The following is a 72,089-nucleotide window of genomic DNA, read 5'->3' as shown; positions in this document are numbered from 1 at the left end:
AGTGCGAGCCATCTCTTGAAAATTAAGTTTTTTCAATTTTATGAAAAAGTACTTTGGTAGACTTGTTATTCTTTTCATGCACTAGTTTTGGGGAAGTTGAAGAGCATAACACATATGGTTATTTTTTTTATGTATCCCGCATATTATGGTTTTACAGTGGTCCCCCCGTATTCGCGGGGGATGCGTACCAGACCCCCCCGTGAATAGTTAGAACCCGCGAATGTTTGGAACCCCTATAAAAATGCTAAAAACAGCCTATTTTGTTAGTTAAAACTCAAGAAAAACCCACTAAAAATTTTCATACATGGTTTTTTTAATAGTTTTATCACAAAAAGTGCATTTTATGATGAAATTCATCAAAAAAACCAGGAATTTGTGGATATTTACCATAGAAAAATACCGCGAATGCGTGAATTTTCCGCGAATAATGCAGGGAAACGTTCCCGAGAGAAATCCGCGAATGTGTGAGTCCGCGAATCTGGAGAACGCGAATACGGGGGGTCCACTGTATTGGTTAAAAAATTTAAAGAAAAATTATGCATTATCGATTCATTCCGCTGTTGTGCCACTTGATATTTACGTCAATGAGTTTCTCATCTCACCATGAGAATGTTTAATACATTTTTTGATGCCTAGAGAAAACCTCCTCACAAGAAACGGGACCTTTATGCCCCTACAACGGCAATGAACTTGAAGCCTTTACGAGGGATTTTGCCCTGAAAGTAGACATTCATTCTGTTGGAAAGGGATGAGAACACAGGTGGCCGGTAACCCCAACCACAGTAGATTTTGCTTGTGCCTTCTCTATAAAGTCGAGTTGAACCGTAGGGATCTAAATTGAAAGCGATGTAATTCGAGGAGCATGGAGCTTTCAAGGTCCGGAAGTGGATGTGGATTCGCTTTCCAGCTGGTGCCTGGAAGACAGAAGTTTGTAATGGAGAGATTTGCAAACCTAAAAGGTTTCTCAGAATTCGTAAGTACTTATTTTTTTTTTTATTCAAGTACAAGGGTAAACTGTAGGTCATCAAAATGTCTTTTATCAGGTCACCTTGAAATAAAACCAGATGTAGGGAAGGGATAGAAGAAAGGTGAGGTCAACTGAGGTGCGAGTTTTAGCCCCTGTAGTTTGGTGAGGAAAAGCAGGTTGAAAGGCAGCGATAGTGAACTAACCCCAGGTGCATTTGAAACCAAATGCGCTGAGGAATGCATTTGAAGCACTAGATGCTTAGGAATGCATTTAAAACAATAGGTGCTAAGAATGCATTTGACAAAATAGGTGCTGAGGAATGCAAACAAGACCATAGGTGCTGGGGAATACTTTTAAAGCTAAGGTACTGAAGAATGCATTTGAAACCAAAGGTGCTGGAAATGTATTTCAAACCTTAGGCGAGGAATGCATTTGACACAACAGGTACCAAGTAATGCATTTGAAACCATAGGTGTTGAGGAATCCATCCAAAACCACAGGTGCATGGGAATCCATTCAGAGCCACTGGCCCTAAGGAAAGAATTTGAAACCAAAGGTGCTGGGGAATACAGTTGACACAACAGATGCTGAGGAATGCATTTGACACAACAGGTGCTGGGGAATACAGTTGACACAACAGATGCTGAGGAATGCATTTGACACAACAGGTGCTGGGGAATACAGTTGACATAACAGGTGCTGAGGAATCCATTCAAAGCCACAGGTGCTGGGGGATCAATCCAAAACCACATTGGCTTACAAAAAAACAAAAAGAAACCAAGTCATCAGGGTTCAAGAGGTCAGCCATAGATCTTGCAAACACTTACATAAACTTTCCACTATGACTGTACGTGATGGACTTGAGGGCCTTCGAGTTGGAAAGAGTAAACTTGTGCACTCGGCCAAGTGACAAATTTAACATCCAAGACTGTACGTTATGTCAAGTTTGATGCCTTTTACTTGAAAGTTACAGCCAAAGTCACGAAGGTGGGTCAGCAAAACATAACTGGACCTCGAAGTAGGATTTGGTATCCTGTGATTTACTTACTGCTATTAGATTAGACGACTTAAAGTCTAAAATGAAAGTTGCAATACGCACAGAAGCCAAATATTGTCAGTGATGTGCCACGTTGCAATGTTTTGAGCTCTCAAGCTTAGCTTGAATAGCTGATTTAAAATTAAGAATGAAAAAAGTTATACCCAAGCCAATTTCAAAACTGCAGAATACACATAAAGCCGCTTAGAATTGTAAAAGCTTCAGAAATTTCTGCATCTTTATGAACACCTAAGGTGACTAAATACATCAGAGCCTCAACTAGATTGGTCTCAGATAATCTCACCAACAATAATTGTAGGTTTACGAAGTGTCGTAACTAAATAAAAAAAAAGTGGGAGAGAAGCAGCTGACAGAGACATGCAAATAAGGCAAACCAAGCTAGAAGCTCACGCCGAGGCAAAGAAGAAAGACTAAAGAAGTTAGGCTTACCTTGAGTCTGTATTCGCAGTACTGGTTTGCGGCATGTCGTTTGGAAAACCGAGGACCCTTAATTTTCACCTTTGAAGTTATGTACACGAACTGTAAATAGAATATGGATAAGTTACGGCAACATATGCAGCTCTCAGAATCAACGGGTGAGTTGCAGTGTTGATGTTACAAAAAAGTCTGAACTGTAACAAAGCGTAAGAAAACATTACAGATGGAGAAACTGAACTTCTGCTTATTAAAGGAGACATCATTGAGGAGGTGCTGAGAAGACAAGCTCAAAAATTCTTGCTCATTTTACCTTTAAAAAAAGATTTCGTGGCGTGAAAAGAAAAACAGAAATTCAGTCTTCAAAACACTGCCTTTATCATTATGCCGATGAGACCGCATTGTTTCATTATGAATTAACTGGGTCCCCCCCCAGAGGACATGTCTTTCTAATGAAGAAAACTGGAGCAATGTGAAGTTAAATTAGTTGGGCAGTTAAATAAGGTAGTACTACAGTGTAACCACGCAACTGGTCCAAGGCACACTTTAAATGGCGGTGGTTGGTGGTAGGTTCAGATTTAACTAGTCCTATGCAAAGAAGTAGTAATGTACTTTGCAAACAGAAGCTATTAGATCCCATGGTTTAAGAAATGGAATTTGGTGCTACTTTGATTTGTTATCTACGCCATCACTTTTTTTTTCCACCTACTCCGAGGTGCTAGTACTAAACACGGTGAAAGCTCGTTGGGATGCCATGTTTAGTACTAGCCCCTCGGAGATAAAAACATATTATATACACTTATATCTATATTGTGTTGTCGGCAAATTACATTAATACACGATAGCTATAGTACCAAACATGGCGTCCCAAGTAGGAACTTCCGCCATGTTTATTAATATAGTAGATTCATATCGGCTGTGCATCTGATGTCTGGACCAGTCCCTTACGATGCTCCTGATTGGCTGTTGATAAGCCGATCACAGGGCTGGAAACTCACAGTCTCCCGAAAGTGTTCACATAGGCAGGATGTATGTTCCACCTCTCCTGAGGAATTATTTTGAAAAACATGTCCCTCAGGATAAGTGGAACATACATCCTGCCTACGTGAATTCTCTCGAGAGACTGAGAGTTTCCAGCCCCGTGATTGGCTTATCAACAGCCGATCAGGAGTGTCGTAAGGGACTGGCCCAGACATCAGATGCACAGTTGACGTGAATCTACTATATCACCTTGGAGTAGGTGACGCGTAGATAGCAAGCCAAAGTAGCACCCTAAATTTAACATTTTGAATCGCAACTCACTTTAGAACAGCCGCTACTGGTTTTTCCAAAGCGCAGTCTAAATCCCTTTTTCGTAGCAGACCTGTCGGCTCTGGCAACAGAGTTGTCGGTGAGGAATGCGGTCTTGATGGTGGAACCCGGGATCCTGAACTGCGTTCCTGGGGAGATGTATCCTGACAACCTAAAGTCAGATAAAAGAGAAAGATGCTTAGGAATGACTCCACACAAACATTCACATATTTCATGTCCGCAAATGTGGCGACCTTGCTTACGTCATTGGAGCCGAAAAGGCGCTCTCTATCACGAGTCCGTCCCCTGCCGCCACATCGAACGAGATGACGGTGACCATCGTGTCAGAAAGGGAGCTCTGAAAAAAGACGAGGTTTCAGATCAAATTTCTCATCGTAGGTACTCCAGTTTCTTCTATGGGGCCACTTCCAAACCACCTCCTAATTTCCAGACCTTCTCCAGGGTTCTAGACTGCGTTTTTTTGTTATTCGTGACCATGACTTCCATCTTCCTACTATCCAGACTAACTTTGCTTTTCAGCTTGCGTGCAATTGGAACTCTAGATGTTCAAGCAGAAATGCAATGCACTACTTCCCTAACACTATTCTCTTTGCATTCTATTCATCTATTTGCTAATTTACTTTCTTTTCTTTTTTTTAATAAGTGGGATCTCTTCTTTCTGTCTTTCCCTTTACCTCCTCTTACTTCCTCCTAATGAGCACCTTAATATTCTTTGGAAGCTTCAATTTCATGTTTATGGCCCCCAGTGGTGGGCTTGTTCCATATGAATAGGTTTCATCTACTGAATAATAATAATAATAATAATAATAATAATAATAATAATAATAATAATAATAATAATAATAAATAATAGTAACTATCTCTCTTAACCTTTTACCAACTTCACTTAGGCACCATTCACAGAGATACTAAGAAATCATGAATGGAATATATGTCCTTGTTTGAAGGCCTGTCTACAAGTACTTTCCCATGGCAGAGTACTGTTGACCTCAACAAAACTTAAATAAAAACACATTCTCAACACATTGCTTCCTGATCCAGTCTTAATACGACCCTGTACTTTGCCCCTGCATCAAGTAATATTATGTTAGAATTCTTACAGACTCTAGTCATTTAAGGGATAATTATTCTCCTCGCCAACATCTATAGAACCTTTTCATGACCCACGTGCCTTACACACCATGGTCAGCCACTCAATCATGCTATCACCATCAGTTTATTGGTGTCCCTCTGTTCTTCAGCTTTTATATTTTTTCTCATGTGCGTGCGTTTGTATGAGTAAACTTCAATGAGTCTGGTAGGGGAAGCATACAAAACAGAGCTGCATTTTTGTTCCACCCTAGCTCGCAACCAAACAGTTGTGTGCCCCAGTTAATCTCTCGAAGCATTTTTCAAATCTCTTGGCTCCTTGCGGATCTGCCTCATGTCCCAGGGCACTTTTCACCAATAATGAGTTATAAGCACTTTCTTAAGAGGTTCCTAACACGCCTAGAATCATGTCATGCATTCTCTTAAAAGGGGGACTGTAACCGCTGAGGGACTCTGCAAATTCGTGTGTTTTCTGTATGGGAGGAACTAGCATCTTAGGGAAAGCTTGTTACGTGGGGTTTGATAACTAATTTTTCCTGTAGTGTCAGGCCCTGCTATTTACGTTAGGAAAAATGAGAACAGAAGTTGCAGGACATGGGAAACTTCAATTCCCTTTGACAAAGTAAATAAATCAACAATATTTGGCAAAAGAAATGCACAGTGCATAAATTCGCAATAAGACACACACAAATGTGCATATATATTTGAAAAGGACCACTTTCAAGTCCTCGGGAACATGTCAAAACCCTTACCGAAAAGCTTCCTTGCTCACATTGTACACCATCTGGATAACTCGCAGGATAATTGGGTGAATCAACATAATTGTATCCATTGTAATCAAATACAGTGCATGTAGGAAGAGGCGTTGCTTCCGACGTTGTTGTTGCCAATAAATTTATTGTATTTGCAGATGTGCCATTTAACGGTCCAGCTTCATCTGCACCTACTAGACCTACGGTTGTTGCTGTAGAGGTTGAGGTCGAAGAGCTGGTTATAGATGTAGATGAGGTGGAAGACGGCGTGGTTGTGGAAGTGCTTGTGGTTGGAGAGGTAGAAGTAGAGGTACTTGTGGATGTTGTTGAGGTGGTTGTGGTTAAAGATGTAGATGTAAGATTACTTGTGGATATGGATGAGGTGGTGGTTGGAGTTGATGTGGTAGAAGTAATTGGTGTAGTAGATGCTGTTGATGAAGTAGTGGTTGGAGATGTAGATGTAGATGTGGATGTAGAGGTTTATTGTGAGTGGATGAGGTGTTTGGTGGAGTATTGATTGGTAGAAGTAAGTTGTTGTTAGTTGATGTTGTTGATGTTGGTTAGAAAGTAGTTGGCTGTAGTTGATGTTGTTGAGGTGCAGGAAGAATAGTGGAGTTGGTTGAATGTAGTTGATGTTGTTGGATGTGGTAGAAGAGTGGTTGTTAGTTAATGTGTTGAGTTGGTTAGAAGTAGTTGGATTGTTGATGTGGTAGAAGTAGTTGGTTATTGAGGTGTTGATTGTGGTTAGGGGAAGGTAAGTTGGAATTAGTGATGTTTGTTGATTGTAGGTGGGGGGGGGAAAAGGTAGAAGGAAGTTGATGGTATCTTTGATCTGTAGAAGTCGTTGGAGTTGGGTTGGATTGTAGTTGATGTTGTGATGTGGTAGAGTAGTTTGTGTAGTGATGTGTGAGGTGTTAGAGTTAGTGGTGGAGTGGTTGATGGTAGAAGTAGTTTGGTAGTTGATGGGTGTGGATGTTTGGTTTTTAGAAGTATTTGAGTGTGGATTTGGGTAGAAGTAGTGGTGTTAGTTGATGTGTGGATTCTTGTAAGGGAGTAGTTGAGTGTGATGTTGGTAGGTTGTAGTTGTGTAGGTTGAGTGTGAGTAGAAGTAGTTTGAGGTTTGGTTGAATATTGGAGAAGTAGTTGTGTTAGTGCTGGTTGGTTGAGAAGTAGTTGGTGTAGTTGACGTTGTTGGATTGTAAGAAGTAGTTGGAGTTGCTTGAATATTGGATTATGTAGAATAGTTGGAGGTGTTTGATGTGGTGAGTAAGTGGTGGTAGTTTGATTGTTGGTTGGAGTGGTTAAGAAGTAAGTTGGAGTTTGGTTGAATTGGTTAGGAAGTAGTTGTTGTATGGTAGTAGTTGGATGTTGTGTGAATTGCTTCGTTGAGACGTGGGTAGAAGTAGTTGGTGTAGTTGATGTGGTAGAAGTAGTTGGAGTTGTTGATGTCGTAGAAGTAGTTGGTGTAGTTGATGTTGTTGAGGTGGTAGAAGTAGTTGGTGTAGTTGATGTTGTTGAAGGTGGAAGAATGTAGTGTGGTGTAGTTGATGTTGTTGAGGTGGTAAAAGTAGTTGGAGTTGTTGATGTGTTGAAGTAAGTTATTGGTGGTAGTTGATTGTGGTAGAAGTAGTTGGAGTTGTTGATGTGGTAGAAGTAATTGGTGTAGTTGATGTTATTGAAGTGGTAGAAGTAGTTGGAGTTGTTGATGTGGTAAAAGTAGTTGGAGTTGTTGATGTTGTTGATGTAGTAGAAGTAGTTGGTGTAGTTGATGTGGTAGAAGTAGTTGGAGTTGTTGATGTGGTAAAAGTAGTTGGTGTAGTTGATGTTGTTGAGGTGGTAGAAGTAGTTGGTGTAGTTGATGTGGTAGAAGTAGTTGGAATTGTTGATGTTGTTGAGGTGGTAGAAGTAGTTGGTGAAGTTGATGTGGTAGAAGTAGTTGGTTGTAGTTGGAATGTCTGTTGAGGTGTAGAATCAGTAGTTGGTGTGTAAGTTGGATGTTGGTAGAAGTAGTTGGGTTGTTGAGTGTTGTTGCAAGTGTAGAAGTAGTTGATGTAGTTATAGTGAGTGACGAGTAGTGTGGAGTTTTGGCTGATGTGGTAGAGTAGTTTGGAGTATTGTTTAGAGTTGGTAGAAGGTAGGTGTATGTTGATGTTGTTTGATCGTGGTAGACAGTAGTTTGAGGTAGTTGATGTGGTAGAAGTAGTTTGGAGTTGTTGGATGTGGAGTAGACGTAGTGATGATTGATGTGGTAGAGTAAGTTGGAGTTGTTGATGGTACGAAAAAACAGTGCTTGGTGTAGTTGGATGTTGGTAGATGTGGTAGAAAGTGGTTGGTAGTTGGATGTTGTTGAGTTGGTAGAAGTAGTTGGAGTTGTTGAAGTGGTAGAAGTAGTTGGTGTAGTTGATCGTGGTAGAAGTAATTCTGGTTGTTAGTTGAATGTTGGTTGATGTTGGCTAAGAAGTAGTTGAGTTGTTGATGTGGTAGAAAAGTAGTTGGTGACGTTGGATAAGTTGGAGTGTTGATGTGGTAGAAAGTAGTTTGGTTTAGTTGGTTGTTGTTTCGATGTGGTAGAAGTAGTTAAGTTTGTAAGTGATGTTGGTTGAATGTTGGATAGAAGTAGTTGGAGTTGTTGATGTGGTAGAACGTAGTTTGGAAGTTGGTGATTGTTGATAGAAACAAGTTAGTTGAAATGTAGGTGATGTGGTAAAGAAAAGTAGTTTGGTGTAGTTGAGTTTGATGTAGAATAAGATGTGGTAGAAGTAAATTTGGTTAGTTGATGATAAGTGGTAGAAAAGGTAGTTGAAGTAGTGGAAGTTTGAATGTATAGTTGGATGAATTTGGAGTAGAACAGCTCAGCTTGGAGTTGTAGATGTGGTGGTGGGTAGTTGAATGGTTGTTGAAGTGGTAGAAGTAGTTGGTGTAGTTGATGTGGTAGAAGTAGTTGGTGTAGTTGATGTTGTTGAGGTGGTAGAAGTAGTTGGAGTTGTTGATGTGGTAGAAGTAGTTGGTGTAGTTGATGTTGTTGAAGTGGTAGAAGTAGTTGGAGTTGTTGGAATGTGTAGAAGTAAAAGGTGTAGTTTGATGTTATGATGTGGTAGAAGTGTTGGAGTTGTTGATGTGTAGAAGTAGTTGGAGTTGTTGATGTGGTGAAGTAGCGTTGTGTTAGTTGATGTGGTAGAAGTAGTTGGATTTGTTGATGTGGTAGAAGTAGTTTGTGTAGTTGATGTTGTTGATGTGGTAGAAGTAGTTGGAGTTGTTGATATGGTAGAAGTAGTTTGTGTAGTTGATGTGGTAGAAGTAGTTGGAGTTGTTGATGTGGTAGAAGTAGTTGGAGTTGTTGATGTGGTAGTAGTTGGTGTAGTTGATGTTGTTGAGGTGGTAGAAGTAGTTGGAGTTGTTGATGTGGTAGAAGTAAAAGGTGTAGTTGATGTTGTTGATGTGGTAGAAGTAGTTGGAGTTGTTGATGTGGTAGAAGTAGTTGGAGTTGTTGATGTGGTAGAAGTAGTTGGTGTAGTTGATGTTGTTGATGTGGTAGAAGTAGTTGGAGTTGTTGATGTGGTAGAAGTAGTTTGTGTAGTTGATGTTGTTGATGTGGTAGAAGTAGTTGGAGTTGTTGATGTGGTAGAAGTAGTTTGTGTAGTTGATGTGGTAGAAGTAGTTGGAGTTGTTGATGTGGTAGAAGTAGTTGGAGTTGTTGATGTGGTAGAAGTAGTTGGTGTAGTTGATGTTGTTGAAGTGGTAGAAGTAGTTGGTGTAGTTGATGTGGTAGAAGTAGTTGGTGTAGTTGATGTGGTAGAAGTAGTTGGAGTTGTTGATGTGGTAGAAGTAGTTGGAGTTGTTGATGTGGTAGAAGTAGTTGGTGTAGTTGATGTTGTTGAAGTGGTAGAAGTAGTTGGTGTAGTTGATGTGGTAGAAGTAGTTGGTGTAGTTGATGTTGTTGAGGTGGTAGAAGTAGTTGATGTTGTTGAGGTGGTAGAAGTAGTTGGTGTTGTTGATGTGGTAGAAGTAGTTGGAGTTGTTGATGTGGTAGAAGTAGTTGGTGTAGTTGATGTTGTTGAAGTGGTAGAAGTAGTTGGTGTAGTTGATGTGGTAGAATAGTATGTGTAGTTGACAATGTTGATGTGGGTAGAAGTAGTTGGAGTTGTTGATGTTGTTGTTGTTATAGAAGTAGTTGGTGTAGTTGATGTGGTAGAAGTAGTTGGTGTAGTTGATGTTGTTGAGGTGGTAGAAGTAGTTGGAGTTGTTGATGTGGTAGAAGTAGTTGGTGTAGTTGATGTTGTTGAAGTGGTAGAAGTAGTTGGAGTTGTTGATGTGGTAGAAGTAGTTGGTGTAGTAGATGTTGTTGAGGTGGTAGAAGTAGTTGGTGTAGTTGATGTGGTAGAAGTAGTTGGTGTAGTTGATGTTGTTGAAGTGGTAGAAGTAGTTGGTGTAGTTGATGTTGTTGAAGTAGTAGAAGTAGTTGGTGTAGTTGATGTGGTAGAAGTAGTTGGTGTAGTTGATGTTGTTGAGGTGGTAGAAGTAGTTGGAGTTGTTGATGTGGTAGAAGTAGTTGGTGTAGTTGATGTTGTTGAAGTGGTAGAAGTAGTTGGTGTAGTTGATGTGGTAGAAGTAGTTGGTGTAGTTGATGTTGTTGAAGTGGTAGAAGTAGTTGGTGTAGTTGATGTTGTTGAAGTGGTAGAAGTAGTTGGAGTTGTTGATGTGGTAGAAGTAGTTGGTGTAGTTGATGTTGTTGAAGTGGTAGAAGTAGTTGGTGTAGTTGATGTGGTAGAAGTAGTTGGTGTATTTGATGTGGTAGAAGTAGTTGGTGTAGTTGATGTGGTAGAAGTAGTTGGTGTAGTTGATGTTGTTGAAGTGGTAGAAGTAGTTGGAGTTGTTGATGTGGTAGAAGTAGTTGGTGTAGTTGATGTTGTTGATGTGGTAGAAGTAGTTGGAATTGTTGATGTGGTAGAAGTAGTTGATGTTGTTGATGTGGTAGAAGTAGTTGGAGTTGTTGATGTGGTAGAAGTAGTTGGTGTAGTTGATGTTGTTGATGTGGTAGAAGTAGTTGGAATATTTGATGTGGTAGAAGTAGTTGGAGTTGTTGATGTGGTAGAAGTAGTTGGTGTAGTTGATGTTGTTGATGTGGTAGAAGTAGTTGGAGTTGTTGATGTGGTAGAAGTGGTTGGTGTAGTTGATGTGGTAGAAGTAGCTGGTGTAGTTGATGTTGTTGAGGTGGTAGAAGTAGTTGGAGTTGTTGATGTGGTAGAAGTAGTTGGTGTAGTTGATGTGGTAGAAGTAGTTGGTGTAGTTGATGTTGTTGATGTGGTAGAAGTAGTTGGAGTTGTTGATGTGGTAGAAGTAGTTGGTGTAGTTGATGTTGGTAGAAAGTAGTTGGTGTTAGTTGATGTGTGAAGTGGGTAGACGTAGTTTTGGAGTTTGTTGATGTGGTAGAAGTAGTTGGGTGTTAGTTGATGTTGGTTGAAGAGGTAGGAAGTAGTTTGGTGTAGTTTGTGTGGTAAGAAGTAGTTGGTGTAGTTGATGTGGTTAAGAAGTATCTATCAGTTGATATGTGAGGTGGTAGAAGTAGTTGGAGTTGTTGATGTGGTAGAAGTAGTTGGTGTAGTTGATGTTGTTGATGTGGTAGAAGTAGTTGGTGTAGTTTGCTCTGGTGTAGAAGATAAGTTGGGTGTAGTGTGAAATGTTTTTGAAGTGGTAAGAAGTAGTTATGTGTAGTTTGATTTTGTTGTTGAATGTGGGAGAAGTAGTTTTGGAATTTTGATGTGGTAGGGAGTAGTTTCTGTGTTGTGTGGTAGAAGTAGTTGACAGTTGTTGATGTGGTAGAATAGTTGGGTAGTTGATTGTTGTGATGTGGTAGAAGTAGTTGAAATATTTGATGTGGTAGAAGTAGTTGGAGTTGTTGATGTGGTAGAAGTAGTTGGTGTAGTTGATGTTGTTGATGTGGTAGAAGTAGTTGGAGTTGTTGATGTGGTAGAAGTGGTTGGTGTAGTTGATGTGGTAGAAGTAGCTGGTGTAGTTGATGTTGTTGAGGTGGTAGAAGTAGTTGGAGTTGTTGATGTGGTAGAAGTAGTTGGTGTAGTTGATGTGGTAGAAGTAGTTGGTGTAGTTGATGTTGTTGATGTGGTAGAAGTAGTTGGAGTTGTTGATGTGGTAGAAGTAGTTGGTGTAGTTGATGTGGTAGAAGTAGTTGGAGTTGTTGATATGGTAGAAGTAGTTGGTGTAGTTGATGTTGTTGAAGTGGTAGAAGTAGTTGGAGTTGTTGATGTGGTAGAAGTAGTTGGAGTTGTTGATGTGGTAGAAGTAGTTGGTGTAGTTGATGTGGTAGAAGTAGTTTGTGTAGTTGATGTTGTTGATGTGGTAGAAGTAGTTGGAGTTGTTGATGTGGTAGAAGTAGTTTGTGTAGTTGATGTTGTTGATGTGGTAGAAGTAGTTGGAGTTGTTGATGTGGTAGAAGTAGTTGGTGTAGTTGATGTTGTTGAAGTGGTAAAGTAAGTTGGAGTTGTTGATGTGGTAGAAGTAGATGGATTTTGATGTGGGAGAAGTAGTTGGTGTAGTTGATGTTGTTGAAGTGGTAGAAGTAGTTGGTGTAGTTGATGTGGTAGAAGTAGTTGGTGTAGTTGATGTTGTTGATGTGGTAGAAGTAGTTGGAGTTGTTGATGTGGTAGAAGTAGTTGGTGTAGTTGATGTTGTTGAAGGGTGGTAGAAGTAGTTGGAGTTGTTGATGTGGTAGAAGTAGTTGGTTGTAGTTATTTGTTGAGGTGGAGAACTTAGTTGGTGTAGTTGATGTGGTAGAAGTAGTTGGTATAGTTGATGTTGTTGAAGTGGTAGAAGTAGTTGGTGTAGTTGATGTTGTTGAAGTGTAGAAGTAGTTGGTGTAGTTGATGTTGTTGAAGTGGTAGAAGTAGTTGGAGTTGTTGATGTGGTAGAAGTAGTTGGTGTAGTTGATGTTGTTGAAGTGGTAGAAGTAGTTGGTGTAGTTGATGTGCTAGAAGTAGTTGGTGTAGTTGATGTTGTTGAAGTGGTAGAAGTACTTGGTGTAGTTGATGTTGTTGAAGTAGTAGAAGTAGTTGATGTAGTTGATGTGGTAGAAGTAGTTGGTGTAGTTGATGTTGTTGAAGTGGTAGAAGTAGTTGGTGTAGTTGATGTTGTTGAAGTGGTAGAAGTAGTTGGAGTTGTTGATGTGGTAGAAGTAGTTAGTGTAGTTGATGTTGTTGAAGTGGTAATGTAGTTGGTAATAGTTAGGTTGGTGTTAGTTTGGTGAAAATTGTTGAGTTGGAATGTTTGGTTGAAGTAAGGTAAAAGCAATGTTGATGGTTCTGTAGCTTGATGTTTGGTTAAAGTAAGTTTGGTTTTAGAAGTTAGGATGTTTGTTTGAATGTGGTAAGCTAAGTTTGGTGTAGTTAGGGATGGTTGCCCTACGAAAGTTGTAGTTGTTGGTTGTAATGGTTGATGTTGGTAGAAGTAGGTTGGATGTTGCTTGATGTGATTGGAGAAACGTAGGTTTGGTAAAGGTAGTTTGGTGTAGCCTTGTTGAAGTGGTTGTTAAAGTCAGCTTTGGAGTTTTGGTTTGGATGTTGTTGCAGAGTAGTTGGATGTTGTTGAATGGGTAGAAGTTAGGCTTGGAGTTGTTTGATGTTTGATTAGAAGTAGGTTTGGTTAAGTGAATGGTTGTTGATGTTTGGTGATAGTTAGTTGTGTAGTTGAATATTGTACATGGTGTAGAAAGTAGTTGTGTGAGTTGTTTGATGTTGTTGAAGTGGTAGAAGTAGTTGGAGTTTGTTTTTGATGTGGTAGAAGTGAGTATGGTGTAGTTGCATTGTTGTTACAAAGTTGGATCCTCTTATATGACCAGTATGTTTTTTGGCGTTTTGGTGTATTGATGTGGTAGAAGTGAGTTGGTTTGTAGTTGATTGTTGGTAGAAGAAGTAGTTGGAGTTGTTGAATGTCGGGTAGAAAGTAGCTTGGTGTAGTTGATGTTGTTGTGTGGTAGAAGTAGTTGGAGTTGTTGATGTTTGAAGGAAGTAGTTTGGTAGTTGATGGGTTGGTAAGAAGTAAGTTGGAGTTGTTGATGGGTGGTAGAAGTAGTTGGAGTTGTTGATGGGTAGTAGTGGTGTAGTTGATTGTTGGTGACGGTTGGGGTAGAAGTTAGATGGAAATTGATTATGTGGTGAAGTAGTTGGAAGTGTTGAATGTGGGAGAGTTAGTTGGTGTAGTTGATGTTGTTGAGGTTGTAGAAGTAGTGGTGTGGTTGATGTGTTAGGTGGTGAAGTAGTTGGAGTGTTGATGTGGTAGAATTCGTGGTGTAGGTTGATGTTGTGAGGTGTAGAAGTAGGTGGAGTTGGTGAGTGGTAGAAGTAAAAGGTGTAGTTGATGTTATTGATGTGGTAGAAGTAGGTTGGATTGTTGATGTGTAGAATAGTGGGAGTTGTTTGATGTGTAGAAGTAGTTGGTGTAGTTGATGTGTAGAAGTAGTTGGATTGTTTGATGTGGAGAAGTAGTTGTGAGTTGATGTTGTTGATGTGTAGAAGTAGTTGGGAGTGCTTGATATGGTTAGGAAGTAGGTTTGTGTAGTTGAATGTTGGTTAGAAGTTTAGGTTGGAAGGTTGTGATGTGGTAGGAAGTAGTTGGAGTTGTGATGTGGTAGTAGTTGGTGTAGTTGATGTGTATTGAGGTGGCGAAGTTAGTTGGAGTTGTTGATTGTGGTAGGAAGTAAAATGGTGTAGTTGATGTGTTGATGTTGGTAGAAGTAGGTTGAGTTGTTGAGTGGTAGGAAGTAGTTTGGAAGTTGTGGTGTGGTAGAAGTTAGGTTGTGTAGTTTGATGGGTTGTTGATGTGGTGAAAGTAGGTTGGAGTGTTGATGTTGTAGAAGTAGTTTGTTGTAAGTTGATGTTGTTGATGTGGTAAGAAGTTATTGGCGTTGTTGATGTGGTAGAAGTAGTTTGTGTAGTTGATGTGGTAGAAGTAGTTGGAGTTGTTGATGTGGTAGAAGTAGTTGGAGTTGTTGATGTGGTAGAAGTAGTTGGTGTAGTTGATGTTGTTGAAGTGGTAGAAGTAGTTGGTGTAGTTGATGTGGTAGAAGTAGTTGGTGTAGTTGATGTTGTTGAGGTGGTAGAAGTAGTTGGAGTTGTTGATGTGGTAGAAGTAGTTGGAGTTGTTGATGTGGTAGAAGTAGTTGGTGTAGTTGATGTTGTTGAAGTGGTAGAAGTAGTTGGTGTAGTTGATGTGGTAGAAGTAGTTGGTGTAGTTGATGTTGTTGAGTGGTAGAAGTAGTTGATGTTGTTGAGGTGGTAGAAGTAGTTGGAGTTGTTGATGTGGTAGAAGTAGTTGGAGTTGTTGATGTGGTAGAAGTAGTTGGTGTAGTTGATGTTGTTGAAGTGGTAGAAGTAGTTGGTGTAGTTGATGTGGTAGAAATAGTATGTGTAGTTGACAATGTTGATGTGGTAGAAGTAGTTGGAGTTGTTGATGTTGTTGTTGTTATAGAAGTAGTTGGTGTAGTTGGATGTGTCGAAGTTAGTTGGTTGTAGTTGATGGTTGTTGAGGTGGTTAGAAAGTAGTTGGAGTTGTTGATGGTTTGGTAAGTTTTAGTTGGTAGGTTGGATGTTGTGAAGTGGAGAAGTAGTTGGAGTTGTTGATGTGGTAAAAGAAGTAGTTGGTGCAGTAGATTGTTGTGAGGTGGTTAGAAGTTTCGTTGGTTTTGTTTTAAGGTTTTGGAATTTTTGTGGGGTAAAAAGGGGGAAAGTAGTTGGTGTAGTTGATTGTTGTTGAAGTGGTAGAATTAGTTGGTTGTAAGTTGATTGTTGGTTGGAAGTAGTAGAAGTGTTGGCGTAGTTGGATGTGGCTAGAAGTAGTTGGTGTAGTTGATGTTGTTGAGGGGTAGAAGTAGTTGGAGTGTTGAATGTTGGTAGACTAGAAGTAGGGTTGGTGTAAGTGAATAGTGGTAGAAGTTGGAATAGCTTGGTGAGTTTGATGTTGTTGAATGTGGTAGAATGTAGTTGGTGTTAGTTCGATTGTTGGTTCTAGAAGAAGTAGTTGGGAAGTTTGAATGTTGGTGAGGTTTGGTAGAAGTAGTTGGAGTTGTTGGATTTATGGAAAAGAAGTAGTTCGGTCTGTAGTTTGATGTTGTTGATGGGTGGTAGAAGTAGTTCGGTGTATTGTTAGTTGATTGTGGTAGAAGTAGTTATGTGTAGTTCGATGTTGTTGATGTGGTAAGAAGTAGTTTGGAGTTGTTGGTTTGATTGATGGTTGTTGTAGAAGTAGTTGGTGTAGTTTGATGTTAGGTTGAATGGTAAAGTAGTTGGTGTAGTTGATGTTTGTTGAATGGGTGGTAGAAGAATTAGTTGGAGTTGTTGATGTGGCGTAAAAGTAAAGTTGGTTTGTAGTTGGGATGTTGTTGAAGTCGGTAGAAGTAGGTTGGAAGTTGGTTGCTGTGGTAGAACGTAGTTGGGTGTAGTTAGATGTTGGTGAAATGGTGGTAGGAAGTTAGGTTGGTGTACGTTTGATGTGGTAGAAGTAGCGTTGGTGTAGTTAGATGTTGGTTGAAGTGGTAAGAAGTGTTGGTGTGATTGATTGGTCGGTTGAAGTTAGTAGAAAGAGTGGTTGGAGTTGATGTGGTAGAACAGTAGTTTATGGTGTTTAGTTGATGTTGGTTGAGTGGTAAGGAGGTAGTTGGAGTTGGTTGATGTAGGTAGAAGTAGTTGGTGTAGTTGACGTTGTTGAATTTGGTAGAATAGAAGTAGTTAGGTTGGTGTTTTTGGTTGATGTGGTAAAGAAGTAGTTGGTGTTAGGTTGATGTTGGTTGAAAGTGGTTATAGAAGTTAGGTTGGTGTTAGTTGATGTTGTTGAGGTGAGTGGGTAAAGACGCTTAGTTGGAGTTGTTGATGTTGGTAGAAAAAAGGAGTAGTTGGTGTAGTTGATTGTTGGGTTGAAGTGCGTTAGCGTAGTTGGCGTAGTTGATTGTTGGTTAGAAGGAGTTGGTGTATTTGAATGTGGTTAGGAAGTTAGTTTAGGTGGTGGTAAGTTGAAGGGTAGACGTTTAGGTGGCGTCAGTTTAATGTTGTTGTGGGTGGGTAGAAGTAGTTGGATTTGTGATGTTGGTTAGATAGAAGTAGTTGCGAGTTGTTGATGTTGGTAGAAGGTAGTTGGTGTAGTTGACGTTTGTTGATGTGGTAGAAGTAGTTGGAATATTGCAATGTTGGTAGAAGTAGTTGGAGTGGTTGATGTGGTAGAAGTAGTTGGTGTTAGTTGATTGTTGGTTGATGGTGGTAGTAGAAGGTAGTTTGGAGTTGTTGATGTTGGTTAAGAAGTGGTTGGTTGTTTAGTTGGGATGTGGTAGAAGAAGTTAGCTTTGGGTTGTTAGTTGATTGTTGGAGGTGGTAAGTGAGTTGGAGTTGTTGAAATTGGGTGGTTCGGAAGTAGTTGGTTGTAGGTTGATGTGGTAGAAGTAGTTTGGTGTTAAGTTGATTTTGTTGTTGATGTGGTAGAAGTCAGTTGGAGTTTGACTTGCTGTGGTTACGCAACGTAGTTTTGGTTGTAAGTTGATGTTGGTTGCGTGAGAAGGTTGGTACGAACGTCTAGTTGGCGTTTGTTGATGTGGGCTAGAAGTAGTTTGGGTAGTGGATGTTGTATGTTGTTGGTAGGAGACGTAGGTCGGAAATGTTGTTGCATGTTGTAAAGTTGAAGTTGGAAGTTGTTGGATGTGATAGCAAGTAAGTTGGTGTTAGTTGATGGGTAGTAGACGTCAGTTTGGTTGTAGTTGATGTTGTTTGAATGTGGTTTAGAAGTAGTTGGTGTTAGTTGATGTGGTTCGAAGTAGTTTGGTGTAAGTTTGATGTTTGTTGATGGTGGTAGAAGTAGTTGGAGTTGTTGCTGGTAGGTAGAACACGTAGGTTTTGGTGTAGTTGATGTTTGTTTGCATGGTGGAAGTAGAAGTAGTTTGGAGTTTTGCATTGATGGGGGTTAGAAAGTATTGGATGGTAGTTTGTGTTGTTGGGTGGTAGTAAGTCAGTTGGTGTAAGTTGATGGTTGGTTGAAGCTGTAAGAAGTAGTTGGTTGTCGTTTGCTGTTGGTTAGTAAGTTGGTTGCGGTAAGTTGGATGTTGGTTGAGGTGGTTTAGACAGTAGTTGGAGTTGTTGAATGTAGTAAAGAAGTAGTTGGTGTAGTTGATGTTGTTGCAACGTTGGTAGAACAGTAGGTTGGAGCTTGTTTGATGTGGTAGAAGTAGTTGGTGTAGTTTGATGTTGTTGAAGGTGGTAGGTAGTCGTTAGGGTTGGTTTTCAGTTGACTGTTGGCTAGAAGTAGTTTGGTGTAGTTTGGATGGTTGTTGCAAGTGGTAGATATAGAAGTAGTTGGTGTCGTTGATGTTGTTCGCCGTAGTAGAAGTAGTTGGTGTAGTTGATGTGTTGAAGTTGGTAGAAGTAGTGGAGTTGTTGATGTGGTAAAGAAGTAAGTTGGTTGTAGTTGGATGTTGTTCGAAGTTGGTAAGAAGTAGTTTTGGCGGTAGGTTGAGCCGCTAGAAGTTAGGTTGGGTAGTTGATGTTTGTTGAAAGTGGCTAGAAGTACTTGGGGTTAGGTTGATGTTTTTGCTTTGAAAGTAGGTAGAAGTAGTTGATGTTCGGTTGATGTGGTAGAAGTTAGTTGGTGTAGTTTGATTGTTGTTGTGAAGTGGTGAAAGTAGTAGTTCGTGTAGTTGGAGTTGTTTGAAGTGGTAGGAAGTAGTTTGGACGTTGTTGCTGTTGGTTAGAAGTAGTGGGCTTGGTAGTTGAATGTTGTTGAAGTTGGTTTAAAAGTAGTTGGATGTTGTTGATGTGGTAGGAAGTCCGTTGGATGTTGTTGATGTGGTAGAAGTAGTTGGTGTAGTTTGGGATTTTTGTTGTTGATGTGGTGTGGAGTAGTTGGAGTTGGTTGGATGTGGTTAGAAGTAGTTGGAGTTGTTGATGTGCTAGAAAGTCGTTGGTTGTAGTTGATGTTGGTTGAATGTGCTAGTTTTGTAGTTGGTGTCGTTGATGTTGGTTAGAAGTAGTTGGAGTTTTGATGTAAGGTTAAGAAGTTAGGTTAGCTTAGTTTGATGTTGTTTGATGTGGTACGAAGTAGGTTGGAGTTTTGTTGATGTGGGTAGAAAGTCGTTTGGTGTAGTTGATGTCGTTGTTGTGGTGGAAGTAGTTGGTGTAGTTGATGTTGTTGAGGTGGTAGAAGTAGTTGGTGTAGTTGATGTTGTTGAGGTGGTTTTGGTTGGAGATGTAGATGTAGAGGTTCTTGTGGATATGGATGATGTGGTGGTTGGAGTTGTTGATGTGGTAGAAGTAGTTGGTGTAGTTGATGTTGTTGAGTTGGTTTTGAATGTAGATATAGATGTAGAAGTACTTGTGGATGTGGATGAGGTGGTTGTTAGAGATGATGTGTTAGCGGTAGTTGGTGTTGTTGACGTTGTTGTTGTAAGTGGTTCGCAGATGCAGTCCAAAGTCTCTGTTGTAGTGATTGTTTCTACAGTTGGGGTCGATGCTGTGGATAATGGTTCACATAGGCAGTCTACATGTGCTGTTGTAGTGATTGCTTCCACAGTTGTTGTTGATGTTGTGGATAATGGTTCACAAAGGCAGTCCACAGGTGCCGTTGTAGTTATTGCTTCCATAGCTGTTGTTGATGTAGTGGACAACGTTTCGCAAAGGCAGTCCACAGGTGTAGTTGTAGTGCCTGTTGTTGATGTTGTGCTGCAAAAACCACAAAAAGCCTATATTTATGCTAGTCTGGGTTCCTTTATTCTTTTGTATCAGACTAATTTTAAAAAATCCAAAAACTTAGTTTCTTTGTCAAAGATATATAAAACATAGTTAACATTCATCAAAATTTTATTAGGAAACAGTTCTTGCTAAAATCAATTTAGCTAATATTAATTTTCAATCACTGAACTCCATCAAAATTCATGCCACAAATTCCACTTCTTGGAAATCGAAATTCATAAAATCTATGAAAGTGTTTTACGAAATTCCTTTCTTCGTGTACACTACATTCTTTGAAAGTACTTAAAACAAATACCTTTTTTTAATCACATTAAATTCTTTAAAAGTTACCAAGAAAAACCTTTCTCCAAGTATAGCAAGTTCGGTTTCACTGAAGACAACTGAATCGTAACGAGTTTCTTAACATAGAAAACGGAAATGAAACAGAGAGCCGCCTCACCTGGTGGGACAATTCGCTACCTCGACGAAGGTAATGTCAGCTGACCATCCGGTCTTGAACCTCGAGGCCGACTTGAAATAGAGGACCATCTCGTTCCCGACGGAGGTGAAAGTCTCTCCGCTCGAGATTTCGGTTCCACAGAACCTGAAGGTTCACGTCAGAGTACTTAGGTACATACACAATTACATAGGTATGCAGGTGTATTTCCATACGTACATGATTCTTGCACTATTATTGTTATTGTTATTCAGATGAACCCTATTAATGTGGAACAAGCCTACCACAGTGGCCACTGACTTGAAGTTGAAGCTCCCAAAGAATAGGGTGTTCATTAATAAGAAGTAACAGGTATTAAAGCGAAACACAGAAAGAAGATATCACTTGATGTAAAAGAAAAATTAGATTAGCAAATCCTTAAATTAATATATAAAAATATAAGTAAATTATTAAAATGCAAGATGAGTTGTATAAGGGTAGTAATGCATTGCATCTTTGCTCAAACTTTTGCAGTTCAAGATCCGTATGATTTATAAGTCTTAGGGAATTGTTCCCAAACATGGGTTCATCTCTGCTCATTCCAAAACAATTATATATACCATGTATAAATTAATCCAAAATAAACACAGTTCGTGAGATGAAACTGCTTCAACTAAGATGGGGGAAAGCGACCCAGTCAGGTCATACAGATTCCAGACAATAAGGCAGTTTGTTTGGAAGGACCTAAACGCATAATGAAAGCTCCACAGTTGTCATTCCTGTAGAATGATCTCGTCAAAACAGGACGCCGAGCCCAAAAGTTAGGTTAAGTTAGGCTGTATCCCTTGGACTGACGCTGTCGCCATTTGTGAATAAGGGTAAGGGAGGAACCAGGTTCCTGTGTCCCCAGTTGGACCTAAGGAGATCACTCTGAGGACACTGTCACTTTGGCGTCCATTTTCATCGTTTCGGGTCGAGTCTTACCAAGTTCCGTCGAGCATGTTGTCCGTCCTGATTTCCAGGCCGTCGTACCAGCACATGTCGACAGTCTCCGTCTCCCTGATGTAGTGGGGTGTCCTCATGTAGACGTCGAAGGCTGCAAAGGTCGCCACCACGTTGTGGCATTCCGGGGCTCTGATCCATTTGGTGAACTTCAGACCTGAGGAGTCAATGGCCACCTATATATTACTCTGTTTCTGATTCAGCGCGAAGACGAAGTCCATTCTAGAATTAGGTTAAAGCTGGAAATGTACTGTGTTTTGTGGGGGATACTTTTGCTATACAGTTTGCTTAGGTGAATCTTTTAGGAAACAAACTTTTAGTTAAAAAACTCTTCATGTAATGGTATGATAATATCGACAGATTTCGTAACATCTTCTCTTCAGATGAAAATAACCATTCCATATTTCTCTCGGCAAATAAAGGGCTATAACTAACTTGTACCTATCAATCAGTGACTTGGATTTAATAGGGTGTGCAAGAAAAAGGTGAGTGGCGCATTGTGTGTGCAGAGTGGATGACAAATTGCTGATGAGGCATCGAGCTGGGAGTGAGAGACCTGTCACACAAAGGGAAATTAAATAAAAGCAACCTAGATTTCACTTGTCAAACAGCAAGACTTTTCTGAGATGTATCCTAGGGCAGCTTCACAATTAAGGTTTAACTTATCCTTTTTTACTCAGCTATCTTTTCCTATGTTGCTGTAACTAAGTTGGCGGCTTTATTCCGGTCCCTACAGGTGAGGTGGAAGCAGAGCCTCCTCTAGAAGGCATAAGGCTTACCTGCAGGATACCTGGAAGGATAACTGGGCGTGGTGATGGTCGTGGGTGAGGTGATTTCCTCCGTGTAGGGCGAGAGGATGGCTTCTGCAAAAGTGGAAAAAGTCTTCTCATTAACATGCTTCCCCGTGATGACGTCACAGTGTCTCTAAACCATTCCAGGATAATTGATGAGTTCTGGATTTGGTGAAAGAGCTTTTTGTGCCTCATGGCATCCCCAACCATTGAGGCACTGTGGTGAGCATCACAGCCTCGCCTCACCAATGGGAGACCTAGAGATTGATCCTAAAGTGGGAAACGATTTGTGCCTTTTTCCAGAAATCATTTTGTTCTAGTTTATACTATGCTGTGAATCTTGTATCTGGTGGTTGCTTGACTTCTTTGGATCCATCCCTTTGTACCTTTTTTTGTATTATGAAAATAGGTCCTGAATTGTAATAGTTTGAAAACTATATAATCAAGTTCCTCTTCGCTGGTAGTGTAGACTGTTTTTTTTAAAGATTTAATGAAGTCTAATGATTCAGTTTAGGTTATCCCACTGAGTAGATCATCAGATAAAATTCAAGTGTGTATCCTTGTCACTGTCAACGTTTTGTATAACTTCCCTATTGGTGAAATAATTTCTTTGCTTCTATTTGCTACTTCCTTACAATTTTTGTTGATAGTTTATACACTAAACTTACTGTTGTAAGGGATATTGACTGTCTCGCAGTTTGCACCAGACGTCCCATCTGGACACACACACGAACAGTCCTTGGCGAGGTAACCGTTGTTCAGGCAAGTGTCGCCGGTGCAGGTCCCAGCGGCTATCAGCTTGGCTGAACAGCTGTACATCTTGTTGACAAGAAGTTTGTTCATATGGGACAGATGGTCAGTCTGTCCCAGGAGGCCCTGGTAGAGCGGGTTCAGGGTGGCTATGGTGATGTCTCCTGTCAGCTGGTAGACCTGAGGAAGAAGGTTCAAATCCAATTAGGTACAAATTTGTGCTCATAATTCAGTGAACATGAAATAGCAATGTTTCCTTTTCATGCATTTCACTGGAAGCAAATCTCCACCATGTATGGCCCCACGACTCATACATCCACACATGAAGAAATATATCAGTTAATCTACATTTTTAACAGCATACCCTTCTATAGCTATTTAGGAACATGTTTCGTCTACGTCCTCGGTAGATTTAACGATACCCTACCCTTTCATGGCTATGCATGATGGAGCTATAGTCGTAAGGCACTCCGTAGCTGTTGTCAGCTTCCTTGAAGAAATTGTGCTCCTTCTCTGGGAGGACGTTGTCCGTGTTGATGTGGACGTAGGTATCCCTGTCTGATCTGGTCTCCTCGTGCCAAAGTCCTATGGCGTGGCCTAACTCAACCAGCAAGGATCCCATCTGCAGTGGGGTGGAATGTTCAAAGGTTACTCGTCACTCGCTTGAAGTGTAGATGGTGCATTTAGAATAAGTGATGTGCTAAATGGTGTCCAACTTTTGCAATGACTTTTCCCGTGAAGGAATGTGCTCACAAACTTCTTTTTATTTGTCGTTCTGTTGTTAAGGATATCCAAATCATAAGGGCATACCTGCACAATAATACTGCCAAATTTAAACTTGGATTCGTTTATCAACTCCAAAGCAGTAGCTCAAGATCGATAAAACTAATCATCACTGAAAGAGGTCGTAAACAATGCTAAGTCAATTATCAAAACTCACTGGATGAGATGCGTTAGTTTTGTTTTTGTATTGTTTTCAAACAAAGTCATTCCGAGAGAATCCAGAGACTGGGCACAGGTCTCACATCTGTACTGCATTCAAAAGAGATTTAGCAATGGGAAAATAGGCGTCTACCTATTTTTATTTCTTATAGATGGTAGAGATAATATGAAAACTTACGTAACAGTCGGCGGGAAAAACGAAAGGCACACCTACTGAAAGATACAGAACCAGTAAATAAAGAAAACTACTTATAATAAAACAGCACATTAAAAGGGGCTCAACTGATGGACAACAGACAGACTGAGATAAAAGATGGAGTAAGGAGATTAACCTTCCACTTACACTTCTCTGGCACACTTTCGTGATATATATGGGCTGCCCGGAGGAGCTGGTCACCCCCACGTAGGAACTACAGTTGACGTCATTTATCTGGAACTGCAAATGAGGTCCGGTGTACGATGGAGGAACCTCTTCGAAGTTGAGGCAGGTGGCTCTCTCCCACACCTGAATCGCCTTCCAGACATTGGTGCGATCCACGAAGCCTGGAATGAAGTAATAATTATGGTAATAATCAAGATGATGTCGATGGTAAAAACTGATAATGATGACGTTAAATACAAAACAATTTGGCCGAAGAAACGAGATATCAACTTCTTAACCAAAAGTTGGCTCCTTATTTGACTGAGAAATTTTACAGAGAATGTTACACAGCTGACTCTGATCTTCACAGGTGCAAAGAGAGTGCAGTTGTCATCGTACTGAGTTACTATTTGGGAAACAACTAATGGAATTTTTCTTTACATCTTTGGGCCATGACGTAGCTTCAAAATTAACAACTAGATGGCTGTCACCATGTCTTTACAGTGCTTCTAGGTCCTATGTAAATCTAACAATTTAACCTTAGACCTATCAGATTGAATTGGTTGATGGTTGAATTGCTTTGTGTCACGAGCTTGACCTTCCAGACTGCAGAGAAATCTCTATCAAATCTCTGTCTGATCTCTGAACAAGAGCGCTCTGTGGCCAATTCTGGATGTTGCTCTGCACTGTCAATCATATAACTGGGAAACCAAAATTCGAACTACTGGCTTTTGTTTAAGGCATCAGTCTTCCACACTGATGTCTCCTCTCTGATGGTATCCTAAATATTTTTTAATGTCTTGATTGGTGAATCTATGCTCTTAGCTTCACCATTCTCTAAAGGTCTTAGTTTCCAAGGTCAAATATTTTGTGATCCTTATTATTGGACTCCAACAGTTGTGACATACACAATTATACATGTTACCCTCAGTTATTTTCACCTATGAACCAATAAAGTTGGCCAGGCTACACACTTACAAACTGTATGAGCCATAGATGAAAGCTGGAGGAGTATTGAAGTCCATTATATTCCCCAAGCAATCTGGTTGACACTAGTATCACTATACCTATGCTTACTTTCAGAGCAGAATGATTTATTGAAAGATCCCAAATCATCTGAAAAGCCACCTAAATCCCTTTAATCTAACACCAATTGGCCCTATAACAGAGTAACTTATTTATTTTACCTAAGATATGAAATCTAACTCTCTCATTTGAGAGGAAAAATCTGACTACACTATCTAGAAAATAATCTAATATGTTAACAAAACCTGAGAACCTGACTTACCATCTAAGAAGGTGAAAGGAATATAAGGGAAGCCTCCACTGTCAGGCCAGTAACTAGCCAGATTGGAGCTGGCCTTCCTGTTCAGGATACCATTAGTGAACAGGAGTCCTGCCATCTGGCTCTCTGTCAGCATGACGTCTTCCTCCTCGACATACACATCCTCAGGAAAGGTCTGCGGTGAGTTGGGAACCATTAGAGTATTTGGGACTGACCTATCTGACATGACTTGACCTAACCAGGCCTAACTGAGCTCACCTTGCCACAAAACTGTTACACTGCCAGTAAGTCTTCCAGTTGGACACAAAGGTACATAACCCGACCCCGACAAGAAGTCTTGCCTAAATGTTGTTGTTCAAGATTAAGCTAAGCTTATGTTGGCGAAGGCTTGAACTTGTACAGCAGCCTGTGACTGACTAAATAAAGGGGGATGGAGATGGGAAAGGAAGGTGTTAGCCTAACCAGGCAACCAGTGAATAGTACCACTACCTCTGGCTCAAGGGAACAGCCCATTTTATTCGTTTATTGATTTTATGGATATTTCATAATACTTTCCTGGCCAATAAAATTCTAATGACTGCTGCTCTAGATTCACTCAACATGTGCCATGTGGAATTGTGTCCAACTTACAACTTGAAATATCATTATCAGTGAAAGTTACAAATATTCTCCCTTTTAAAATACATCTCTCCTGGTTTTGCAAGGTTTAGGAGTCGCACATAATCTGGGTAATGACCATCGATTAATCATCATGAGAGGTATCCACATTAAGTATGTATGAATTTGTCTGTAAACGGCAGGTGTAATGGAGGAAAGTTTATATGTATATCTTTCTACCTGTATGTATGTATGTATGTATGTATGTATGTATGTTTGAAGAGATCTTCTGATGTGCTATATAAAAAAATCACAGTTACCCAAATGTACTAGAAGTGTGTAGAGATGCAGTAACTGAGTTGTGTCACCTGGACTTCCCAATTTGGGAATCATGAACAACCCTAGTTTAGTCCTGAGTCCAGACCTCCCTCATGACTTGAAAGATTTCACTGGGATCAGGATCTTACTGTCTCTCGTTGCGTCTTGGGTTTGTTGTGATGCCAGTTTTAATAGTCACCAATCAATCGTCTCAGGTTCCGTCAAAGAAGTCATGGTGCAAATAATTAGTTGTTTATGCCTCAGGCAACTTATACTACTTACTCTCTGGGAATCTGAATTTGTTCTCGAATACTGATCACTTCAATGGAGAGAGAGAGAGAGAGAGAGAGAGAGAGAGAGAGAGAGAGAGAGAGAGAGAGAGAGAGAGAGAGAGAGTTACATAATAGCTACACACCCCGTTGTTCATGGCCACCGATACGTACTGCCGACCCACCGCACCGTCTTTTCGTCGCTGCAAAGAAAAAGTGAACAGAGAATAAAGCCAAATAAAAAAATGATCCTAAACATTCTCTGCAACTTCTCAAATTAAGAAATCACCTTTGGTAAGTATATTCTCATCTCTCCATCTGCTGTCTGAAGCTGTAGAGAACAGCTCAGACTAATAACCGTTACATCAAATGAGACTCAACAAATTACTTGACAAATGAACCTGTCACTGCGGACGTAGTAAATGGGGGGAATGTTAAATGCCTTCATTACATAACTACACAAATCACCTTTTAAGGTTCCTGTCATCTCATTTGATTTGAAAATTAACAAGGCATGATCTGACCCCCAGCTAACTTGGGACGCGTGCGAGTTTCCCCCTCACGCATAAGTTGTAAACATTACATTCCTAACTTTCGACGTAAGTTAAAACGTGTTAAAATCTATGGTCAAATAGAGCCTTGTTTCACCAACGAAAATTAAAATAAATATGCTATATCCTATTAAAAATAATTTTTCTGTGCTATTTAACATGCACGTTATTTATTTTTTTAATTTTCATTCTATTAAGTAAGTCATAACTACCCTATCCTAAAATTCCTGTATCTTTAACTCAATGTGAAACACCTTTTTCAGATTTTTTTTAAGGCTCTCCATAGACCTTTCCTGGCCCCCAACAAGAATAAGAACAACGACAACAACAAAGTAGTTTGTAGGCTTACTCCCTGAGTAAGCAAAAAAAAAAACAAATAAAAAAAACTCCAGATATTTTACATCTTTTTACTCACCAAGAGGACTTTTCTCTCGAGGAGCTCATCTTCCACGGATGTTCCATGACTCTGAAAGAATAAAAGTAATAAAGTAATAAATAAATAAATGATCTTTCAATCTGGAAGAAACTGCGAGAAGATTACCTTTTTAAAACATAATTAATATGTATGATTCTCCTCAACTTTCTGTTACACTTACATAAAGCGTTTGGTTCTGTGGTTTTACTTTCTGAATCTACCTTTTGCAAAACATTACAAAACCTTAAACTCTGATTTTTTTCTCTTAGAATTTTTTTTTTCAGGGGTCCACTAAAGCGAGAATATTGTCGTAAAGTAAGTCCTCATTAGAGTCTGATTAACCTCCTAACACTCAAGAGACAGACAAAATAAGCTCTCGACTATCTCATATCCCTTTCTCTTCCTCGTCTGACACCCTGGTCAAGAAGGGGGAGGTTTGTGGTGGTCATCTGTGTTTCGGGTTTTCTACTTGTGATATTCAGTCCTGAGGTTTTCAAGAAACTGACCAAATAAGCTGTAGATTATTTTAAATCCATTTCTCTTCATCGTCTAACCCCTAAAAGTCAAGATGGGGAGGTCTGTGGTCTGTGGTTCTCTGTGTTTCTGCGGTATACATTATCTCTGAGGTTGGATACCACAGAGGAATGAGAAGACGTCTTGGAACGAACTATCTCCAATGTCTGTGAGGTCTCGATGGTTGTCTGACGATCAGTCATTCTAGATTCAGTTGTATCCAGTTTTGCAGGAGAGTAAAACGATCGAATGAAAGAGCCCTTATCGGAAGCTCTGAATCTGTTCTCTCTGTAGTTTCAGAGCATAGCAAAAGCAGAGCACAGCAGAAGAACGGACTGAATCAGCTCTGTAGCCGAGGAGGTCCCTGTTGTTTCCAGGTGCCCTGTCTTCGTAGGTAATGATTATGAGCTGAGATGAACATTCACTGTTCAAACGTACTATAGCAAGGTATAACAGCCAAGGTTAGCCATAAGAACTAGCAGAAGGCTTGGTAATCTACACACACACGAAGAGAGAGAGAGAGAGAGAGAGAGAGAGAGAGAGAGAGAGAGAGAGAGAGGGTACACCTTCAGTTTAATTGTCATTGTATTTTTGTATTATTTTCCCCTTCCATTTGAATACACTTACGAGGTCACCATCGACTAATAAATAAATAAATAAATAAATTGGAAAACAAGTAAGTAAATCCATCAATCAATCAATCATAAAAGCTGAATTTTGTAAACCATCACCATCGAACGAAAAAGAAATACCTTTTCATTCACCAAAGAAAACAAAGCAGAAATCTCTAAAGTCTAAACCATTAACATCCAACAAAAAAATAAGCCTCATATTATACAACCTCGACACTGAATTATTAAAAAAAATATAGAGCCGATTTCTCAACACTATAACAATCGAAAAAACATTGAATTTTGTAAATAATGGACAAATAATCATTTATTTTTTTTTGGTATCATCACCACCGAAAGAAATGCAGTTTCGTATCATTATCATCGGGAAAAACTTCAATTTTTGAAACTCACTATCGAATGTAGAAAAGTCCACAAACCAGTTTCAGAGGTCTGATATAATATTTCAAACTAAATTCACTATTCTCCGAGATCAAAAGCATTGCATGTCTCAGCAAAGGTCGTCTAATCAATCTTTCGTTACTCAAAAAATTCGGATTTTAAATTGATTATATTTATTATTAAGTGTCATTGTTTTCTAGTTGCAAGAACCGTCCCGTCTATGACAGACTCATAATATGCATTGTACCCAGAGATATTTACTCCGCCGTGAAGAATCAAGTCCACTACATTCACAGCTCAAAAGACACGCTTTCGTTACATAAAAAATGAGGATTTTAAATTAATTATATCTGGATGTATTGTTTTCTAGTTGCAAGAACCATTCCGTCTATGGCAGACTCATAATATGCATTATCAGCAATAGCTATATATACTTCGCTATGAAGAATCAAGTCCACTACAATCACAGTCTAGAAGACAAGACTTCTCAATCGACGAGTCGACTCTTCCATTTGGCAGCGAGTTCAATTCTCGGGTAATCCATTGAGGGGTCAGAGATGTGTATTTCTGGTGATAGAAGTTCACTCTCGACGTGGTTCGGAAGTCACGTAGTAAAGCCGTTGGTCCCGTTGCTGAATAACCACTACTGGCTCCATGCAACGTAGAAACACCATACAAACAAACAAACAAACAATCGACTCTTCCATTACCGACAGAAGAGCAGCAGCTGCGTCGAGGATCAACAAAGTAGCAAACAGGAGACGACGCGAGTAGGATGACGCCATCTCAGTGGGGCGACTTGACAAGACCCCACCGCTGCGGCTCCAACAGCTCCAACAGCGATCCTCGAAGCTCTCTGGACTGGTCCTCCGAATGGCCGGAGGTGAAGCTCAAGACACCAGCTGACCGCAGCCGCAGCAGCTGCAGATGTTTCAAAAATTATTTCTTCCCCGAAAAAAAATATATATATTTCGTACTGTAGACCATTTCCACGCGTGCATAATTTTCAGCCTGATGCCACAGTGTCAGTGAGGTGAGCGATGGCTCTAGACGTTTAATTAGCAGGAAGAATAATTATATTATAAACAATTTCGTAATTCAATCGTTAGGGGACCACCTGTCCCAAGTATTGCTTATAATAAGCCCACGTGCCAAAAACTTGGTCGTTTCACTTCACTGCTTCTTTGTTCAGCTGTAATGACAACCGGCAGAAGAAATGTTATTCAATGAAGAACAGCTTCTACAAAGCTGTCCTTTTCTTGCAGAAGGCAATGGCTGACTGTGGTTTCGACAGTTCAGAACTATACAACGAATCCTTCAGGAATATTGCATTATAAATACACAATTCCCTCTTCCACACAAGGAGTCCTTCAGGAATATTGCATTATAAATACACAGTTCCCTCTTCCACACAAGGAGTCCTTCAGGAATATTGCATAATAAACACTTATACAATTCCCTCTCCCATACAAGGAATCCCTCAGGAATATTGCATAATGAAAACTAACAATATTCCCTCTTCCATACAAGGAATCCTTCGGGAAAATTGCATAATAAACACTTACACAATTCTCTATTCCATACAAGGAATCCTTCAGGAATATTGCATAATAAACATTTACACAATTCCCTCTCCCATACAAGGAATCCCTCAGGAATACTGCATAATAAACACTTACACAATTCCCTCTCCCATACAAGGAATCCCTCAGGAATACTGCATAATAAACACTTACACAATTCACTCTCCTATACAAGGAATCCTTTAGGGATATTGCATTATAAATACACAATGCTTCTTCCATACAAGGAATTCTTTGGAAATATTCTTTGGAAGTATTACATTATAAACACACAATTCCCTCTTCCAAACAAGAAATTCCTTGGAAAAATTGCATTATAAACACACAATTCCCTCTTCCAAACAAGGAATTCTTTGGAAATATTGCATTATAAACACACAATTCCCTCTTCCATACAAGGAATCCTTCAGGATTATTGCATTATAAACACCTACACAATTCCCCCTTCTATACAAAGAATCCTTATGAGTAAGTTCTGTTATTGTCCCAATGCACCACCTGATTTTCCTTGATCTTATTCAATTCAAATGAAATATTACTTATTCCCACATAATGCAGTATATCTGGCAATAACGCTCTTCTTGAAGTTACCATGATTAACTGCTATGTCCAGGAAACGGGAAAAGCAGGTACAAGCAGTCCCAGTTTTATGATGGGTCTGGCTTATGACGCCAATCCAACAGAAGAAAAAAGGCTCCAAACACCAGAATAATCAAAATTTGGATTTTTTTAAATGAAAAAATCTATAAAAATGCAGTTTACATAGTTTTCAATACACCCAAAGCATTAAAGGTAAGATTTTCTTAGCATTTTTGACGATTTTCGACGTTTCGGTTTGCGACGATTTTTGGCATAAGAACGGAACCCCCGTCGTAAATCGGGGACTGCTTTAACTGCTCTGGAAGGGAGCTTCCATGCAAGCGAAAACCTGAGGGGCATTTCTGACGGTTTGGCTTGGTGAGATAATAGTTGGTAGAAGGGGAAGAAGAGGAGGGTGGGGGGAGGAGGTGGCAAGATTTTATGAGATATCACAGACGACTTTTGTACCATTACACTACCTTCGTTATCACCCACCGCACTCAACTAACAAGCAGGTACTTGACTCAAAGATAAAGCCAACAGAAGCAAAACGTGTTGAATGAAATGTGACTAAAGTATTCTAGCTTGCCAGGGAATCAAACCAAGACTTCTAAGTCAAAAGCAGAATGTTCGTTTGAGCAATGAGGATCAAATACCATTGGGTGTGGTTAGAACTTCGATGTTTGGCTACCGGCAGAGCGGCTGGGTGCCCTAGAGAAATAGGCCCCTTGGACGTCCATGGGGCAGTGCAAGGGCTAGCAACATCATCCTTTAAATAATATACTATATATGTAACTCCGTGACCTAATCACTCAAAACAATTACTGGGTACATCAGAGTTCACCACTCCAACACCTCAGCGAGGTGCCAGATGTCCGTGAAGTCTAAATTAATTATTTCACACGTGTGTTCGCTTACTTAACTTAATTCACTCCTGATGATTATTTACCTGGAACTGAGCAATCGATCTCTTACGTATTTATCACGATGACATCTTTAGTTTAGAGAAACTTAATCAAAATTTTTAGAGGTCATAATTTTTAGGGGTCCTGAATATTGTGGGTGGTGGAATGTTTTTTCTTTTATTTTTCTCTTTAATGGGTGGTTTTCATAGTGTGGGGTTCCGGTTGCATCCTGCCTCCTTAGGAGTCCATCACTTTGCTCCCTGTGTGCGCTGTTCCTAGGAGCACACTCTTCTGCATGAGTCCTGGTTCCTTTTCAGGGATCTTGGAATCGTGCCTAGTGTTGCTATGATTATGGGTACAACTTCCACTCGCATATCCCATATCCTTCTTATTTCTGTTTTCAGGTTTTGCTATTGCGACATCAATGAGTGATACTTTCTTTTTGATTTTGCCAATCAGCGTCACGTCTGTTCTGTTGGCACATATCACCCTATCTGTTCTTTTTTCAAGTCCCAGAGGATCTTTGCCTGATCATTGTCTATCACTACCTCAGGTTGGTGTCCTTACTACAAGCTTATTATTATTATTATTATTATTATTATTATTATTATTATTATTATTTATTATTATTATTATTATTATTATTATTCAGTAGATGAAACTTCTTCATATGGAATAAGATCCATTGGCTTGAAATTCCTGCTTCCAAAGAATATAAAGTATCCTAGATAAGCTAGACTGTTGGGGGCAGTGAAGATCCAAGCAGGTGTTGGCAATTATCTATTACATAAATAAATGCACTTCCAAATAAAGTCAGTATCCTTGATGGAAATAATTATGTTTGTGATGCCTTCGTATTCTAAAACAGTTTTTTTTAATGAATTGTCCGATCTTGTTCAAATTCATTTCGAAAATATTCTCAACTTCTTGGAAAAGTGATTCTGACGCAGATTAAATTCATCACTTACATGTTGGAGGTCATTTAGTTTATCAAGTTCAAAGTGTTCCAAGTGCTTAGTAGCACAGAGGTGTCAATGCTGATTTTTTTTGTGAGGTTAACCTTATATGTGTCTATGTACCTTGAAGCTGTGTATATGATTATTTCAAGGATTAATATACCCAGTCATATTGTTATTTTGATTATGTAAACAATATCAGGTACACAACAAGCTCTTTTCTTCCAACTTTTAACCCATATTGAATGGAATATAGAATTTAGGCCAAAGGTCAGGCGCTGCGACCTATGATTAGGTCATTCAGCGCTGAAAAGGAAACTGAGAGTAAAAGATCTGAAAGGTGTAACAGGATTAAAACCTTTTGCAGTTGCACCCTGATACATTTGTTAGGAAAGGGTTCAGGAAAGTCACATGGGTGAAAGAATGCAAATGGAGGTTCAATAAAAGGAATGAAAAGGGTTGCAAAGAGCCTTAAGCAACGCCTACTACAGTGCGCAGCATGAGGCGCACTGACGGCGCTACCCCCCTTACGGGAGAACCCATTTTGAACTCATTTTGACTTCATGTTGCTATACCCACGTCTTCCATGAGCATCTGGCCCGGCATTTAACATTAAACTATTCAAATGTGTCGGGGAATTTGCATGATCTTATACATTTCAGTGACGTCATTTTATGGTCATTTGCATAAACATTTGGGAGGAATCAATCAAGAGGCGAATTCCGTCACCGCCACATATCCCGCAACGGGACGATTTTTCCACAACCGTTTGGAGGGGGCATTCTCATTATTCCCTGTTGGAGGATAGTACCGTCAGTGCGCCTCATGTGGTGTGCTGTAGGCATTACTTAAGGTTCTTTGTAGCGTCAGCATATTTCCGAAATGTAACCCAGTACTGGACTTCCCTGGAAAAGCAGGATGCTGTATCTTAAAAACTAACCATAGAATCTTCCTGAAAACCACCTCATTATGTTTCCCACGCCCAAATTACCTTTTTAGTGCCTCTTGGACTAACCTAACCTATCCCAACCTAACCTAATTTAACCAAACCTAACCTAACCTAACCCTTTTGACTAACCCAACCTAACCTAACCTAACCCCTTTTACTAACTCAACCTAACCTAACCTAACCCAATCTAACCTAACCTAACCCCTTTGACTAACTAACTTAACCCAACCTAATCCCTTTGACTAACCCAACGTAACCCAACCTAACCTAACCTAGGGTAATGGCAAAATAAAAACCTTGGCTTCTGTAATACTATTATACAGCATCCCTTCCTCAGACCCTAAGCTGTAACCTCTTTCATTCCTTTTATTTTTCCTCCATTAATATTATCTTTCGTCCATCTTAGTTTCCTCAACCCTCTCCTAACAACTGTTTCACAGTGCAACTGCAAAAGGTTTTCCTCCTGTTACACCTTTCCAAACCTTCTTAACCCTAAAGTTCCCTTTTAGCAGAATGGCCTCATAGGACCAAGTGCATGGCCTTTGGCATATATTCTATATTCTGTTTCATTCACAGAATCCCTTTTCTTTTTGTAATAGTCTCTGTTAGTTAGATAGAGGCCAGAGGTCCTTGTCAGGACCTTCTTGAGGTTCTCTTCAAAATCCAGGTTTACCGAGGACACTCATTCTATCCTACTGATATGATTTGCTGTAGATGAAGAGCAGGAATAAGGGTACATTTAGGATGAGCGGAGGATTAGTGTGTTTTATCAAAATTATTTAAACTAATTATTACCTCCAGCATCTTCTGTGGTTGGTGTTGCAACGCCAGCCTGCAGAAATCAATTCCCTAGACAAGATCAAAACTAAGACTATGGCAATTTAAGATGGTTGTGAATGAAATCGTCATATGAGTGCTTGCAAAATTATTAGTGTAAAAAGACATTAGTAATAATAATGATAATAATAAGTTTTGTTAAATATGGTTGCTGCTTCAGCACTATTGAACTTGCAGAGAGTTGTCTCTATTTTTTGGATGACAACTTTCTTTCTGTTGCTTAGACTGGTGAGCAACGCACTAAAAGGCATGGTCAAATTCGGTTGAGTCATTTTGGTGTTTATTATTGCTTATACAATTCTCTCTCTCTCTCTCTCTCTCTCTCTCTCTCTCTCTCTCTCTCTAACGCGGCGTTTCGTCCAGATCTACAGGACATTTTCCAGCGATGACTGCTGAGTCACCTTCCCAGGAACCAATGAAAACTCAACCTGCCCACAACAACAGGATATAGGGAGAAGGACTTGCCAATGGAATTCAGTCCCTCAGCAGTCATCGCTAGAATATATCCTGCAGATCTGGACGAAACAACGTAGTTGAGAGAGAGAGGAAGAGAGAGAGAGACACGAGAGTTGAGAGAGAGAGAGACGAGAGAGGATAGAGAGAGAGAGAGAGAGAGAGAGAGAGAGAGAGAGAGAGAGAGCATTGTATAAGCAATACTAAACACTAAAATGACTCAACCGAATTTTACCATGCCTTTTGGTGCGTTGCTCGCCAGTCTAAGCAACAGAGAGAAAGCTGTCATCTGAGAGGGTCTCCTTCTGAAAGAATAATAATAATAATAATAATAATAATCAATAATAATAATAATAATAATAATAATAATAACTAATAATAATAATAGTAATAGTATATAGTAATAATATAATAATAATAATAATAATAATAATAATAATAATAATAATAATGTGTGTAATCAAAATCCAAAATTATATACTAAATAAACTATACCACTACATAGTAATATAGTTTACTATATAATTGTGGATTTTTATATAGTAAATAAACTATATCACAACATAGAAATATAGTTTACTATATAATTGTGGATTCTTTATTATATAGTAAATAAACTATATCACTACACAGTAATATAGTTTACTATACAATTGTGGATTTTTATTATATAGTAAATAAACTATACCACCACATAGTAATATAGTTTACTATATAATTGTTGATTTTTATTACAAAGATTGTTTTTCACGAGATTGGGAATTTTTAGCAGGAATAGTGGAATGGACGAAGGCAGAACTTCGCAGCATAGACCAGAAAACGAGGAAACGTATGACATTGCACAAAGCACTACACCCAAGAGCAAATACGGACAGACTATACATAACACGAAAGGAAGGAGGGAGAGGACTGCTAAGCATAGAGGATTGCGTCAACATCGAGAACAGAGCACTGGGGCAATATATGAAAACCAGTGAAGACGAGTGGCTCAAGAGTGCATGGGAAGAAGGACTAATAAAAGTAGACGAAGACCCAGAAATATACAGAGACAGGAGAATGACAAGCAGAACAGAGGAATGGCACAACAAACCAATGAGACAGAGTAAAGAACTAGCCAGCGATGACACATGGCAATGGCTCTAAGGGTAGAGCTCAAAAAGGAAACTGAAGGAATGATAACAGCGGCACAAGATCAGGCCCTAAGAACCAGATATGTTCAAAGAACGATAGATGGAAATAACATCTCTCCCATATATAGGAAGTGCAATACGAAAAATCAAACCATAAACCACATAGCAAGCGAATGTCCGGCACTTGCACAGAACCAGTACAAAAAGAGGCATGATTCAGTAGCAAAAGCCCTCCACTGGAGCCTGTGCAAAAAACACCAGCTACCTTGCAGTAATAAGTGGTACGAGCACCAACCTGAAGGAGTGATAGAAAACGATCAGGCAAAGATCCTCTGGGACTATGGTATCAGAACAGATAGGGCGATAGGTGCAAATAGACCAGAAGTGACGTTGATTGACAAAATCAAGAAGAAAGTATCACTCACTGATGTCGCAATACCATGGGACACCAGAGTTGAAGAGAAAGAAAGGGAAAAAATGTTTAAGTATCAAGACCTGAAAATAGAAATATATGCCAGTGGAAATTGTACCCATAATCATAGGAACACTAGTCACGATCCCAAGATCCCTCAAAATGAATCTGGAAAAACTAGAGGCTGAAGTAGCTCCAGGACTCATGCAGGAGAGTGTGATCCTAGAAACGGCACACATAGTAAGAAAAATGATGGACTCCTAAGGAGGCAGGATGCAACCCGGAACCCCACAGTATAAATACCACCCAGTCGAATTGGAGGACTGTGATAGACAAAAAAAAAAAAAAAATAATAATAATCATACTGTAATGGGCGTAATGTCTGTCTGTCTGTCATTCAATCACGACCAAACGGGTGGTCAGATGGGCATGAAACTAGGCAGGGTTATGGTGGGGACCCCTAAGATGGTTTGTAATGGGGTTCATCCAACCTAACCCCCTCCTTTGTAGGGGGTGGGGGTGAGAAGGGATTCCCTGAAACGGAGCTGTTTCTGGAAGTGAAACGAGGCTGGTTATTCCCGTAGACTTAGTTACTTTATGATTTTTCATACATAATTTCTGTACAACTTCCCCGGAGAAAGTCGCGAATATTTCAGCTCGGACACAATAGAAGATGAAAATTATCATCAATATCCGCAAGATTTTTTGAATAACTTAAATCCATCAGGACTGCCAGTGCACAAAATAACGTTGAAGAAGTACTGCCCAGTAATGTTGCTTCGGAATTTCGATCCTGCCAATGGACATGATAAAAAGGAAACTGACAAGTTCCTACTTTCTGCTCTTTTTTTGGAAGACACAGGATCATAAGAGCATTTATCAGTAACCATAACGCACTGAAATACAAGTTGCGTCTTTGCTGTAACATAATGAAAAGAAAGATACTTTATTATTTGTATCACCGTGCAAAGTAATTGACAAAGAAACGAACCAATCAAGATCCCTGTTCCGTTAAATGAAAGTCACCGACAAAAGAGAGACCTTACCTTACAGACCTTACATCTTGTTCGGGTTGCCCCAGGTCCCTCAGTGTGAGGCACCTCTAATGTCTACCAGAGAGAGAGAGAGAGAGAGAGAGAGAGAGCCATTTAACGACATTAATGCACTACAATTTTATAATTTTATCTTGGTATCGAAAAATGAGAGAGAAAGAGAGAGGAGATAATTTGTGATTTGAGAGCTAAGTAATCCGATAATCCCATCACCGTCTTCGTTACTTGACTTACATTGAGAGAGAGAGAGAGAGAGAGAGAGAGAGAGAGAGAGAGAGAGAGAGAGAGAGAGAGAGAGAGAATCATTAAAAGAGGGTAAACAATAATGAATACGAACTTCTTTACGTTCATTGATCGTCCCTTCACTTACTTTAAGAGAGAGAGAGAGAGAGAGAGAGAGAATATAATTAAATGAGGGGAAACAACAATGAATAAGAATTTCTCTGCGTTCAGTGATCGTCCCTTGAATTACATTACGAGAGAGAGAGAGAGAGAGACAGACAGAGAGACAGATAGAGACAGAGAGAGAGAGAGACTATTCGTGTAATCGCCCTTATTTTAATATTGCTGAACAAATAGTACATATAAATTTTTCACTTCTGCACCCGTATTTTATCACTCATCGTAGTTGGGAAAGTTTGCTATACTCTGTTTTTTTCCATCTGTCCACCCGCCTGTGGTGTTTTTGTATGGTAACACTGCGTCCCGGGCTTTAGATAGTTACGCCATGTGTAAGTTTTAGGTAAATAACAGGATATCTGGGTGTACATTTGCAACTGAAAAGTGTTTTAATAGTTTACTGTATCCGAATTGGACCGTTAATATTCGAAATAGGATATTGTTAGTATTGTTAAATGTAAGCTGAATGTAAGTATCGAAAGCCCGGGACGCAGTGTTACCATACAAAAACACCACAGGCGGATGGACAGATGGAAAAAATCAGAGTATAGTAATAATAATAATAATATACTTCGGACCTAAACAAGATGATCGACATTTGCCGAGTCATGATACATTCGGAAATTGATAACAAATCTTCCCCCCTTATTAATCGATCACGCCACTGATGGCATATGACGCCCTATCAATCTCCTGGACTGTCGCAATTAAAATTGATGAGCCCTGACATTCGAAGGATATAGCGATTCGGGAATTACGAAATCGAATTGATATACTGGAAGGTGTCAGTCAGTCAGTCACTGTGGTTCCTTTTGAAGATTTGAAGATTTTTCTATCTGTTTCTCTAGATTAGGTACAATCTCTCTCTCTCTGTCTCTCCTCTCTCTCTCTCTCTCTCTCTCTCTCTCTTTTATATTAGGTACATAATTCAGAGATCTACCCTTGAGTTCATGCAAAGTCATATATAATCAATGTCCTATTTACCAGCACTTAATGAATGCTAATAAAACCCATTCATAATTTCTTCCAAGTGTCATAATCTGACTCTGATGGGATTCATGTATCGAGTGCCATAAAATTCTCGGAAACGAACACAGAATATTGAATTATGGCCAAATGCCAAATGCTGGGTCCTACGAGGCTATTTAGAGCTGAAACGGAAGTTAAAAGTAGAGAGGTTTGAAAGGTTTAACAGGAGGAAGACCTCTCAGTTAGGAGAGGGTTGAGGAAAGTAAGATGGAAGAAAGGGAATACGAACGACAAAGGAATGAAAGGGTTGCAGGTAGGGTCTGCATGAAGATCACTGACGGCATTACCCACATACGAGGATACGAGGATGAAATCGTTGGGCAATTTTGCATAAAAAAATGATACCGTTGTAAATTCTGACGAAGAATATAATATCCATTAAAATTGTGATACTTTCTTCCTGGAATATATATATATATATATATATATATATATATATATATATATATATTATATATATATATATATATATATGTGTGTGTATATATATATATATATATATATATATATATATATATATTTGTGTGTGATATATATATATATATATATATATATATATATATATATATATATATTCTAGGAAGAAAGTATCACAATTTTAATGGATATTTCATCCACCAAAAAAAAAAAAAAAAATCATTTATGTTTTACGTAAGTCCAAAATGCAACTAGTTCCTCGTCACGTCGTTACGAAACATCCTTTGCTTTCGTAACACGGAATGTAACGTAGGGACCGTGTGAACTCACGGTAATTAAATGCTTTTATATATATATACTATATATATATATATATATATATATATATATATATGCATGTATACTATATATATATATATATATATTATGTATATATCTATTATATGTATACATATATAATAATAGTATATATACATATATATCATATATATAATATATATAGTATATATATATATTATGTATATATATATATACAGATATATATAATATATATATATATAAATATATGTTAATATATCATATATCTATAATAATATATATATAATATATATAATATATAATATAATATGTATATATATACATATATATACTATTTGATATCTATATATATATATATATAAATTATATAGTATAATAATACTATATATATTATTAAATATATTATTAGGTATATTTATATACATATATATATATATACATATATATATATATATATGTATATATATATATGGTATATATATATATAGATATAGAGTATATATATATATATATATAAATATATATACATATATATATGTTACAAAATAGATATAGATATATATATGTATACATGCATATATATATATATATATATATATATATATATAGTATATATATATATAGCATTTATTTACCGTGAGTTCACACGGTCCCTACGTTACATTCCGTGTTACGAAAGCAAAGGATGTTTCGTAACGACGTGACGAGGAACTAGTGGCATTTTGGACTTACGTAAAACATAAATGATTTTTTTTTGGTGGATGAAAGTTTATTGGGAAAAAACCGAATTGAAACGAACGGGATATTAAAACTAGAACGTGATTCGTTCAAGGGTGGGGCCGATCATTGGTTGTAGCTGGATTACAGATTTAAAAAAAAAATAAATTCATTGCATAAAAGACCTAAAAAAATAAACATAAGACGAACTGTAGCTGGATTATAGTTAAAAAATAATAATAAATTCATTGAGTAAAAACCTTCAAAAAATAAACAAATGACGAACTGGCAAGGGAACTATTATATTAAGGGATAAGTGATGAAGAGCAAAGAAACATATCCACACACACACACATACCCACTACACAAACACGGACAAACACACGTACCAATATATATATATATATATATATATATATATATATATATATATATATATATATGTATATCAGTAGAAGGATCCACAATAATATTCTTGTTGTTCATCCAGACGGAGAAATATATTTGTGGAAATGTTTACAAAGATTATACATAGCTTTCCTCCGTCATTCTGTGGACTTTATCACTGACTAAATGTGAGTTAGCGTGATCAAGTCCAGAAAGAAGGATGGACGAAAGCTATATTTCCATTTCCATAAATATATTTCTCCTTCTGGATAAACAACAAGAATATTACTGTGGATCCTTCTACTGATCACTTAGAAGCACGATACGGTGTTTTTATATTGCATATATATATATATATATATATATATATATATATATATATATATATATATATATATATATATATGTGTGTGTGTGTGTGTGTGTGTGTGTGTGTGTGTGTATAGGGTCTTTGATGAGGCAACTGGGACCCTTTTAGTAGAAGCACTAGAATAAAAAAAGAAAAATCCCCAAAAACTTTTAAAATCCTAATATTTCGACGCAAGGATGATTTCGGCTAAATCATCACATTTCGCGATTTGATAAATCTCGCGAATCGACCAGGAGTCACGCCTTTTAGGTTGTGCTTGCATGCAAGCGGTGCTTCCTCCTCCTCCTCCTCCTTCTTCTTCTTCTTCTTCTTCTTCTTCGTCGTCTATTGCAAAGCGCCTCGCAGCAGCAGCAGCAGCAGCAGCAGCGGCAGAGGTCAGATCTCGTCTCTGGTGATAAGCTGACGGTTGGAGGAATGCATCCAAAATCTGATTTTCTGCTTTTACAGTTTTCCGCACGAGAAAACCATTTGTCCGTCCATCCGTCATCTTTTCTGTCCGCCCTCTGGTCTTCAAAACGACTGAGGCTAGAGGGCTGCAAATTGGTACGTTGACCATCCACCCTCCAATAATCAAACATACCAAATTGCAGCCCTCTAGCCTCAGTAGTTTTTATTTTATTTAAGGTTAAAGTTAGCCATGGACTAAGGCTAGAGGGCTGCAAATTGTTATGTTGACCATCCACCCTCCAATCATCAAACATACCAAATTGCAGCCCTGGAACGTGCGTCTGGCAGCACAGGCCATCACCGGGCCGTGGCCGAAAGTGTCACGGGCTGCATTGTTTTATACTTGTCTTCTTTCTCTCCGTTATTTCGTCACCGCCAATCGAGGAGCTGATCTCGAAAAAACAGGTATATAAATTATATAGAAAATCCGTATACCATCAAGTCGTCCATCTTGCTTGTGCTAATATTATCTTGAAAATAAATCTATTGAAAGTCTCACCTTAAAAACGCCACGGTTTCAGAAGTGCCAATCGCCAGAAGTGGGCCAACTCGAAAGACCCACATTTAATGGGAGGTTGAAATGCAAATATTAAGAAGTACTACTCAGTAATCCCAGGATTCGTGTGTAAGTTCGTCAAGTAACAGAAACGTTCTTTCAAGCACGATCGAACCACAATACTCACTCTGGGGAATTCCTCTTGAAAGAGATTCTTCAGAAATGAATGGTGGTGTTTTAAGTGCTTTTCAAAGGCGATTGCTTGCTGGGACTTGGAGATGGTAGACTATAGGTGACTGACGCACCTGCAAATAAAAATAGATTTGTAAATAGATCTAATCAAGACAACTGATTTGCAAAATTATTATTATTACTATTATTATTATTAGTTCCTCGTTGGACGAGTGGTTTTCGCGCTCGGCTACCAATCCTGTGGTCCGAAGTTCGATTCTCGGCTCGGCCAACGCGGAATCAGTGGAATTTATTTCTGGTGATAGAAATTCATTTTTCGGTATAATGTGGTTCGGATCACACAATAAACTTTACGTCCCGTTGCTAGGTGACCAATTGGTTCCTAACCACGTAAAAATATCTAATCCATCGGACCAGCCCTTGGAGAGCTGTTCATCAGCTCTCAGTGGTCTGGTAAAACTAAGATATACTTAACTTATTATTATTTTATTATTAGGCCCTTAGAGGACTGGCCACAAATACTGAATGAAAGTATATACAATATATATGGCATAGCTTTTCGATAACCTGAGGCGACAGGTGAAGGGGGTGAAATAACACTGCCTTTTACAAATGACAGGTAAGAATCGCATGTCCTATATATATATATATATATATAGATATATATATATATTATATAATATATATATTATGATATATATAATAATAAATATATATATATTGTTATGAACATACTCACAACTACTTAAAAGTATTTTATAAGTGGCAAGAACAGGCTCTTTTCTTTTAATGATCAGTGCCACAAAGGTTAGTATTTAAAGCCAAGGGGCAGGATCTCCAGACAGTGAAAAACAACAACATTCAAAGAGGATAACGAAAATATCGATCAAAACTTTAGTATTTATTATAAATAACTCTTAAGCTACACCCACATGAAGAAAACCGATTAGTGTTTACAAAAAAAAAAAAAACTTGACCTAGAAATATCCTCATTCACACGATAGAACAAGAGACAGTAATTAGGAGGAAGGAAAACAGCCTATTTCTAGAAAGCCCTAAAAAATATTCTTTTGGAAAAGATAATGAACTAGGGAAAGAACCTTAATCCTAGATCATACAATTACTCAAAAAATATTTACATACATAACTACAAATAGCTTATCACAGATCACTTGATCTAACATCAAAGGTGGTTACACACAGGCACTATACGGTCGATAACACCACTACTCGATACACACACCACTGTCAATTAACTGCTTCGGAATCACGAAGGGGGTCTGCAGCCGGAGGATACACTGACCCTCGTCAGTAACGTCAAAAACGAATATATTCAGTATATTCTTACCAGCATTCTGAAGAGATTCAAGCCTTTTCACGACTCCGGAGGTTTCTTGACGAAAGCAGGACCAGGGACAAGACAAGATGCTTTCCCAAGGACAGCAGGCAGATCCAGAGATGCAGAGACGTAGACATGGTACCCTCTACAGCACACAGGAAGGGCGCCCAATCAGAGCACAGGAGACGTTTCTCAAACAACAAGGCTGCAGCTTCCACAGCGACTTCAGTCATTAGGAGGCGGAACACCATCAACGCCCTCCGGAATACAGGTAAAAAGGGGGTCCTCAAATGCTACAAGGCCTCTAGAGTGTATATTCTCCCAAGAGAATCTCCAAATTTTTAAAACGTCCTACAGAAATTAGGTCAGCGAAATCTCCAAGATAAGGAGCCAAATGCATACTCTTTTTCATCCTCAGTCAACGGTCCCCACCAAAAGTGAGGCAACGACCCGCAAATCACCAAACAAGCATCCAGCCGAATAAATACATGGAAAGAAAGAAGAAAATACAACCCTCATGGGTGAGGTACCACTTGAATAATAACAACCTTCGGTGGGAGCGAGAAAAACCTTAACCAGTCCTTTTTTTTTGTGTCATAAAAAATTTAAATTGAAAGTAACTGAAGGAAATTTACTTACAAGCCACGCATAAAAAATTAAGCATATATAATTATAATATCTATATATATGTAATATATATATATATTTATATGATATATATATATATATATATATATATATATATATATTAGATATATATATATATATTTATATATATTACATATATATATAATATAATATATCATATATATATATATATATATATATATATATATATATCTATATATATATATATATATATAATCTTATTATATATATATATATATAAATATCAGAATTGCCTCTTTTCAGCCTCTCAAACAGGCAGATATATATGTCTCCATTTGGCGTTCGATTGAAAAGACGCATAATTAAAATCTGAATGTGGGGTAATTTCATGTCAATATGCAGAGCCTACTTCTGAATTTATATCTTTTCGTTGCTGCAGACATTTAGCTGGAGGGGTTATTGAAGTTTATTGTAGAATAAATAAGTAAATAGTTTTATTTTGGAGGTCCAAGAGTACTACAGTGTAGAATTCAGGCGTTGCAACGGAAACTTGACAGCAAAATGTCACAAAGGTGTCACAGGGTGAAAACCTCAAAGCAGATGCACCATGAATAGACTGTTAAAAAAGTTGGAAAGTCAGGTGGAAGAAAGGGAATATGAAAAGAAGATAACAGTTCATGGAACGAAAGGGGTTGCAAGCTACGGTCCGACATTCCACACCTACGGAACTCCACCGTGACGTTCTTCCGACCTCATATAATGATCATCAAACCGTCGCAAATAAAAATGATCGGCATTGATTCATTTATTAATCCAGATACGGCATCTCATTTACAAAAACGACCCACATGTGTATGAGGGCCACACTGCCCATATGCATATGCGAAAAAGCGGCCCTCCCCGGCAAGTCCTCCCTGACTACCTGACCCTCCCCCTGCCGACCTTCCTTTTCCCCCTTCCCCGTCCTTCTTCCCCCCCTATACCGCACAGAACATATGTTTTATCAGGAGGACACGAAGAGGCTCATTCCGACCGATTCCCGTCAGTATCGCCGCTGTGGTCCGCCAGCCAGACGTGAGGGTAGTCGACAGTCATGGCGATTTCCTGGGTCTGTTTTCCTTTGGGTCTTTGCCTCCTGCTAGCGACTGCCGCCGTTGTTCTTCCAGCTTCTGTCCAGGTAAATAGATAGATAGATAGTTAGAGTATAGGAATGAGGGCCAGAGGTCAAGCGCTGGGACCTGTGAGGTCATTCAGTGCTGAAACGGAAACTGACAGGCATTAAGAAGGATTGAAAGGCGTAACAGGAAGAAAACCTCAAAGCAGCTGCGCTTTGAATCAATTGTTAGAAGGTTGAGGATAGTCAGTTGGAAGAAAGGGGATATAAAAGGAGGTACAGTGAAAGGAATGAAAGAGGATGCAGCCAGGGGCCGAAGGGACGCTGCAAAGAACCTTAGGTAATGCCTACATTACACGACGGCGCTACCACCTACGGGAGTTCTGGTATAAAAAAAAAAAAAAAAAAAAAAAAAAACAATGTAGAAGATGCTTAGAGTAGTTTGATTTCGTGTCCTTGAGGGGTGAAGAGGGCTAGGCCTATAGCTGTCAAGGGTAGTTGCGAAAATGAGCAGCCTGGAAGGATGCAGCAGAGAACTCCTATGCCAAAAATGATCCTTGGTTATTAAAACTCTGGAGACGCCTTCGGCATGTAAATAAATACAAGGCCGGAGATTTGCGTGTGATTTCGTGGCCTTGGGCGTGAAGAGGAAAGGTCTTATGTAGCATCTGTCAAGGGTATTTGCGGCAATTAGCAGCCTGAGGAATACGGTTCTTAATAAGGACGAAGCAGAGATCTCCAATGCCACAAACAGGTTAAAATACCGTAGAATCTGTACCATAAATATAATCCACAAAGAGCGAATCGCGTAGCATACAAAACGCACTGTTAATTGAGAGAATGTTACTTTGCTCGTGAGTCAGTGAACGATGTTAAATAACGAAACTGGAGGCTGGAAAAACAAGAAAAAATGCGCTGAAGAAATCGAGTTTTCTGTACGACGCATAATGCTGTATAAAATCATCAGCTTTGACCGGTGGCTCTTCAGTCGCTCACCAGATCCGATAGAGTGAGGGTGCGTCCCATGCTTCCGGAAACCACTGCACGATTTATGGCTAACGTTAACCTTAAATTGAATAAAAACTACTGCGGCTAGAGGGCTGCAATTTGGTATGTTTCATGATTGGAGGGGGGATGATCAACGTAACAATTTGCAGCCCTCTAGCCTCGGTATTTATTTAGATCTGAGGCCAGACAGACCTTACCTTACAGACCTTACAGTTCGTTCGGGTTGCCCCAGGTCCCTCAGTGTGAGGCGCCTCTAATGTCTACCAGAGAGTTGCTAGTACATCTTCCGGTATATTTTGCATCTTCCAATCTTGGATGGTCTGGGATGCAGTTTAGATATTTGTCGAGCTTATTCTTAAACACATCTACGCTCATTCCTGATATATTCCTCAGATGAGCTGGCAACGCATTGAATAGACGCTGCATTATCGATGCTGGTGCGTAGTGGATTAATGTTCTGTGTGCTTTCCTTATTTTTCCTGGTATAGTTTTGGGCACTATTAATAATCTACCTCTACTTGCTCTTTCTGATATTTTTAGTTCCATGATATTTTCTGTTATTCCTTCTATCTGTTTCCATGCCTGAATTATCATGTAGCGTTCTCTTCTCCTTTCTAGACTATATAATTTTAAGGATTGTAGTCTTTCCCAGTAGTCTAGGTCCTTAACTTCTTCTATCCTAGCTGTAAAGGACCTTTGTACACTCTCTATTTGTGCAATATCCTTTTGATAGTGTGGGTACCATATCATATTGCAATATGCAAGTGGACTACGAACATATGTTTTATAAAGCATAATCATGTGTTCAGGGCAAATGATCCAGTTCATTCTAAACTTGGAACCTGGAAACATGGCTGGGTTTGAGTATCTCTATGACTAAAATCTAATTACAACTTATTGAAATGACGTCAGATCCTCCTCCTATGGTTTGAATTCACAGGACTTATAAGCTCCGAGGCTCAGCCATTTAGTGATTCAGCCTCCAGGGACAAAACCTCTGGGGTTTAAGAGGTTCCTGGGGCTGAGAACCGCATATAAACCCCTGTGGAAAATTACCATATCTCGATGAAAATAAAGTTCCTCACTGGACGAGTGGGTTGTGTACTCGCCTATTGATCTGGTAGCCCGAGTTCGCTCCATGCTGCTGCCAGTGTGGAACCAGAGTAATTTATTTCTTCTGGTGATTAGAAATTCATTTCTCGGATCCCACAATAAGCTGTGGGTCCCGTTGCTAAGAAACCCATTGGTTCCTAGCCACGTAAATACAAATCTAATGATACCGGGCAGCCCCAGGAGAGAGAGCTGTTAACCAGCTCAGTGGTCTGGGCAAAGTAATACTTAACTTTCTTTAAAGAAAAGAAACCCTGAAAATTAACAATCGGATTAACAATAACTTCTTCAGCTGAAAATACGCTGATGTTTTCAAGAGACATTTAAGTTACAGACTTGAAAGCAAAAAATAGAATGACATAATAAATTCGAGTTGTTGATATGGCGAACAACGTAATCGCTGTTGGATGACTTTTGGTATATTCTCAGTCTTAGAGCCTTCGTGGTCTTATTTATCTTCAATCTTAAGTCTTTGGTGTTCTCATATATTCTCGACCCTCAGTGTAGATGGTCTCATATATTCTAAATCTTAAGTTTAGATGGTCTTATATATTCTCAACCTTCATTGTAGATGGTCTCTCTCATATATTCTCAACCTTCAGTGTAGATGGTCTCTCTCATATATTCTCAACCTTCAGTGTAGATGGTCTCTCTCATATATTCTCAACCTTCATTGTAGATAGTCTCTCTCATATATTCTCAACCTTCAGTGTAGAATTGTAGATGGTCTCTCTCATATATTCTCAACCTTCAGTGTAGATGGTCTCTCTCTTAAATTCTCAACCTTCGGTGTAGATGGTCTCATATATTCTAAACCTTCAGTGCAGATGGTCTCATAGATTTTAAATCTTAAGTGTAGATGGTCTCTCTCATCTATTCTAAACCTTCAGTGTAGATGGCCTCATAGATTTTAAATCTTAAGTGTAGATGGTCTCATATATTTTCAACCTTCAGCGTAAATTCTTCAAAGCACATAGGATTCTGCTTTCTAAAACATCACGGAATATAGTGTCCATAACCTGACCCGACTTGACCTAATCGACTGCGACTTTTTGTGCAAATTCTGATATCATCACGTCCATTATTTTTACGCTATGAATCATACGTTTGTCCTCTTAGGCACCCTGTTATCAGAGGAGTAAAGACCAAAGATATCTCAAGGTTTGAAAAAATTGAAGTTAATATAAAAATCATTGTCGCCATCTAAAAAAAATATATATCATATTGGTGTGTCCATTGTCCTAGAATTTTAGATATTACAAAAGCAATTCGTTGAATGACAAAGGAATTGCTGGGTTTTCTCATTTTAAATTTACAGACCAAAAACGTGAAAGGTATTTGAGTTTCCTTACAGTGTTAACGCCACTTTTCCCCACTAAATCAATAGGTAAGTATCTACTACACAGATACCAAGATCTTACAATTAGTTTGAAAGCGACTGAAATCTGACTGTAGCAGATATCTTAACGTCGGGGTCGAGGGAGTGTTGATACTGACAGACAGACAGACTGACGTGACCTAGATAGATACGAAATTTCGGGGATGGGGGAGGGGAGCCTTTTCGAAAGCTTTTTTCAAACTTGCTATGAGGAATGGGAAGATAACGAATTGTTTAGATCTTCCTCCCATCGCCACAAAGAAAGGTGGGGTGGGTGGGTTGGGGGGAGGGGGGGCGGAGTTATTTTCGGGTAGGGCTGTGGGGAGACATCCAGGGAAATTTGAAGTATTGATGACATGTGCACATTCTTTATATTTTTTAATATGCCAAGTGTACTTGGGAGCTTCTTCTTAAATGTCAATTTAAATGCAAAAATTTCCTAATCAAATTTGCATATAATTACGGGCGATTATTTGCATATGAATTAATTTGCGTAGGTGCCAATATATCCATATGAACCCTGTTTAGAGAGAGAGAGAGAGAGAGAGAGAGAGAGAGAGAGAGAGAGAGAGAGAGAGAGAGAGAGAGAGAGTAAACCTATGTCAGTAATTATGTCCGAAGGAGCTTTCGCAAGCTAAGATTCATCTAAACTATTAACCACGAGAGAGAGAGAGAGAGAGAGAGAGAGAGAGAGAGAGAGAGAGAGAGAGAGAGACACCAGGAATTCACGGGATATCATTTTTGACACCATCGAAATCCTTCTAATGTGGGAAAAAAACCAGAAAATTAACGAGAAAAAATAAGATTTATGACCATTATGGTAATCTTGGCGTCACAGGTGACGCCCGATGCGAAGTGGAGAGTGAGAAAATGACAGAAAAATAGTCCCTTTGATCTAGTATAATGTTCCTGTACATGAATATGCAGATTGTATTTCAAGACCTTAATCTAGTTACATTTTTTTTTTTTTTTTGGGGGGGGGGCACAAATACATAGGTAGAGAGTGCGTAGGTGTCTGTGTGTATGTTTATACAAACATACCAACACATGTAATACACATTATGTATATAATATACATATACACAAACATATACATACATACACACATATATATACACATTTATATGTGTATTTTTTATCTATATGTATCTGTCTGTATGTTTATGTAAACATACACACAAACATATATACATTTCACATACGTGTTTGCATTTTATGGTTCCAATAAAAAGTATAAAACATTACGAATTTCTTTGTTTACAAAATAAAATAAAATACAAAATCGTACAGAAAATAATGCAACCAAAACACACAACTATGAAACAGTATACACTGACAATCTTGTCCTCTGAAAATTGCCACAACAATACTAGAGAGCGAAGGCCGATGGAAGAGGCAACAAAATGACCTTCTCTGGACGATCCGAATAAAAAAAAAAATAAATGGACACAAGGATAATAGATTCTAAGTCTCTCTGTGAGACTTATGTTGAATTCTCCCTAAATCGTCAGAGATTGTCAGAATAATTATGCTTATTTTAATGCCAATTGCCTCGCTTCAAATGTAATAATAATTATTAGCGACGAAGGAATACGTCAAGTATGTTAATATGAGTGAAGGGTGATGGAAGGTAGACCTGGATACCTGAGCAGTTAATGAATATCTTTTTTTCTTTAAAAAGGTGAGTAAAGACTGACACCACCAGCGTTCCAATAAACGAGACGTTTCATTCTTGGTTTAAGAGCAGTGCGCGGTAAGTTCCTTGATTTATTTATTAACTCTCAACTCAAAGGACGGTTCGGAGTCCTTGTAAGTAGAGGAATCAGTGTTAATTTAACTATGAAGGTACTAATTTTTCTTTTTCGACCTCTCTTTTGACAGGCGTTTGCATCCCGTGATGAGAAAGCAGCTGTTCCGAAGATATATCCGGTAAGTAACTTTGATAACGAACAGGAGACAAATAGTCTAAAACTGGCCACTAAAACTATTGCACTGATTATCTAGAAGTGTAAATAAAAATCATTTCACTTCTTAGCTAAAGTTTTAGGGTTAAAATTGAGAAACTTTTCAGAAACCTAAATGGTTATTGTCGGATTCAGGTGCCAGAATATTAACGCGAAAACGAAGTGTGATACGACCTCGTCGAATTTCCTGAAGCCTGGCTTTTGCCATAGGAAAATTCATACGCGATTCTCAACAATAATATGAGTGCATGAATGCATAAGTATATTGATATAATTCTGTTGAATAAAATGGCAGAATTCAGCGAATTCATCTTATGTATTATCTTTTCTATTTTTCTTATTACTCGCTTTTCTGGCTCAGCGATAATTCTTAATAATTGGTCAATATTCATATTGCGAATAATGCTGAAAGTGGGGTCTATAAATCAGCATTCTTCCCAATATGAATATTGGCCAATTATTAAGAGGTATTGTTGAGCCAGAAAAGCGAGTAATAATAAAAATAGAAAAGATAATATATAACATTAATTCGCTGAATTCTGCCATTTTATTCAAAAGAATTTGTTTAAAAGAGGGTATTCTTCCAAAATATATTAATATAAATTATTATATTATGATAAATAGAGTAATAAAAACCGCGTATTCTATGAAAGAGGCAATGAAGGAGTCTGTATTCTTTCTTATGGGCAGCATCTGTTAAGAGACGATGGAAAAGGGAGCGAACACCGGAAAAATGAACCGGCTAAGAATCAAAAGAAATAAAGAAAAGACTAGCTGAGAGTAAAAAGAATAGGAGTAATAAGAATAAGCAAAAACCTGATGGGGTTGTAGCAAAGTGATATTCTCCCGAAAGAATAAAACCGAAGCAGCAATTAACTCGATAAATATTAATTAACCCTTTCATATTCTATTCGCAAAACCTTTCGACAATGACTGCACGATTGTCTGTCTTCGTACACCTAAGCATCTTCTCCCCACTCGTACACCATTACATGTCTTCTCCATTCAGATGCAGAATCCAACTCCTATTTCACGATTATTCAGTGTCTCACCTCCTGCACGAAATGAATAGTTCTCTATTGTCTCGAATAAAAGACATTGTCCCAGTTTTATTCTAATTAGCCCATCCGGGCGCATGTTTTCTCATTTTGCAGGTTACAAAACGACCTTTACGGCTGGTAAACTGAACTAGAGTAAAGAATTTCAATAGAAAAAATATATCTTAATCTGCTCTCTGTTACTACACATCTCACAACAACCAACCTCTTGTGAAAAGAGAGCGGCTCATTTTTTCCTTTTCATCTGCACTTCCCACCTTCTTCCGCTGCCTTAGACTTGTAAACTGGAGATATATTTTTTATTTAAACTGAATCCCGTCTCTTGATCTCATCCACCATCGTGCAGGTCTTCCCGGAGGAGAGGTACATTGAAGAGGAGGACGTCCTCTTGACTCGATGGCAGGAGGCTGCTCTGCTCTCGCAAGGAGAGTCGAGGAAGGCCAGTGCGGATCTGGCAGTGTATTGGCCCGACAGCGGCGGGTTTCCCCGCATCCGTTATTCCTTCACGGATGGTAAGTTGAATGGCTCGGAGGGTGGGTAACTTTCTAGTGGACTGCTGCACCTTTCTGGCCTCACATCCTTTATGCCCTCAAGGATGGTTAGTCAAATGGGTTGGAGGATGGGTGATCACAGTTACACTGCTGCTACAGTGTAACCTCTCTGGCCCAAGTTCGAATCTTGGCGTGGAGGGATGGTTCCTTTGTTTCATTTGCAAAATTTGGCCTTGTAGGTTTCCCGCAAAACACTCATCTACAAAATCGAGCGACTCGAGATGGTTACATAGGTTGAGGCTGTTTTATTTCTCCGTGCTACAACACAATCTTTCGAATACTCAGAAAGAAACTTTTTGAATCACATCTCCAGGTGTGGTTGATAAAGGTTTGGTAATTTTGCATGAACAATTCATCAGATTTCAGTGGTCACCCAACAACCATATGCTGCGGATTGGGTAGAATATTTCACGCCTGGGGAACATGATTCAAGAGCTGGTTGAAGGAACAGCAGGCAGCATCTTAGCTGTTATTCTGATAATCTACTAGCTCCAGGTGTAATGCAGTTCGTTACAGTATCTAGTTGGATTTCATGTTGAAAACGTGTTTGTTACTTTACTCAACTTCTAACTGACAGACATGATATTCATGTCTATATCTGAGGTAAGATTCATTAGGTCATTTATATTAAAGCAGCACTATCTGAAAAATCATTTTTACTCCCATATTAACTGACACACTGACTTCCGCAGCAACACCAAGTTTATTTAGGTGTCTTTGCCACCAGGTTACGTTAACCGCGAGGCTGTGTGGGAAGCCATAGCCCACTGGGAAGAGCATACATGCCTGGTATTCGAAGAAGTCCCTACCAGCTACAGTGGTGCTCACCTGGCATTTGAAAGGAATTCTGAGAACTGCAGTTCATACGTTGGCATGACTGGTTCTTCGGCACAGCCTGTTTACCTCACAGATCTTTGCGAGGAAAAAGTAAGTAGGATGCTTGTTCACGGCCCTCTGATAACCCGCCAGTAAGTGCTTCTCATGCAGTAATACATGAACCAAACTTGAATATATCAAGTATTATATTCTATTGACACAAATTAAAAAAAACAAGTGCAAACAATCATGGCATAGCAATTTAAGCCTTAAAAAGGCATCATCCACATGAACTTTGGACAGTATCGATGATTTTAGTTTTCAGAGCCTGATTTGGATAAAATGGCAGCTAAAATGGATTAGGTTCTGATTTTTTTATTTTTGGGCACTCTGAACTTTTAGGAAGTAATGAATCTAATTATCATGTTCTTGGATATATATTTCATGTTCTGATCCCACACTCAACAGTTTGGCGAGCTTGTTATAGAGATTGGCCATGCCATTGGCATGTGGCATGAAGAGTCAAGGTCAGACAGGGATACCTACGTTCACATAAACACTGACAACGCCCTTCCAGAGAAGCTGAGCAATTTCTTCACCGAGTCCGACAATAATTATGGCGTTCCATATGATTACAGTTCCATCATGCACAACCATGGCAGGGTGAGATATCAACAAGGAACCATAGGGTTTAAAGTTTTGAATTTAAGTAAGAGAGAAGGGCCTGACTGGTAATTCATCACATGACGATTGGACTAACAATGATCACTTGGGTGCATCAACATAAGAATAACAACACTTTAAATATAATTCAGCAACTTACTACATACATATTACAAAACAGGACTACCAATAACTTGTGACTTGTATTTAACCTGTTTGTGATGTTTGTGAGGTACGTTGCAGATGTATGTTTATGGCATGTTTCACTGTAGTGCTGAGTGCACCCTAAGAGTAACAAATATTCCATACAGCACTGAGATTTGATTGATAGATATCTTTATTTTTTCGTCTGGTAATCCCAACACATGATGACGGGATGGATAATGTTCCAGTGATATGACATCCCGGTGAGTCAGTACAAACATTGTGCATAACGTAACTTGTGCATCATTCCTAATTAACTTGTATAGTTGATGAACATCAACTTACTTTTTGGTAATTTCATCGTGTGAGCACAGGATAATGCGACGAGCAAATATAAGATGACCAGAGTGTGACGTGGTCAAACATTAGTGTAACAATGCGAATGGTACATATGTCTAATTGAATTTTGGTCGTGTAAAAATGGAAGTTAAATAATAAATCTGTAAATGAATAAATTGGATGTACTGCAGTTAACTGAGAGGTTGTATGATGCAAGAGAACAGATTTCTTGAAATGCTATGCAGCGAAAGTACCTGTCTGAGGTGAAAAACAAGTTCTTATCTATTTGTGGGATTTGAGATATCACACAGAGTATGATAATCATAACTCCTGAGAGAAAGAAGTGTTTAGAGAAATACATGGAGGACGATGTGCTTGGTCTTTGCAGCTTTTTTTTTTGACTTGAGTTAGTCATGTCCTATTTTATTGAAATAAATCGGCAATTCACACGAAGAAACTAAAACAGATCAGTGTTTTAGATTTACCCTTGTGATATTCACGGATGCATCATCACCATCTATGAAATAAAAGTATGAAATCATGAAAGATTTGTCTATTAGTTTTTGATCTAAAGTCAGACCATCACATAAAAAATATTACTTCGGATAATATATGATAACAGGATGCCAATTAACAGGTCTTCACTCTGAACGGGCACATGACAATTGCAACTCTGAACCCTTTGTACCAAGGACTTCTGGGGCAACAGAATGGCCTATCCCACATGGACAAGCTTCTTGCTAACCAAATGTACGGATGTTCTGCCAAGCTCATTGCCTCCTCGCAATGTTCCAGCGACACTTGCCAGAACAATGGCTATCTCTCCACAACCTGCACCTGCGTATGCCCAGACGGCACATCTGGTACCAACTGCGAGACGGTGACTACACCTTACAATGGTAAGTCTGGTGCATCATAGTAAAAGTTGGAAACCCGAGTAAAAAAGACCAATGATAGATTACCATGATTATTGTTGACCTATTTCTTACTGAATGACAATGATAAACATTTTATCAATGTTCACTAGAAATTAGATGAAAATACAAACGAGACAATATGGAAGAACGAAAGGAAATTATACTGCACATGGATACTGACCCCTGTACATGAAGAGTAACATATAGCCTTTGTATTCTTACAGATGCCATTTTATCACCCTACACGGAACTCATAAACACAGAAGGTACCATTACTTCACCAAATCACCCAAGCCACTATCCATCAGGTAAGTATCATCATGAATACAAATAAAAGAAATGCCAACCTTGAGAGGTCATTGTTGCTTTTCTTGTTGGTTGTTTGATTAAGACAACCATAATGTGCATACATTGCAAGTTGGTTTGCAACTATTGCAAAAAGTGGATCAAGATACTGTGTTATCTATACCTGGGCCCGTATTTATCAAAGCTCGCAAATCCTTAAGAGTACTCTTAACTCATTAAAACACTCTTAAAGTTATGAAAATTCTTAAGAGAATTTTACGAAGCCTCTTACGCGCTATGAGTACTCATATCTCAGGCCGAGATTTAAGAGTGGTGGAGGGGTCTCCTAAGTACTTAGGAGTTTCTCATAGCGGTAGTCACAGACTGTAAACATGGCAGACGAACAAGAACACCGCGTTCGCCGCCATAGGAATTTTCATCCAAGACTGGATATATTCGATGTGTATGACGACAGTGAGTTTAAAAAAAGATATAGAGTTGATCAAAGTGGCCTCATGTATGTGACTGACTTGATCAGAGAGGCGATTGCCAACCGCACAGAGAGGTTTTCTGCGGTATCTAACATATGTCTCTCACTCGCTCTCAAAATTAATGGATTAATTAATTTGATTACATATATTGGCGCAGGATTAGACACGATGGGTCAAGAATGGAATGAAAATGAAAATCCTTAGAGCTTTTTTTGGTTAGTAGCGAGAGAGGAGCACTAGGCCTATAGTACTAGTGCTTCACCTCTTTCATGTCTCATTTATTTGTGTGTGTGTATATGTATATATATATATATATATATATATATATATATATATATATATATATATATATATATATATATATATATATATCTCTATCTCTATCTATCTCTATCTCTATATATCTATCTCTTTCTCTATATCTATCTATCTATCTCTATCTATCTATCTATCTATATCTATCTCTCTCTATCTATCTATCTCTATCTATCTATCTATCTCTTTCTATCTATCTATCTACCTACTATCTCTATCTATCTATGTCTATCTCTCTATCTCTATCTATCTATCTCTATCTATCTCTCTCTCTCTATCTATCTCTATCTATCTATCTATCTGTCTCTCTCTATCTATCTTTCTCTATCTATCTATCTATCTCTATCTATCTATCTCTATATCTATCTATCTCTATCTCTATCTCTATATCTATCTATCTCTATCTCTATATCTATCTATCTATATCTATCTATCTATCTATCTATCTCTATCTATCTATCTATCTATCTCTATCTATCTCTATCTATCTATCTATCTCTATCTCTCTCTATCTATCTATCTCTATCTATCTATCTATCTCTATCTATCTATCTACCTATCTCTATCTCTATCTATCTATCTATCTATCTCTATCTCTATCTATCTATCTCTATATCTATCTATCTATCTATCTATCTATCTATCTCTATCTCTATCTATCTATCTCTATCTATCTATTATCTCTATCTATCTATCTCTATATCTATCTATCTCTCTCATCTTCTATTCTATCTATCTCTATCTCTATATCTATCTATCTCTATCTATCTATCTATCTATCTATCTATCTATCTCTATCTCTATCTATCTGTCTATCTCTATCTATCTATCTCTATCTATCTATCTCTCTCTATCTATCTATCAATCTCTATCTCCCTCTCTCTATCTCTATCTATCTATCTCTATCTATCTATCTATCTCATCTCTCTCTATCTTCCTATCTCTATCTCTATCTATCTATGTCTATCTCTATCTCCCTCCATCTGGGGTATCTCTATCTATCTCTCTCTCTATCTATCTATCAATCTCTATCTCTCCTCTCTATCTCTATCTATCTAATCTCTATCTATCTATCGATCTCTATCTCTCTCTATCTATCTATCTCTTATCTATCTCTATCTATCGTATCTATCTCTATCTATCATATATCTATCTCTTATCCTCTATATCTATCTATCTCTATCTATCTCTATCTATCTATCTATCTATCTATCTCTATCTATCTATCTATCTATCTATCTCTATCTATCTATCTCTATCTCCCTCTCTCTTCTATCTATCTATCTATCTATCTATCTATCTATCTATCTATCTCTCTCTATCTATCTATCTCTATCTCTCTCTATCTCTATCTATCTATCTATCTATCTATCTCTATCTATCTATCTATCTATCTCTACTTTTGAATTCATCAATAATATACAGATCACAAGGTTAATATCATAATTAATGATTATATTGAATTTTTAAAATACTTTTTTTAATTAAAATAATGGCGAAAATCGTATATTCATGGATTTTAGCACTATATTTTCCGCTATTGTTAGCGAGATCTTCGCTTAAAAGTTTCTCCTAAACATACCGTTTTTCATAGCTAAGAGATTCTCTCAGAGCGTTGATAAAACACTCTTAGAAGTTCCTCTTAACTATGAGTGATTGAGTGACTTAAGAGAGAATATTTAGGAGATGTCATAGGAGCTATGATAAATACCGGCCCTGGTCTTTACAAACAGACTAACCTATTTCAGGACTGAAATTCACCAAATGGATCGTAGCCCCAGATTGCAATAATGTTGTGGCCACCTTTACAGCTTTTGACATCTACTGGAGAACTAACCATTACATACGAGAGTCAGAAACGGCAAGTATGTGCTGGTATGATGGCTTAGAAATTCGAACTGATGACATGCTTGATGGCACATGGTAAGTAGTTTCCTTGCCGATCTGGCATATCCACGAGTAACTTCATTCAAACCTTGCTAGGCCCTTGTTTGTGTCCAGGTTTCCTTTTTGGTATCAGAAATCAGTCTTATGGATGTGAATATTGTAGCCAGTCATATGGTTTTCTGAAGTGTAATGTAAGAGTGCTCATGAATACTATGCTCCCATGATTATCACAAATACCTCTGTTATCCTCCTCCATAACGGTACAGTTATTCATCTACATCTCTCAATCATAGAGAACCATACCCTCATCCAGGCACATCTGTGAGTATCTCAAGTCCTCAAACCTTTCCCTTCTTTAACACTAACTGCCTACTGACAATTAAATCAAGGAAAACAGAATGCCCATTTTTTTCCACTGCCCTAATCAGCCCTCATGCATACCCGCAGGTATTGCGGACAGGAAATATCCAGTGGCGACACCTTCACTTCCACAGGTAATCAAATGGTCATCTACTTCAAGGCAGCAACAACGGCTTTTAAGACAGGATGGTCGGCAGATATCACCTTCGTTGAGGACCCAAGATGCACCAGGTAACTTGCCTTGATACGTAGAAGAAAATCAGAGATACACTAAGAAAATAATATGGCTAAAGTAAACATATGCTGTAAATCAATTGCTTATTACTAAATGCTAATCAAAATAAATTTTTTAACTTTCTTCAAACTTTAGCACAACATCTTCGACAACAACGCCAGGCACGTCAACTTCGACAACAGCTTCTACAACATCCACTTCAACAACTTCAACACCTACTTCCACAACATCTACAACTTCAACCTCCACAACATCTTCAACAACACCCACAACAACTTCAACATCAACTTCCACAACTCCCACTACCACTTCAACTTCTACAACTTCCACAACTCCAACTACAACTTCAAGCTCTTCGACCTCTACAACTCCAACTACAACTTCATCACCTACTTCCACAACGTCTACAACTTCAACCTCCACAACAACTTCAACAACGCCCACAACAACTTCAACATCAACTTCTACAACTCCTACTACCACTTCCATTTCTACAACTTCCTACAACTTCCACAACCCCAACTACAACTCACAACCTCTACTAACACTCCACTAACAAACTTCAAGTCCTTCAAACTTCCACCAACTTCCTTCAAACTTTCTACAACTCCACAACCCCAGACTACAATTCACCTCCTACAACTTCCCAACTAAGCCGTCGGAAAAACCAACCAACTTCAACTTCAACCTCTTACAACACTCCCACTAACAAACTTCCAAACTTCTACAACCTCCCCACCCCCAACCCCTAACAACTTCAACCTACAACCTTCCAACTCACCAACACCGTTCAACTTCTAACAAAAACCTTCCAAACAACTTCCCAAACTTGAAAATAACAACCTTCAACCTTCCACGAACCCCAATCCCAACTTAACCACTTCCAACATCCCCAACTTCCCACTTCCAACTTCCTACAACCTTCCAACCAACCTCCACTAACAACTTCACCTCCAAAACAAACCTTCCAACTTAAACAATTCAACCTCCAAACACTAATCCCAAACTTCAACTTCTACAACAACCTTCCAAACTACTCCCACCTAACAACTTCAACCTCTTACAACGTTATCCCAACAACCCCAACTTCAACTTTCCACAACTCCCAACAACCACGTTCAACTTCCTACAACCTCCCAACCTCTCCCACTACCACTTCAACTTCTACAACTTCCACAACACCCACTACAACTTCTACTACAACTTCAAGTTCTTCAACCTCCACAACTCCCACGACAACATCCACTTCAACACCTACTTCCACAACGTCTACAATCAACCTTCCAACAATAACCTTCAAATCAACTTCAAACAACTTCCAAACTACAGCTTCAACCTTCCTGACAACCTCCGCAACTACCAACTTCAACCTTCTTCTCCTCCACCCTCCGCAACTACCAAGTTCAACCTCTACCACTTCCAAATACCACTGGTTCAACTTCTACAACCTCACACAACCCCCACTACACTTCCACCTCTAACAACTCCCACTAACAACTTCAACTTCTACACCTGCCAACAACTTCCCACTAACCAACTTTCAAACCTCCCATACACTCCAACTAACCACTTCAACCTTCTACAACCTCCAACAACCCAACTGAGCCTTCAACCTTCTCAACTTCCAACTAACCACTTCACTTCTAACCCCAACCTCCACAACTCCAACTACAACTTCAACTTCTACAACCTCCACAACCCCAACTACAACTTCAACCTCTACAACTCCAACTACCACTTCAACTTCTACAACCTCCACAACCCCAACTACAACTTCAACCTCTACAACTCCAACTACCACTTCAACTTCTACAACCTCCACAACTCCAACTACAACTTCAACTTCTACAACCTCCACAACTCCCACTACAACTGTCAAACCTTCTCACTCCAAACCCCGATCAACCCCTCAATCAACTTCTACCCTCCCCAACCCCAACTTACAAACCTCTACACCTCCACAACCCCACTACCAACTTCACCTCTACACTTCAACTTACCACTTCAACTCTAAACCTCCACAACCCCAATACCAAACTTCGAAACCTCTAACAATTCAACTTACCACTTCAACTTCTAACAACCTCCACAACCCTCCCAACTACAACCTTCCAACCAACCCCAACTACAAACTTCAACCTCTAACAAATCCAAACTACCCCTTCAACTTTCTAACAACCTTCCACAACCCACTACAACCTTCCACCCTCTACCCCAACTCCAACTACCACTTCAACTTCTACAACCTCCACAACTCCAACTACACTTCAACTTCTACAACCTCCACAACCCCAACTACAACTTCAACCTCTACAACTCCAACTACCACTTCAACTTCTACAACCTCCACAACCCCAACTACAACTTCAACCTCTACAACTCCAACTACTTCTTCAACTTCTACAACCTCCACAACCCCAACTACAACTTCAACCTCTACAACTCCAACTACTAACTCAACTTTCGTAAACTTTCTCCACAACTCCTTACTTACAACCTCAACTCTACAACTCCCACTACAATTGCAATCAAACCCTACACTTAAACTCTACTACTACTTTCAAACCTCACAACTCCACTGACCCTCAACTTCTACAATTTCACAACTCCACTAACTAAACCCTTTACGAACTACAACTCTGCCCAAGTCCAACCTACCACTCCCAACTTCTACAACCTCACCAACTCCCACTTCAAAAACTTCTAACAACCTCCCACTACCACAACTCCCACTACAACTTCAACCTACACTAACCTTCCCCTAACAACCTTCTACAACTCCCTTACAAACCCAACTCCAAACTTCCACACTACGACAACAACAACTTCAACTTCACCTATACAACCTCCAACTACTTCCGCCTTCTACAACCTCCACAACCCCAACTACAACTTCAACCTCTACAACTCCAACTACCACTTCAACTTCAACCTCTACAACTCCAACTACAACTTCAACTTCTACAACCTCCACAACCCCAACTACAACTTCAACCTCTACAACTCCAACTACCACTTCAACTTCTACAACCTCCACAACTCCCACTACAACTTCAACCTCCACAACTCCCACTACAACTTCAACATCCACAACTCCCACTTCAACTTCTACAACCTCCACAACTCCCACTACAACTTCAACCTCCACAACTCCCACTACAACTTCAACCTCCACAACTCCCACTTCAACTTCTACAACCTCCACTACTCCCACTACAACTTCAACCTCTACAACTCCCACAACAACTTCAACTTCCACAACTCCCACAACAACTTCAACTTCTACAACCTCCACTACTCCCACTACAACTTCAACTTCTACAACTCCCACAACAACTTCAACATCTACAACTCCCACAACAACTTCAACTTCTACAACCTCCACTACTCCAACTACAACTTCAACTTCTACAACTCCCACTACAACTTCAACCTCTACAACTCCCACAACAACTTCAACTTCTACAACCTCCACAACTCCCACTACAACTTCAACATCAACAACTTCAACAACCCCCACTACCACTACACACTTCACCTACAACCCCTCAACTTCACAAACCTCCCCAATCAACTTCTTACTCACTACCAACTACAACTTACAACTCTAACTCTACAACACTTCAACTCACAACTCCCACACAACTCAATTCTACAACCTTCACTACTCCCACTTAACTCACACACAAACACACTTCAACATCCACAACTCCACCACAACTCACTTCAACATCAACTCACTTCAACTACAACTTCCACCACAACATCAACTTCTACAACCTACGACTCCTACTACGACTCTTCCACCCACAACTCCCACTACAACATCAACCTCCACAACTACGACCTCTACCACGACATCAACATCTTCTACAACGACATCAACCAAACCTATCACAACCACGACACCACTTACCGACTGCACATTATATCGCAATGGTGGCTACAACTACATACAGTCTCCAAGATATCCTACCAACTACCCAAACAAGGCCCAGTGCACTGTGGGAGCTTTCACGGTAAGGCCCTCTTTTACATCTCCATTCAGGCGCCCCTCTGCGAGTATCTTTTGTTAACTTTACTGATGGGTCTTACGAAGCTTTGAGGATCTTCGGTTCAGTAACTTGACTGATAGGTGCTACGAATCTTTGAGGATCTTCGGTTCAGTAACTTGACTGATAGGTGCTACGAATCTTTGAGGATCTTCGGTTCAGTAACTTGAATGACAGGTGCTATGAATCTTTGAGGATCTTCGGTTCAGTAACTTGACTGACAGGTGCTACGAATCTTTGAGGATCTTCGGTTCAGTAACTTGACTGACAGGTGCTACGAATCTTTGAGGATCTTCGGTTCAGTAACTTGACTGACAGGTGCTACGAAGCTTTGAGGATCTTCGGTTCAGTAACTTGAAAGACAGGTGCTACGAATCTTTGAGGATCTTCGGTTCAGTAACTTGAGCGACAGATGCTACAAATCTTTGAGGATCTTCGGTTCAGTAACCTGACAATGAGGCCAGTACGAATCTTTGAGGATCTTCGGTTTAGTAACTTGACTGACAGGTGCTACGAATCTTTGAGGATCTTCGGTTCAGTAACTTGACTGACAGGTGCTACGAATCATTGAGGATCTTTGGTTCAGTAACTTGAATGACAGGTGCTACGAAGCTTTGAGGATCTTCGGTTCAGTAACTTGAGTGACAGATGCTACAAATCTTTGAGGATCTTCGGTTCAGTAACTTGACTGACAGGTGCTACGAATCTTTGAGGATCTTCGGTTTAGTAACTTGAATGACAGGTGCTACGAAGCTTTGAGGATCTTCAGTTCAGTAACTTGAATGACAGATGCTACGAATCTTTGAGGATCTTCGGTTCAGTAACTTGACTGACAGGTGCTACGAATCTTTGAGGATCTTCAGTTCAGTAACTTGAATGACAGGTGCTACGAATCTTTGAGGATCTTCGTTTCGTACTTGGACTCAGGTGCTACGAATTCTTTGAGGATCTTCGTTCAAGTAAACTTGAATGACGGTGCTACGATCTTTGAGGATCTTCGGTTCATAACTTGATGACAGATTCTACATCTTTGAGGACCTTCGGTTCAGTAACTTGAATGACAGGTGCTACGAATCTTTGAGGATCTTCGGTTCAGTAACTTGAGTGACAGATGCTACAAATCTTTGAGGATCTTCGGTTCAGTAACTTGAGTGACAGATGCTACAAATCTTTGAGGATCTTCGGTTCAGTAACTTGTGTGACAGATGCTACAAATCTTTGAGGATCTTCGGTTCAGTAACTTGAGTGACAGATGCTACAAATCTTTGAGGATCTTCAGTTCAGTAACTTGAGTGACAGATGCTACAAATCTTTGAGGATCTTCGGTTCAGTAACTTGACTGACAGGTGCTACGAATCTTTGAGGATCTTCGGTTCAGTAACTTGATTGACAGATGCTACGAATCTTTGAGGATCTTTTGGTTCAGCAACTTTACAGATAGGTGCTACGAATCATTGAGGATCTGTTGGTTCACTAACTTTACTGACAGATGCTATGAATCATTGAGGATCTATTGGTTCAGTAACTTGACTGACAGGTGCTACGTATCACTGAGGATCTATTAATTCAGTAAGTTTGATAATCAAGCGCAGTAATGATATTGTCTTGATAGCCGCTATGTTAGTGATACCCATTAGTAGGAATGAATAAATACAACTCTTGGTTTAATCACATCAGTGCCACTATCTTTTTCATCCACTGTACTTGCAATCGAGTGGGAAGGATAAAAAAAAATGTCATTATCTTGCTAAGAAAGCTTGCAGGTGCAGAAAGGAATAGGGTGCCAATTCGTGAAAGAATATGAAAGCACGGCAAAATCAACCGAAGATGAAAATGTATGCACACAAATAAGTAGCTAAGAAACTCATGAGTTTCAACATCCCTAGCATTGTTTGGAAGATTTTTCCACAGTCGGGCAATAAAGAGGAAACCATACCTCTGGAGCAATGTAGTTTTTTGTTTCAACAACACCACACATTCAAGGGAGAAGTATCTATCCCTTAAGCGCTGTTAGCGTCCATCCAAGAGAATAATATTCCAGCTCAAGCAAAAGACTTGAAGTATGTGGTACTACTACTACTACTATAGTAGACTCACATCAACCGTGCATCTGGTGTCAACACCCGTCCCTTACGACGCTCCTGATTGGCTGGTAAGCCAATCACAGGGCTGGAAACTCTCAGTCTGTCCCCAGAGTTCACATAGGCGGGATGTATGTTCCACCTCTCCTAAGGGATACTTTTGAAAGACAAATCCCTCAAGAGAGGTAGAACATACATCCCGCCTAAGTGAACTCTCGGGAGAGAGACTGGCCTAGACATCAGATGCACGTTGATGTGAATCTACTATATCATCTCTCTAGATATAGAAGTGTTCTGGCATTCCTCCATGTTTCTTGGATAATACAAAAAAGAAAGCTTGGAGTTGGAGTTAAAACAAGCATTCGTAAAAATACTCCGCACTATCGAGTATATATACCACAACTTACACAAAGAACGAAATGAATGGGGGGAGGGGGGGAGGGGGGGGAGGCACGGCACAAAATCGGCTAATCTATGGAGATGAAGCTTATTGTGCCGCTCTATCCCCTACTAATCATACAACATAAAGGGCCCATACCAAATATCATATCAAAGCTAATAGTCACTTCTATTTTGCCTTTGGGGTACAATAAGGACAACTTTTGGGGGGATGCTAAGGCTCGGTAGTTGGAATATCGAGTGAAGAGAGTAACCCACAGGCCAGAAACAAAAACTTTACAAAGTGAAATCTTGGATTATGTGATGAGCATCTAGTTTATATAGTTCTCCTCATTCAGAGTAACTAGCTTTAATAATATAAGCTGTGCGCTGTTTTTCACTTAACTATTTATTTATGTGCTTGTTTATTCCCACAGGGGACCATTGCGGATACGTCTCTCTACATCAGCAGATTTAGTCTTGGCTCTGGAGATTCCGTGACCGTCTACAACCAATACATACCTCCGTTGACGTAAGTATGTTGGGGAAAAACAAACATGACTTATTTTTGTAATCAAAGATCAAGGTGACACATAACCAATCCCTTTTCTCTTGTAAAGAGAGAGACAGCCTCTTTGCAAGTCTTGCCAGCACAAGTCTTAAACAAACCGAGGTGGTGAGATGAAATCTTACCAGGGTGTACGAAAATGTTCAAGAAGAGGACTTTAACTGTATCCCACTGAGTAATAATGAAAACAAATATACTGAGGGATAAAAAACAAACTTACTGCATACGTTTATAGTAACGCATTGTAACTGAAGCTAACAATAATTTTCATTTAGGTTTTTTTTTTTTAACCAATGATCATGAAACACTAGGGAAACACTTCACCCACTCTGGCTGAGTAGAAAAAGCACTGATCTAGTGTATCAATGGTAAAGACTTTCACGTTCCCTAGGGAGGAAGTTCAATGCTATGGTGAAATGGGAAAGTTGCAACTGATTAAAAAAACGAATGCAATGACTAGTTTGTAAATAGCAACTTGAAAGCAGGCATTCAGTAACCTCCAAGGTTTCTTGTAGTGATAACTGAAACGAGAAATGAATGAAAGAATCGGTGGCTTTCCATGCCATATGAAGTTCCCATGGTGGTTATCTGGCAGATAAAAATGAACCCAAGAAAGTCGCTAAGTAAACTTGACCGGTAGAGAAACGTGGTTAGTAATTAACTAAAGCCAAAGTCAACCTGTATCAGTCGGTAGGATGCTTGTCAGTAACTTGACTAAATTCTAATTGCAGATTGACTGGCTATCTAAGTGCTGGATCGGAGTACCGCATCCTGGGATCGAACATTCAGACGGTATTCAGTGCTGACAGCTCAGGGACCTCATATGGCTTCAGCTTGAGATACAGCACAGCCAATTACTCTTGTGGACAGGTAACAATATATCAACTTGACACTGATTATTCATTATGATCAGTGTGAATATACATAAGGTTGCATACACTGTCAATTCTCACTGATGACTTTCATAGGTTATAATACAAAGGACTGATATATAAGATCTATGTGAAATACAGCTGGATAGGAAAAGATGAAGATGTATGGAAGAGCATGTTACAGGTGTTATAAACCTGTACTGACGATTCCCATATGTCATGATATATCAAAGATTTAAATCTATGTGAGGCATATCATTTTTAAATTTCATTCTTCTGCTCAACAAGGTTAAAATAACCCCTCATAGTGGTTGGAGATGGTGACGCATGCCGGGTGTCACCTATATTGGTGTGGCTGTAGTAATCCAAGATAGGCTTAGAAGTGTGTAAAATTAAGAATCTATTGTCTCCTTTCCAATTCGTCCTTCTTGCCATCTATCCAGACTTTTCACTAAGTTACCTTCCTCTATTCTTTGCACACGATCAGACCATCTCTAAACACTGATCTATACTTTCACTTGCACTAACTCTTTGACCACCCCCACATATTTCTGCACTTATAACCCTTTCATATTTTTTTGTCATGCAACCTAATACTTCAACATATTTTTTGTTACACAACCTACTACTCAAACATTTCATCTCTCCATCATGTCTTTATCGTTTTATGCACTCTCAACGTCCATGTTTCAATTGACGTCTTTGTGACTTTATCCTGAAATTTTATGGACTCTCCGCGTACTTCTCCACCTTGCATCTTTCACTCCAGCCCATTTGTATCATTAATATTACATTTCTTTGGTATACTTCCATTTTATCAGCATCAATATGTAGTTATTGCTGAATTATGTTTTGATCCCTGGATTTTTCGTTTTCTCCAGAGAATCTGGGTATCGTCATCATACATTCTGAGGAGCCCCAGTTTCCCAGACAAGCATCCTCCAAACAAACTTTGTGAATACCATTTTTCTGTAAGTATGGCACATGTATCCTCAGTATGAAACTGCCTCATGTTGCAATTCCATTATCCTGTGCTTCCTATAGTGTTAAACTGCACTGGAAAAAAAACTCAATACAAATCAGCAATACCTGCTCACAGTGCTTGAACAACGGTGTCGCCTACACAGACTAGGACTATTTGTTGGTGTCCTTCCAAAACCAATGAACAGCGCACCGAGGCCTTTCAATATCCATTTAACCTACATGTTAACAAGCAGTAATCTAGTTTTTTTTTTTTTTTTTTTACTTTTACTTTTGGAGACTTTATTATCAGCCCTTATTAAGCCCATAGGGGGTTGGAGTTTGCCTGTCATAGTTTACATTCTTGAATAATTAGTACTGAACTTAGCTAGTGGAAACTACCTTCCCTTCACTGGAACTGTATTTGCTTCACAGACCCAGTCAGGATACCGGCTGAGAGTGAGGTTTGAGGAGATGAATCTTCCGTGCGGATCAAACTTCCTCGCCTTCAACAGAGACCCTTACGGCATCACGCCATTCTACAACTCCAGATACAACAAGAACCACTGCGGTAATAGTTTACCATCTGCCTTCGACTCCATCTCCAACAAGCTGAACGTCTATTTTTACGGAAGAATCAAAAGTTATGGGTACAAAATCCACATCATCAAGATTAAGTGAACTCAGGGAAAGTTCTGCTGTAGCTAATGTTGTTGTAATGAAGGGCAGATACATGATGAACTAATTTTTTTTATATTCTACCCTGCCATTGTCTCTTGGTGTTATCAATTTGAAAATTGGCCTTAATCTGATGCAAATATAAATGTGTGATGTAACTCAACTCTTGTAGATGAGCTAAAACAATGAAGATGGGATTCATATATTACAACCTACAGATCTGTCCCTCTTTGTTTGATTGGATTGTGCCAATTTCATTTTAATATCTTTGGCAGGTACTGCATAGAGAGCAAATTTAACTAATATCCCTATGCTATTTTATTTTTCGTTGTGTGAGGGTTTTAATAAACAATATTTATCCTACACGATTCAGTTTCAGTTGTCCTTCTGGTAGCCACCATTTGCTTTGTTTACGTAATCTGGCACTGTAACGACCATGGCCACCAGTGTTTCTGTGTGTCATCTTCATTCACTGGTTTGAGCTTCAGTGTGCTCGTTACACTTACCATTAAAGTGCCTTACTCACTGGAATATATATATATATATATATATATATATATATATATATATATATATATATATATATATATATAAAATAAAAAGGCCTCCTCGAGGTCAGTCCACTCTCCAAAATATGCTTGCAGTCAACCAGACGCAACAATAATGAAGGCCTATTCATTTATTCCCCAGTCATCACCATCGTTCTGTCTTGCATTTGGAGGCCCTCCCATCAACCTTCATACTGCCACCAGGAGTAAATTATTCATTCGTCAGTTTTAGTTTAAGGTTGTTTTCAATAACCTGTTCTTGCGTCAAAGCTGTATTTGGACAGCCATGTCTTTAATTTCTCAGGGATTGGAAACAAACATCACTTCCTCAATCTACTGATCAAGCCATTACATGAAACGCAGCTGAAATATGCCAAGGCAATCGATCATTTCTTCCATTTGTTCTGACTTGGCTGCGGTCACCTTGTGTGACAAGTCAGTGGAACAAATTAGCAATGAATATTTTGAAAAGTGGAATTTAGAGCACAAGCCACCCACATAATTATTCTTAAGGGTGCGTCCTAAATACACACTGGTAACTAATCGTATACATATCGCAAACAGGCTGGAAACGTGCCAACAACCATAAGCAGAGATCAGACCCTTCATAAACAGTGGATAATTGCATGAAGCACTGGTCAGGAATACCAATATGACTTGCATTTAGCCTGACTGGGATGTGTGTGCGGTTAGTTGCTGACAATTGTTTATGGCCTGTTTCACTGCAGTGTGGATGCACTGAAAAAGATGTGTGAGAACCCAAAGATATTCTAATAAAAACTAAAGTCATAGGTATGCATGGTAACTATAAACTGTAACTAATGAATAAAAGGAGGTCTGAAAAGGTCTGACAAAAAGGAGGGTCTTCAAAATTAAACCTGATGCTGACTATGGTAAAAATACCAATCACCAAGGAGTCAGAGTTTAAAATCCATCAATTCTTACTCATGTCAGAGATGCAGTGACTTGACTGAGATTTGCCCTTTCCAAAAGCTGCCAAGGTGCTGTATCTGTCATGCAGAACAGAACAGGGACTGGACATCTTCAATCAATGTCAAATTAACATACACTAGAGCCAGCCATTCACTCTGCCCACTTCTAACTGAAAATGACTATACATTCTTTCGGGAAGAGTCTTATTCTTATTCTTTAGCTGGTTCAAAGATTTAATCTTTAATGTCAAGCGGTGGATCGAGTTCTCAATAAAGGTGTTCATAATAAAAGAACAAGACATAACAAAGTCTAAACTGGCTTAGGAACAGTAAGTTGTCCAAAGATCTAACAAAGCCTATTCCCAACTTATTTACAAAAGGGATGGGTGAGAGAGAGACCCAACAGCTACTGCCATCAAATTTTAAAACATCAGGTAAGAGCAGTTCCGATGACGTATCTAGGACTCTCCAACAAGAATCAACTTTAACAAAGACCTAACAACTAGCTAATAACTATCATGACAGGTGTTATAGATGAAATGAGGGAACTCCCATGGAATCCAAAAATATTGTTCAGGTAGATAACAATTAAGTTCCGTATGCAAGGTCACAAAATGGGCATTAATTCACTGTGTAATAACACTTGCAGCTAAGCCCATCCAGTTCACTGGCAAACAGAGACCTGTTGGGTTAGGTTCTCGGAGTAGGTCGTTGACGTACTGTTAGGTTGGGTCAGAAGAGAGGCTTGGTTTACAAAATGGGTAGTTTGATGCTCTTTCCATAAGGAAACACCTTCGCTAGGTCCTCATTCTAGAGGCAAATCACCAGAGCACTTTTGTACATCCGGCAGAAAATGTACAACTGGGGAATAGGTGGAGAGATATCGACTCTCAGAAATTAGTTTTGGGAGTTGGCAAAATGAAACTAGGGATTGAGTGCCTCCACGAAAGGATGGTGTCTAGGAACATGGTGAAAAGTAGTGACAAATGTCGATAGACTGGTAAATCAATGAGCTTAACATTGCTTGGTCCCCATTGGAAGCCTTCACTGGAAATCAGGAAAACTACACAAGTATGCATAGGAAAAACATTCTCACATTTAACTGCTAGTTACATGCATATACATATATATATCCCTACACACACACACACACACACACACACACACACACACACACACACACACACACACATATATATATATATATATATATATATATATATATATATACATACCAGCTGAACAACCTGGAGCTGCCCGTGAAATCTCTCAATGACGACCAATAAACTCTCTCTCTCAACCCCTATTCCTATTAAGATAGTTGCTTCAGTTACATTGCCCAGTATTTTTGACATTTTATATATCACCACTTCTCATCCCCTTTCTTATCAGGGCTTAACTTGGGCTTGAAGGGCATCGGGAGTGTCTCTATTCATCCTGGTGATCTCGAATATCTGTGTTTTTTAAATTTTATTTTTCACCCCTTCTCACAACCCCACAATCGTATGGGGGATGAACTTGTACTTAAAGGGCGCGGGATTGTCACTATTCATCTCAGCAACCTCGAAAACTATGGATTAAACACTAATATCTGTCGTTTTTGGTTATTTTTACATGCCACCGCCTTCGCACCCCTTCTCAGGCCTCCTTCCTATTGAGGCTGAACTTGGACTTAAAGGGCATCGGGAGCGTCATCATTCATCTCAGTGACCTCTACAACTAAAGATAAGACTCTAATATCTGTCATTTTTGGTAGAGTTGAGTTGAATATGAAAAAGGTGTAACAGGAGGAAAACCTCGCAGTTGCACTATGAATCAAGTGTTAGGAGAGGCTGGAAAGTAAGATGAAGAAAGAATACATGAAAGGAGGCACAGTAAAAGGAACAAAAGTGGTTGCAGCTAGGGGCCAAAGGCATGCTGCAAAGAACCTTAAGTAAAGCCTACAGTGCATCGCATGAGGTCCACTGACACAACTACCCCACCACGGTTGTTCTTTTTGGTTATTTTTACATAATACCCCTTCCCCACACCCTCCAACATCCCTTCCTATTGGGGCTGAACTTGGACTTTAAGGGCATCAGGAGTGTCACTATTCATCTCAGTAACCTCAAAAACTATGGATTAGACACTAATATCTGTTGTTTCTGTATTTCTACATGTCATCCCCTTCCAACCCCTCCTTCCAATCAGGGCTGAACTTGGACTTGAAGGGCATCAAGAGTGTCACTATTCATATCAGCGACCTTTTTTTCGGTTATTTTTAC

At 39.1% G+C, this 72,089-nt stretch overlaps 4 protein-coding genes and 2 long non-coding RNA genes across 6 annotated transcripts in view; 2 read left to right on the top strand and 4 right to left on the bottom strand.

The window, feature by feature from the left end:
* The window catches only part of LOC135195351 (uncharacterized), a gene marked incomplete at its 5' end in the record, with an annotated part of 6,536 nt that extends 469 nt beyond the window's left edge, over positions 1-6,067 (bottom strand). Inside the window, 5 exons of the mRNA XM_064221610.1 lie at positions 1-914; positions 2,454-2,543; positions 3,741-3,900; positions 3,992-4,086; positions 5,591-6,067. The exon at positions 1-914 is cut by the window's left edge and continues 469 nt beyond it. Coding sequence (XP_064077680.1) covers positions 666-914; positions 2,454-2,543; positions 3,741-3,900; positions 3,992-4,086; positions 5,591-6,067 — 1,071 coding nt within the window. The remainder of the gene's footprint in view (positions 915-2,453; positions 2,544-3,740; positions 3,901-3,991; positions 4,087-5,590) is intronic.
* A 12,028-nt stretch (positions 6,068-18,095) lies between these two features.
* Positions 18,096-20,820, bottom strand: LOC135195350 (uncharacterized). The gene is made up of 3 exons (XM_064221609.1): positions 20,723-20,820; positions 18,670-19,293; positions 18,096-18,315 (listed from the first exon to the last, which is right to left on the bottom strand). The coding sequence occupies exons 1-3, from the start codon at positions 20,818-20,820 to the stop codon at positions 18,096-18,098; spliced, it is 942 nt and encodes a 313-aa protein (XP_064077679.1).
* A 704-nt stretch (positions 20,821-21,524) lies between these two features.
* On the bottom strand, positions 21,525-22,897 carry LOC135195440 (uncharacterized). The gene is made up of 3 exons (XR_010310122.1): positions 22,709-22,897; positions 22,200-22,461; positions 21,525-21,603 (listed from the first exon to the last, which is right to left on the bottom strand). It is a non-coding gene; the product is annotated as an uncharacterized LOC135195440 (long non-coding RNA).
* Positions 22,898-23,572: 675 nt separating this feature from the next.
* LOC135195439 (uncharacterized) lies at positions 23,573-26,253 on the bottom strand. The gene is made up of 3 exons (XR_010310121.1): positions 26,200-26,253; positions 24,873-25,044; positions 23,573-23,766 (listed from the first exon to the last, which is right to left on the bottom strand). It is a non-coding gene; the product is annotated as an uncharacterized LOC135195439 (long non-coding RNA).
* An 18,909-nt stretch (positions 26,254-45,162) lies between these two features.
* On the top strand, positions 45,163-59,312 carry LOC135195349 (protein SpAN-like). The gene is made up of 10 exons (XM_064221607.1): positions 45,163-45,298; positions 50,613-50,660; positions 52,100-52,265; positions 53,032-53,231; positions 53,589-53,783; positions 54,904-55,165; positions 55,408-55,491; positions 58,023-58,197; positions 58,609-58,752; positions 58,892-59,312. The coding sequence occupies exons 1-10, from the start codon at positions 45,215-45,217 to the stop codon at positions 59,310-59,312; spliced, it is 1,779 nt and encodes a 592-aa protein (XP_064077677.1). The 5' UTR covers positions 45,163-45,214.
* Positions 59,313-61,560: 2,248 nt separating this feature from the next.
* Positions 61,561-68,708, top strand: LOC135195348 (uncharacterized; the record flags this gene model as incomplete). Its single annotated transcript, XM_064221606.1, has 6 exons — positions 61,561-62,290; positions 62,567-62,775; positions 65,705-65,799; positions 66,567-66,705; positions 67,589-67,678; positions 68,103-68,708. Coding segments are annotated over 6 exons (1,509 nt in total), but the record flags the coding sequence as incomplete, so codon positions are not given.
* Positions 68,709-72,089: the final 3,381 nt, after the last annotated feature.

This window comes from Macrobrachium nipponense, chromosome 16 (genome assembly GCF_015104395.2).
Source record: "Macrobrachium nipponense isolate FS-2020 chromosome 16, ASM1510439v2, whole genome shotgun sequence".
Classification (NCBI taxonomy): Eukaryota; Metazoa; Arthropoda; class Malacostraca; order Decapoda; family Palaemonidae; genus Macrobrachium; species Macrobrachium nipponense.
Note: the sequence above shows the minus strand (reverse complement) of the source record. Positions and strands in the feature narration are given on the sequence as shown.

What these genes read in the sequence shown, in the direction of transcription:
- LOC135195350 (XM_064221609.1), bottom strand. Translation starts at nt 20,820, where the DNA reads ATGAGGACACCCCACTACATCAGGGAGACGGAGACTGTCGACATGTGC. An exon ending in AACATGCTCGACGGAACTTG is followed by an intron (nt 19,294 to 20,722) that starts GTAAGACTCGAC and finishes TGGTTTTTGCAG; the next exon opens with CACAACATCAACAACAGGCA. An exon ending in ACAAAACTCCAACCTACTTC is followed by an intron (nt 18,316 to 18,669) that starts GTACCACATCAA and finishes TCTAACCAACAG; the next exon opens with CAACAACGTCCAAACTACTT.
- LOC135195349 (XM_064221607.1), top strand. Translation starts at nt 45,215, where the DNA reads ATGGCGATTTCCTGGGTCTGTTTTCCTTTGGGTCTTTGCCTCCTGCTA. An exon ending in CCGTTATTCCTTCACGGATG is followed by an intron (nt 52,266 to 53,031) that starts GTAAGTTGAATG and finishes CTTTGCCACCAG; the next exon opens with GTTACGTTAACCGCGAGGCT. An exon ending in GACATGCTTGATGGCACATG is followed by an intron (nt 58,198 to 58,608) that starts GTAAGTAGTTTC and finishes GCATACCCGCAG; the next exon opens with GTATTGCGGACAGGAAATAT.